Raw genomic sequence first — 72,089 nt, 5'->3', positions numbered from 1 at the left:
TGCGCCGCCTCTCAAACTCTGTTAACTGTGCAAACTCACTTCAATTGCATCATAGAGGCGTCTAGTGGTCTACAAGCTCTGCACAAGCAAAAAAAGAGGTTCACTACACACCAGTAGCCTCTGAGAGCCTCTTTATAGGCCAAGGGTGGAACCACGTTTAGTACTCTAGGTGGCAAGACCGTTCATCTAATCACACCAGGACTCTAATCATTTGCATATCTGTCTGAGATGTAACTACATGCTGAGTTTTGCAGCAAAACAACAACTCCTTCGAGATGCTTGATTTTTTTTTTTACAAAGAATGTATATTACGGTAAGTCCTCTTAAAATGATCATTATTAATTGCAATATGCTTTAATATATTGCGAGGAACAGGTGGTCAGTTTACACCACTATAGCTCATTCCCTAAGAGGACAAATCAAAATGATGTTGCAAGTTTACAGTGTATGTCAGATGTGCCATGCACAGTTTTTTTGGTTAACGCTAGTTTAGAAAGATACCACTAAGGGCTCATATATGAGAGAGATGCATGGAGGCCTTATGACTTTCTAATAAGGAGCCACATGGTCACCTTCTTTGTATATAGGGTGTCAAAAAGACTGATCCAGCGCTATATCTCAATACTAGAGTCCTATATTGATATAACAATAGCGTACTTGAATAGGAAGGAATAGATGCACTACAAAATAGTATGCCGCATGCGCCCATGGGGCCCTCAGAACATGGATTTCAATTTTACGTCATGGCCCTGTAAAGGCCCATTTACATGCAAAGATAATCTTTCAAATGATTGTAAGATTGAAAGTTTTAGCGATCTTTTTGCATAAAGTGTTAATGGATACTAATGTACATTAACACTTTATCATCTTAATTTGCATGTAAAGGGGCCTCCAGGAGCTGTGTGCAAAGCCCAGCTGGTGATTAGTAACACACCCAGCTGTGCACACAGCTGCATTGTTCTCATCAGTACTGCCATCAGAATACAATGTAAGCTCCCATGGAGAACACAGCATGCGGTCTGTTGGGAGAGAGTTTATCTCTCTGCAGCTGAAGAATGGATTTTAAGTTCCCCTTCAAAGATACCAGCATTTACATCTAACGATTATTGCTCATTTACGATCATTTGAACGAATTTTGAGCCATAATCGTTGCGTGTAAATGGACCTTAAGAAAAAAGAAAGTAAAATCCAATTGCAAACGTATATATGTAATACATTCGAAATGCATGCATCATAGCAGAAAGAGGCTACTTTAAAACACAGAAAGCTGATTTTTGCTTCTCACATGCTACTCTTCAACTTTGTAATTGGGTTTTACCCGGGTCACAACACAAAATTCAAATCCAAAGTCCCTAGGGGCCTGTGTGCTTAACCATCGTGAAGTGCATCCATGCCTTACTATTCAAGTATAGGACACCAGTATTGCGATATAGCACTGGTTCAGTCTTTTTGACTATACCCTGTATAGACTTCGTTGGGTGTCATATACAAAGAGATATTTTCCCTGAGGACAAATATCTTAGCATATATGGAGTTTTAGGCAGCTTGTTACGATTTTTTTCTCTGTTGGAAATTCTGAGGCATTCAGACATATAGTAGAGGCTCTTTTTATAGTATCTCTTTGGGAGGCATATTACAAAACAAAGCTGTGTGCATGAGTCTGAAGGTTGTATTCACAGTAGCATATCTTTCATATTTGTTTTTTTATGTCTGAATGTGGTTGAACAACTATCACATTTTTTGTAGCATTTGTGCAATTTACTGTAAACTTTATTGACTTTGGCATACAACAAAAATATTAAGAGAAAGCATAGGCATTCTTTCTACTTAATGAAATACATTTTGGAGAACTAAAAAATGTACCACTCGTACAACCACTTTCGCATTTAAATCATGCAATCTCAAAAACTCTAAAGTTGCATATAGTATAGTTATCTGCTCATCAGCAGTCATAAGTATTCATGTAAGAGCAATTCTAATAGGTTCAAATAGTTAACAATATGCTCAGTGAAGCATGATCACCAACTATGTGTAAATCAAAGCCATTATTTTCTAAGGCTTATCTATGATCTTTGCATGCAAGAAGCTACAGCTTTTTCGGCCTGTAGGTGGATCAGCTTTCTTCTCTACCAGTTTCCATGTAAGTTGTTTCTAGGAACAGAATCTTTTCATTCACAAACTCTGTGCTCCCATTCAGAAACAAGGTTTGAGAAGAAAGATTACTATCTCACTAATGAATAAAGCTTTTATAAGGCAGGACACAGGACCTCTACCAGGCGCTTCACTCATGTTGTTTTAGGATTAGCCTAATGCCTTTTTACATGGGGACGATCTGTCGGGCGCAGATGCCCAACAGGTTGTCCCATAGATAATCATTTTACAAGGACCATTGATCATTTTAAAAGGAACATTACACAAGAATGATCATTGCTAGTGAACGAAGGCAGAGTGGGCCAGGGATCATGACTCGAATAATTACCTTCACTGTCAATGAATAGAATCCAGTTTGGCAAGACCCACATTACCAATAATAAAACAGTCTAAGGGCCAAATAATACCATCAGACCTTGATTAAATATAACCCATACATAGTCATTAATACCAAAATATTGTCACTGAATAAAGACCACTACAAGGATCAATAATAACACTATATGATGGTCAGATAATGCTGCCATAGTGTTACTAAAAAATATTATACAATAATCATTTTTACCCCCCATATAGTGACCATATAGCAGTATACACCAGCTCAACACGGGCGCTGTGCAGACCGTATAAGTGATTATAGTACCATTATATCCAATGATCACAGGTGACATCATCTCTGACTGGAGTCATTGATTTTCCCTTTTCTTCTCCATCTGGCCCAAACCATTATGAGGATTGCACCCAGTCACAACTTGTCTCTGTTACATTTGCCACAGACATCTTTTACTCCTCAATTTTCCAGCCACCTGGCTATGTTTTCCAAACCTTAACATTATTTCCCCATCTACAGTGAACCACGCAGTAACAGTATCCCCCTTTTTGTGCTCCCTGAAGTGTAATACACTTTAGGTGCCACTTTTGTCGTCTGAAACACAGTAAAATTGCCCCCACTCAGTAATAATGTTCCTCATAGGCCCCTACACAGTAATACTGCTCCTCATAAGACCCAGCCTCCTATTTAGGAAGACTGTACCTGATAGGTCCCTGTCCCCAACTCAGTAACAGTGCCCCTCATAAGCCCCAACCCCCTCTCAGTAATAATGTTCCTTATAGGCCCCAGCCCTGACCTCAGTAATAGTGCTCCTCATAGGCCCCAACTACCCTCAGTATAAGTACCACTCATAATCCTCAGATCTTCTCAATAGTAGTGCACCTGGTAGACCCCAACCTCAGTAATAAAGCCCGTTATATATATTAAAATGCAAAAACAGTTAGGGTGGACGCACACTTGCGATATTTTCTCTCTTGCGCTGTGAGAGCATGAGAAAACTCTCGCCTCGCAACGCAAGAAAGACGCTGGTATAGAACCGGCATATCGCAAGTGCTTTCAATGAGGCCAGCGACAGCAGCGCTAGCCCCATTGAAAGCATAGGGAGAATGCCGCAGACTTCTGCCACAGCTGTGACAGCTGTGGCAGGAGTTTCCCTGAAGGAATCCTCTGCCACAGCTGTCACAGCTGTGGCAGAAGTCCGCTGCATTCTATTCCATTGCTTTAAATGGGATCGGCACTGCTGCCGATCCCATTGAAAGCAATGCTTTCTGCCAAGCCCCGCTGAATGATTATCGGGGAAGGGCTTGAAATAAAAGCCCTTCCCCGATAATCATCAAGAAGTGGTAAAAAAATTTAAAAAATGATTACTCACCTCTCCTACGCTCAGCCGCGTCCTCCTGCTGGCTCCCGGACACTGCTATTAAGCTCTTTCAGCAGTCGGGGATTTAAAAATCCCCACCTCCTGAAAGGGTTGTGCAGATTGGCTGAGGGCTCAGCCAATAGCAGCTCCTGTTTAGCTATTGGCTGAGCGCTCAGCCAATCACACATAGCCCTTAGCTATTCATTCAAAAGACTAGCGCCATTGAAAAGACTGGCAATATGCCGGCATGCTGCTCCTACTGCTTCCAGCCTCTGCAGTCCATGCCCATAGTGTTCACCTACTAAGTTCTGGGTAGAGCGATCATGTGATCACTGGGTCCAGTTTCTGGCTGTAGCAATCATGTGTGCTTTGTCACGTGATCACTCTACCTGGAACTCAGTGGGTGAACAATGATTGCAGAGGCTGGTAGTGGGAAGAGTGGCACGTGTGGGTATAACTTTTTAATATTTTATTTCAGAGCATTCCACTAAATACATATGAAGAAAATTCTGCCTCTCCACTGCCCCCAGACCCAACTGGCCCATATGGAATTTTCTTTGTGGGTTCAAAAGCCAATCCACCCTTATGAGAACCATGGTATGCATGCATAGTAATTATTATAATGATAATAACTCATCAGTCAATAGTTCAACAGCAACTCTAATAAAATTATGCAGAGATATTCATCAGGTTTCAAAATTCAAAAAATCTGCTACTATAGTGCTCAAATAAAATAGCTGAAGAGATGCCTAAAATAGGGAATGTGTCCAATCAATAAACTAAGACATATAACTATATCCTGTATAGTTGCTATAACATAGACCAGTGATTCCCAATAGGGGTGCTGAGACACCAGGGGCGGATTGGCCATTTAATTCACCTGGGCTGGTTACATCCTGGGGCTGCTGGCAACTACCACTACAGTAGAGGCTGCTACAGGCATTCCCCTAAGTCTTTAGTTTTTGAGGTGGCTGGGTGAGGATATAAAGTGAGCATTATTAATAATGGGGCAAAAAGAGGCAGTATGTTGTAATAATGGGGCAACAAGGGAAGGTATTATTAATGATGGGGCAACAAAGGGAGCATTTTTAATTATGAGAACAAAATGATGGAGCATTTTTAATGATTGGCAATAAGGGGGAGCATTATTCCTGATGAGGTTATAAAAGGGGGGCAGTATTACTACTGCACCCATTGAGAGGGCGCTACTACTGGGCCGCGTGCATCTACTGAGAAGGCTATTACTATAAAGGCCACTAGAATAACAGAGGTAAAATCATAAATCGTGATAAACTACTCGCCTAGCCATGCCACCTGACCACACCCACTTTTTGGTAGGGGTGCCCTGCAATAAAAAAAATTTCCCAGTAGTGTCCCAAGGCTTAAATGTGTGGGAAACACTGACATAGATAGTGATGAGTGAACTTTTGAAAAGTTTGGTTCAGATAGTTCAACAAATTTCAGCCAAATTTGGTTCAGACTGAATTAGTTTGAAATAAACTGGATCTTCACAAATAGCCCTAAAATATGTGCAATTATATGGTAGTGGTCCTGCGACTCAGTGTTTAGCACTGTTGCTTTACAGTATTGGGGTTCTACGTTGAAATCTGTCTAAAAAGCAACATCTGCATGTATGTTTTTTCTGTGCTTGTGTGGATTGCCTCCCATAATCCAAAAAGATACTAATAGGTGAATATAGATTGAGAGCCCCAACAGGGGAAAGAAAATATCAAGGGATGTAAAGTGCTGCATAATAGTTATGTGCTATATAATTAAAGGTGATTATTATGACGTACAAAGAGAACATACAAACTCTATGCAGATGTTGTCCTTGGTCAGATTTCAATCTAGAAACCCAGTGCTTCAAGGCAACAGTGCTAACCACTGAGCCACAGGACCACTGCATTCTTTTTGTGGGTTGGAACAGGATGAACCACAAGAGGTCCTGGCCTGCACAGAATCTAACTGTTATCAATATTTAGGCACTTAGTGTAAGAGCAAGGGTACAAGCTGGGTGTACAGACATTCTGGATCTGTAGCATCTTGTGTGACAGGTGATGTAGCTTGAGCACACGGGTCAAACACCCTTAAAGGCTTTGGAAAACTTTGGGCATGAAAAATCAATACACATCTTAATGTCCCTGCAAAGAAATTATGCATTTATCAGGGTTTTTTGCATTAAGTTTCCCTTCTCATGCATTTAGAAAGCCTTATACTTGTTTTGCAGGCTCACCTACATTCAGATTTTTGGCTCAGGGGCATTCCTAGCATTGATCAGCTGGTCTCTCTTATAAACACATACAAGCTCAGCTCCCCCTCCCATCTCCTCTTCTAGTGGCTGTGCAGCATAACCACACCCACTCAATACTACACAGCTATCTCTATCTCATCATTTCTCTGAGTAGCTGCTGGTACTGTTCCATCACAATGCTGATAAGAGCAAAAAAAATCACCGGGATCCTCATGAGATGCTTCATCCCTGGCACTGTCTTACAAATCTTTGTAATAGCTCAGTGGAAAGGCAGTGAATGCACATTCACAACAGGGGAGCAGGCTAGGGAAGGAGCTAGCAGTTTACTTGAACTGATAGAATTTGCTAAGATTTCAGTCCTTCAGACTGCAGTGCCTTGGAAAAAATGCAAGCATAGAAATCAAACAATCTGAATTTTTTTATGAAAAACAATTACAAGAAGTCTTCATTTCCAAAAACACATTGATTAAAAGAAGAGTGCAAATGTATACATAGCCTTTAAGACCAGTCAGGCACAAAGTCTACCGCTGCATTATTATATCTATTCATTCTCATAGTGTAAGGTCATATTAACAATTTGTGGAAGATTTAGTAAATGATGTTACATGATGGCTCTAATAATGGTTATTGTGAATTACTGTAATTTATTTTATGTATCTCTGGAGATGCACGGATCTTGCCTGTTGCAGACATTGCCTTCTTACAGAGATAAAGTATAGTCTTTATTAGTTCCACAGTGAGGTGCTGATTACATGCAAGATGGACAGATAGCTTACTCTTCATGACAAGCTCTCCTCACGGGTGTCACAAAGACTATATTGCTTTTTACAATTCTCTAAGGCAAAGTACTTGGCAAAGAAGAAATAAATGTAAAGCAGTAATCCTCTACATTATAGCTGAAATAAAAGGCTATAAATTGTAGTGATGCCATTACTATACGCTATTAACTATAAGCTATTCAAAATGATCTTCATATATTATTGTTTTAAAATGCTGTTCCTGTAAGAGTATTTATATATTTCACCAACTCTTAATCCTTTTCTGTGACTTCATATATCTGAAAATGCTTCATGATAAAGCATCGAAAGTAACAATAACAAAAGAGTAGTGATCATACATATCAACTATCACACTATGCATACTAAGGGTGTCCGACTGACCACATTAACTTATAATGGGGTCCACTAAGTTCTGTTGAGATGTTTGTTCTTTTGACAGGAAAAATAGGCGAAGTAGTAGAAGCTTCCTAAAATCCCCAAACATGTAGGGAGGGTGCTGATATGAAAATAGGTGAATGACAATGGGTTGCTGTTTTATTTGTTTTGCATGTTATATTGGAGTATACATTTTATGGTAACCTTTTCCGAGCCCATGGCAAAAGAGTATATCACAGTTCACATGTTCTTGCAAACCTCAATGCTATTGCATCATGATGATGGTGCGGGCACAAGAACCAATTTATTAATTGTTGACATCCTGCTGTAATAGCCAAGGTTGGATATAACGCAATTCCCAGCCATTTAACGCCTTAGTTGCCACAGTCAATAGTGACCACGGCATTTAAAGAGACCTGTCACATTGGACATGCAGCCAATTCTGCAGGCAGCATGTTATAGAGCAGCAGAAGTTGAGCAGATTAATATAGATTTTGTGGGAAAAGGCTTAGTATAACTTGTAGTTTATATATTTAAATCTCTGCTCGTTCTCAGCTTAGAGTTCCAGTGGGCAGTCCTATCAGTGACTTACAGCTATCTGTGTGTGACTGTGCATACAGAAATAGCTATCAATCACTGATAGGCCAGGTGAGAAGAGCACCGATGCATGGGAGAAGGAGGCTCCCTCTCTGCAGTGCGCACAGCAGTGACTTGATGAGCGATGTGGTGACTAGGTGAAGTAGCATAGCAGAACAGATAATACAGAGGACCAGCAGAAGACACAACTTTGATCTAGAGGGCATGGTAGTAGTGACGCTGAGAAAGTATGAGTCTGTCAATACGGTGTCTGGAGTCTCAGTCCAGAGAAAGTCACATGTGCCATGGAAAGCAGTAAAAGTAAAGACCCATTAGTGAGTTCTATCACCATTTCTGGAATCCGTAAAACTGAAAAAGGCCACCTGCACACCGGTGGGTTTGCATTGCGCAACCCGGAGCGATCGTCCACCTCCAGATTCCTCAGCAAATGCGGCCTATAGCATGCTTTGGCAAAATGCAATTTCCTGCCCACAAGCGGAAATCAACTGTGATTTTCCGCTCGTGGAGGAGAGATCGCAGCATGTTGAGATTCAGTGCGACTTCCATGCGGACGGCTTCCATTAAAGTCAATGGAAGCCGTCCGCCCTGCGACCATCTGCAATCATCATTGTGGACAGGTCGCGGGATCTGGATCATTACTAAGTGGCAGCGTGGCATTATCTGCATCGGCCGGCACTTCCTCAACACAGATATGAAGATAGCGGACAGGTATGCTGGGGTTGCCGACTGAGCACAGGGCCGGATTCCGCTGCGGAATCTGACCCGGCCAAACATAGTTAAGAGTTTATATGCTTGTGGCTGCTGGGTCTGTTTGTTGAAGTATTCATGGCTGTCTACTGTGAGTTTGCAATGCTTGAGGTAACAGTGCCCTCCCATGGAGTGCCCTCACGTATTAGCTACAGTAAAGTTTTAGTGTGCTGCCAAAATAGTTGCACCTCCAGCCGCCTTATAAGACTAAACCTGCATTGCAAATTCTTGCTATGTACTAGCACAACCCTCAACGAGCTGCAATTTCCCATCACAACATTACAACAGATTCATAAAGCATAAAGATCTCCTGACACCGTAATGCAAAATCATATATTTTTTTTCAATCTGCTCATCTTGTACCATTCCTTTTAGGATGTATTGAACCAAGAGGAAAGGTAAGGAAGGACACATCCATATCCTGTTTCTATCCATCCATCAAATATTTATCTATCTGTTCTCTATCTATATATTGTCCTTCTCAAGCCTTTTGGAGGAAGAAAAACCTCAGTCCTACAAACTTAATACACTTTAAAAGCTAACCATTTTTCTGCAGTGTCTGATTAAATTATTTGTGTTGGCCATGTACAATCCTGTTTAGATTAAGTATTGATCTCCAGATGTTTTCTGGTTCATTAAGGTGAAAGGGAAAATCTAAGCTTTCAGCCTTTTCCTGGCCATATTGATTTGTAAAACATAGATAAATACTGTTATCCTTGAATGATTGAAATGATCATTCTTTCCTGGAACTAGAAAGGCTTTGGTGCTGTTTGCTTGTAAAGACTGTTTCAATTTCAACGCTCCCTGCTGGTGTCTACTTGACCTCTTAAACAACTTGTATGTGACTTTAAAGTATTTGATTCGCAACATTAAGAATCAGTTTCTTGGTAAAGAGTTTATATTTTTACACTGGCACATTCACCAAAGACAAGAAGACACTTTTATGTTTCAAATTAGTGATTTAAGTTCTGTAAATAGCCAGATTTGTTTTCCTTTTATAAATCATCCACACACAAGAGAATAGCAGTCTAACTTCACGAAAAAATGCCTTGCAGCAATGTTCTTATTTGCTCTGAGACCCTTCAAGTATCTGTGTTGATTCATCTTAACATTTACTGTTCACAATAAATCTTTTATAGACTTATCGGGAAATGTTGATGGCTATGAAACAGTTTTCATTACAATGCTGCTCCAGAAAAAAGAACACCTTACACATTCTTAAAGGGGCTTTCCCATGATTTAAAATTGCTTCACTACCACTCTGTCCTTCCTGCTTGCTGCTGACTAAGACGTGTGAATGCTGCAGCCAATCACTGACTATAGAAGGTCACATATCCTGGTGAAGTAAGCAGAATGCAGTCCTAAGCTCTCACTCGCGACCTGAAGGTTGTGGGTTCAATCCCCGCAAGGTTCAGGTAGCCGGCTCAAGGTTGACTCAGCTTTCCATCCTTCCAAGGTTGGTAAAATCAGTAAATAGGCAATCTTTCATAGGCGAATGTCTGCCTATTTACACGGGCTGATCCATAGTTTGATTTTTATGCCTGCAGAAACTGAATGATGAATGAATTATAATTGATACATTGTTCTTTACAATACATACCGTGGGTGCTGCAGAACATCTTTTAGAACATGTGAATAACCTCCTTACTCTTCAGAATCAAAGAGCTCAACAGCTTAGTAGTGTATTATAGTTTTAGTCATAGTGCTCCATAATATACTCTGTTCTACTGATTTGCTGGTTTAGTTCCCTCAACTCTAGAGCTGAATTAAAAAACAGCCAAAGTACAAGATCTGAGGATAAATAAATAGCAGGTATTTATCACCCCTGAGTACTGACTTACATATCAATTTTGAGCTTCTGACTGCGGAGTCACTTTAAACCTGGTGTTTCCTATACTACTCTACATAATCCCAAATATTTTCCTGTTCCACACCTTTCAATAAATGGGGTGCATTTAAGACTGTCTAAAAGAAAAAATAACAAAAAATCTAATCCTTCTAAGAGGAGGCATGGATTTTTAGCAAAATGTTTACCATTTTAGGGTGCATTCACACGACCGTATATCGGCTGGGCTTTTACGCCCAGCCAATATACGGCGTCTCTCTCTGCAGGGGGAGGAGGCTAGAAGAGCCAGGAGCAGTGCTCTGAGCTCCCGCCCCCTCTCTGCCTTCTCTCCACCCCTCTGCACTATTTGCAATGAGAGATGGCGGAACTGGGGTGGGGCTAAGTTCCAGGAATTAGCTCCGCCCCTGTCCTGCCTCTCCTCATTGAAAATAGTGCAGGAGGGTGGAGAGGAGGCAGAGGGGGGGCGGTAGCTCAGAGCACTGCTCTCGGCTCTTCCAGCCTCCTCCCCCTGCAGAGAGAGACACCGTATAATGGCTGGGCGTGAAAACATAGCCGATATACGGTCGTGTGAATCCACCCTTATGGTGTTTTGCTTAATAAATGTAACTAAAATCACACACCCCTTTCTTGTCGCTTTTCAAAATTGGCAAGTGATAAGAAAAGTCACAAATGTTATTGCAAATCCATGATTTGCAACTTTTTTTGGCACACTTTATGCCAAAAAACTATAATAAACTGTATAATAAATATGGGCCATAGAGTTACATGATACATAAAATTCTAGCGACCTACAACTACCACTAGGAGGAACTTAAGACCTTTCTGCATATTATTATACATTGAACTCCATAAAATACAACTTGCAGTAAGTTCAACCCAAAGCTGCCACATATAATTTTGGACATGTTCATTCATGGGCCAAACCATGGCAAGTCATGGTCGCCAGTTTATGCACAATTTAGTCATAACATTGTGTAGCATTGACCATTGCAGGTGGTTGGGTTTCATCCTTGTGCCGTGCTGGAACATATGGCTTCACTTTAATACAAAAAAAGCATAGTTTTCAATGCTTGGTATCTGTTAAAATTGCGATCAGCTGTCCAGCATCAAAAAACCCTGCAATCAGCTGTCATTGCTTGGGCTGATTGCAGCTAAACATATATTTCCCCTGCAGAAGTAAGAAAAGAGCTGCTCTCTGTTTGTGGTTAATAGGGGAGCCAGCTATATCCCCTATTATGGGGTATGAAAATATGTTGCTTTGCATTCAGAGGGCCTTATAGGATGACAGTTTTATCAATATTGTCTCACAACCCATATCATGAATGTTATGAGAGATTTAATTTAGCATTTTTTCTTCCAATGAATATTTGGTTGAGTAAAAATGGGTCTTTTGACATTAGCTAAGAGTTCTTCTTTGATCATTTGAAATGCTGACAGGTATCCAAGTGTATCGCTCAGGGTAAAATAAATCTGCAGTTGTACTGCGGCAACAGTGTAAAACTGTATGCAGATGAAGAGTTCATATTTAGACATTTCAGATGGGATTAATGTGGAACAGCTACTTCTAAAGACGAGTTTCTCTCTAAGTAGGAAAAAATCTAGTATATCAGACGTTTTCTGCTGTATCACAGATAGTAAATATCTTAGAGAACCGACTGGTAATCACGTTTTTTTTCTCTAGGGCATGAACTTAACAAGCTCTGATTAAGACTGAACTGCAGCTTGCAATTCCAAAACATATTTAAAGGAGAACAAAAAGGTAAGTAAAAGTTTATTTGGTGTTTTTGCTAAATGGGATTATTTTAACAGCTTCATTGCTAGGAAAAAAAAAATTAAAGCTTGCCCTGTAAGCTTCTTCGGGCCCCATTGTCTTAGATGAATATATGACAGCAACCATTTGTTTTAAAGGGGTATTATCAAGATATGCTTTTATCACTGCTAAGTACCCAACCAATCCTGAGAATGGGGGTCCTGTGTTCCCCCTTTTTTTATATTACTGCAGAGTACCACCCAAAGTGATGAATGGATCTGTGGCTGCGCATGCAGAGTTGCCATTCTATAAATTTCAGTGGGGCCGAGTGGTTGAGGGGCCACAACTCCCTTTAATCTCATCCTCATTTCATGGGGTGCAATGAGCCCGCATTGAGGAGCATGCGGAAAATGGGAATTGGTGGGATCTCAGCGGTGAGACAACCATTGATCAAACTTTCATAATCTATTCTGTGGATTAGGTATTAACCCCTTAAGGACATGGCCTATTTTGGGTTTGAGGGCGCAACGATTTTTGGCGGATTTTCATCTCCATTTTCAAAAGCCATAATTTTTTAATTTTTTTGGCGACGTGGCCGTAGAGGGCTTTTTTTTTGCGTGGTGAACTGTAGTTTGTATTGGTGCCATATTTGAGTACATAGACTATATTGTAAAACTTTTATAAATTTTTTTATGATAGCAGGGAGAGAAAATGTATCAATTCTGCCATTGATTTTTTGGCTTTTTTTACAGCATTAATCATGCAGCATAAATAACATAGTAACATAGTATGTTAGGCTGAATGAAGACAATGTCCATCTAGTTCAGCCTATTTCAACCCCCTTGTTGATTCAGGGGAGGGCAAAAAACACCAAGAGGCAGAAGCCAATTAGCCCATTCAGGGAAAAAAATCCTTACCCACTCCATAATGGCAATCAGAATAATCCCTGGATCAACCTTTGATAGTTTTCTACCTGAATGTAAGACCCGGATCAACAACCTCGCTGGTCACCAAATGTCTATATCCTGTAATATCATAGCGCTCTAGATAGATGTTTAGTCCTCTCTTAAACTCCTCTGTGGATTTTGCCATCACCACGTCCTCAGGCAGAGAGTTCCACAGTCTCACTGCTCTTACAGTAAAGAATCCCCATCTGTGTTGGTGATGAAACCTGCTTTCCACTAGACGTAGCAGATGCCCTCTTGTTACCGTTGCAATCCTGGGTATAAACAGATCGTGGGTAGAGATGAGCGAGCACCAAAATGCTCGGGTGCTCGTTACTCGGGACGAAATTTTCGCAATGCTCGAGGGTTCGTTTCGAGTAACGAACCCCATTGAAGTCAATGGGCGACCCGAGCATTTTTGTATTTCGCCGATGCTCGCTAAGGTTTCCATGTGTGAAAATCTGGGCAATTCAAGAAAGTGATGGGAACGACACAGCAACGGATAGGGCAGGCGAGGGGCTACATGTTGGGCTGCATCTCAAGTTCACAGGTCCCACTATTAAGCCACAATACCGGCAAGAGTGCCCCCCCCCCTCCCAACAACTTTTACTTCTGAAAAGCCCTCATTAGCATGGCATACCTTAGCTAAGCACCACACTACCTCCAACAAAGCACAATCACTGCCTGCATGACACTCTGCTGCCACTTCTCCTGGGTTACATGCTGCCCAACCCCCCTCCCCCCTGCATGACGCAGTGTCCACAGCGCACACCAAACTGTCCATGCGCAGCCTTCAGCTGCCCTCATGCCACACCACCCTCATGTCTATTTATAAGTGCGTCTGCCATGACTAGGAATTGCAGGCACACACTGCAGAGGGTTGGCACGGTTAGGCAGCGACCCTCTTTAAAAGTGGTGGGGCGATAGCCCACAATGCTGTACAGAAGCAATGAGAAATATAATCCTGTGCCACCGCCATCAGGAGCTGCACACGTGGGCATAGCAATGGGGAACCTATGTGCCACACACTATTCATTCTGTCAAGGTGTCTGCATGCCCCAGTCAGACTGGTAATATGTACCTTAACAGTAACCGCGTTGGTGGTAATGTGGTGGTGACTGCGGACCTAGTAGCGCGGTTGTATTTTGTTGGTTTTCGGAATGTGGCCAGGATTAAGTTGGCCGTGGCGGGGGATGTTTTTGAGGCACTACGTGTCCTCTCCACGTGTCCGTGGTTATATGCACCTTAACAGTAACCGCGTTGGTGGTAATGTGGTGGTGACTGCGGACCTAGTAACGCGGTTGTATTTTGTTGGTTTTCGGAATGTGGCCAGGATTAAGTGGGCCGTGGCGGGGGGATGGTGGGGGGGCTCTCTTGTTGTGTCGGTAAAGGTGAAATTCTTAGACTGCCACCAGACGAACCAATGCAAAGGCATTTGCCAAGAATGTTTTCATTGTTGGAGGAGGAGGGGGATGTTTTTGAGGCACTACGTGTCCTCTCCACGTGTCCGTGGTTATATGCACCTTAACAGTAACCGCGTTGGTGGGAAATGGCCTCGCCACCATCATGTCTTTGTGAAGCCTCTGTTTCCACACCCCAGTGACATACCATTAGCAGTGGTATAGGCAGAGCCCATAATTCGTAACATTTCAGCCGTAGCATTAGGACAGGCCCCACTAACATATCACTAGCAGCATTATAGGGGGAGCACAGTATTAGTTCCATTTCAGTAATAGTAGCACTCAAGACAGGCCCCAGTAACAATTCTGAAGCAGCAGTATAGTGGGAGCGCAGTCTTCGTTCCATTTCAGTAATAGTAGCACTCAAGACAGGCCCCAGTAACAATTCCGAAGCAGCAGTATAGTGGGAGCGCAGTCTTCGTTCCATTTCAGTAATAGTAGCACTCAAGACAGGCACCAGTAACAATTCCGAAGCAGCAGTATAGGAGGAGCATAGTCTAAGTTCCATTTAAGTAATAGTAGCAGCCTACACAGGCCCCAGGAACAATTCCGAAGCAGCAGTATAGTGGGAGCGCAGTCTTAGTTCCATTTCAGTAGCTGCAGTATAGCCAAGGCCCAAGTTACATTTATGTAGCTAAAGTGTAGGCCAACCCCACACACCTTGCTGTACCATGAGTGCAGGCGAAGAACATAGAAATTGCTATGATTACACTGTAGGTGAGGGCCCCAAAAAATTGGTGTACCAACAGTACTAATGTACCTCAGTAAAAATTGGCCATGCCCAACCAAGATGGCAGGTGAAACCCATTAATCGCTTTGGTTAATGTGGCTTAAGTGGTAACTAGGCCTGGAGGCAGCCCAGTTTAACGAAAAATTGTTTCAAGTTAAAGTTCCAACGCTTTTAAGAGCATTGAAACGTATAAAAAATTTTTAGAAAAATTATATGAGTGAGCCTTGTGGCCCTAAGAAAAATTGCCCGTTCAGCGTGATTACGTGAGGTTTCAGGAGGAGGAGCAGGAGGAGGAGGAGGAATATTATACACAGATTGATGAAGCAGAAATGTCCCCGTTTTGGATGGTGAGAGAGAACGATGCTTCCATTCGCGGGTGTAGCCTACGTATTGCTTAGGTATCGCTGCTGTCCGCTGGTGGAGAAGAGAAGTCTCGGGAAATCCAGGCTTTGTTCATCTTGATGAGTGTTAGCCTGTCGGCACTGCCGGTTGACAGGCAGGTACGCTTATCTGTGATGATTCCCCCAGCCGCATTAAACACCCTCTCCGACAAGACGCTAGCCGCAGGACAAGCAAGCACCTCCAGGGCATACAGCGCTAGTTCAGGCCACGTGTCCAGCTTCGACACCCAGTAGTTGTAGGTGGCAGAGGCGTCACGGAGGACGGTCGTGCGATCGGCTACGTACTCCCTCACCATCCTTTTACAGTGCTCCCGCCGACTCAGCCTTGACTGGGGAGCGGTGACACAGTCTTGCTGGGGAGCCATAAAGCTGTCCAGGCCCTTAAAGACTGTTGCACTGCCTGGGCTGTACATGCTGCTCGATCTCCGCACCTCCCCTGCTACCTGGCCCTCGGAACTGCGCCTTCTGCCACTAGCGCTGTCGTATGGGAATTTTACCATCAGCTTGTCCGCCAGGGTCCTGTGGTATAGCAACACTCTCGAACCCCTTTCCTCTTCGGGAATGAGAGTGGGAAGGTTCTCCTTATAGCGTGGGTCGAGCAGTGTGTACACCCAGTAATCTGTAGTGGCCAGAATGCGTGTAACGCGAGGGTCACGAGAAAGGCATCCTAACATGAAATCAGCCATGTGTGCCAGGGTACCTGTACGCAACACATGGCTGTCCTCACTAGGAAGATCACTTTCAGGATCCTCCTCCTCCTCCTCCTCCTCCTCCTCCTCCTCAGGCCATACACGCTGAAATGATGACAGGCAAGCAGCATGGGTACCGTCAGCAGTGGGCCAAGCTGTCTCTTCCCCCTCCTCCTCATCCTCCTCATGCTAATCCTCCTCCTCCTCCTGAACGCGCTGAGATATAGACAGGAGGGTGCTCTGACTATCCAGCGACATACTGTCTTCCCCCGGCTCTGTTTCTGAGCGCAAAGCGGCTGCCTTTATGGTTTGCAGGGAACTTCTCAAGATGCATAGCAGAGGAATGGTGACGCTAATGATTGCAGCATCGCCGCTCACCACCTGGGTAGACTGCTCAAAGTTTCGAAGGACCTGGCAGATGTCTGCCAACCAGGCCCACTCTTCTGAAAAGAATTGAGGAGGCTGACTCCCACTGCGCCGCCCATGTTGGAGTTGGTATTCCACTATAGCTCTACGCTGCTCATAGAGCCTGGCCAACATGTGGAGCGTAGAGTTCCACCGTGTGGGCACGTCGCACAGCAGTCGGTGCACTGGCAGATTAAACCGATGTTGCAGTGTGCGCAGGGTGGCCGCGTCCATGTGGGACTTGCGGAAATGTGCGCAGAGCCGGCGCACCTTTCCGAGCAGGTCTGACAAGCGTGGGTAGCTTTTCAGAAAGCACTGAACCACCAAATTAAAGACGTGGGCCAGGCATGGCACGTGCGTGAGGCTGCCGAGCTGCAGAGCCGCCACCAGGTTACGGCCGTTGTCACACACGACCATGCCCGGTTAGAGGCTCAGCGGCGCAAGCCAGCGGTCGGTCTGCTGTGTCAGACCCTGCAGCAGTTCGTGGGCCGTGTGCCTCTTATCTCCTAAGCTGAGTAGTTTCAGCACGGCCTGCTGACGCTTGCCCACCGCTGTGCTGCCACGCCGCGCGACACCGACTGCTGGCGACGTGCTGCTGCTGCTGACACATCTTGATTGCGAGACAGAGGTTGCGGAGAAGGAGGAGGAGGAGGGTGCTTTAGTGGAGGAAGCATACACCGCCGCAGATACCAGCACCGAGCTGGGGCCCGCAATTACGGGGGTGGGTATGACGTGAGCGGTCCCAGGCTCTGACTCTGTCCCAGCCTCCACTAAATTCACCCAATGTGCCGTCAGGGAGATGTAGTGGCCCTGGCCGACTGTGCTTGTCCACGTGTCCGTTGTTAAGTGGACCTTGGCAGTAACCGCGTTGGTGAGGGCGCGTACAATGTTGCGGGAGACGTGGTCGTGCAGAGCTGGGACGGCACATCGGGAAAAGTAGTGGCGACTGGGAACTGAGTAGCGCGGGGCCGCCGCCTCCATCATACTTTTGAAGGACTCCGTTTCCACAACCCTATACGGCAGCATCTCAAGGCTGATAAATTTGGCTATGTGGACGGTTAACGCTTGAGCGTGCGGGTGCGTGGCGGCGTACTTGCGCTTGCGCTCAAACACTTGCGCTAGCGACGGCTGGACGGTGCGGTGCGAGACATTGGTGGATGGGGCCGAGGACAGCGGAGGTGAGGGTGTGGGTGCAGGCCAGGAGACGGTAGTGCCTGTGTCCTCAGAGCGGGGTTGGATCTCAGTGGCAGGTTGGGGCACAGGGGGAGAGGCAGCGGTGCAAACCGGAGGCGGTGAACGGCCTTCATCCCACCTTGTGGGGTGCTTGGCCATCATATGTCTGCGCATGCTGGTGGTGGTCAGGCTGTTGGTGGTGGCTCCCCGGCTAATCTTGGCGCGACAAAGGTTGCACACCACTGTTCGTCGGTCGTCAGGCGTCTCTATGAAAAACTGCCAGACCTTAGAGCACCTCGGCCTCTGCAGGGTGGCATGGAGCGAGGGTGTGCTTTGGGAAACAGTTGGTGGATTATTTGGTCTGGCCCTGCCTCTACCCCTGGACACCGCACTGCCTCTTGCAACCTGCCCTGCTGCTGCCCGTGCCTCCCCCTCTGAAGACCTGTCCTGTGTAGGCGTTGCACACCAGGTGGGGTCAGTCACCTCATCGTCCTGCTGCTCTTCCTCCGAATCCTCTGTGCGCTCCTCCCTCGGACTTACTGCCCTTACTACTACCTCACTGCAAGACAACTGTGTCTCATCGTCATCGTCCTCCTCACCCACTGAAAGGTCTTGAGACAGTTGCCGGAAGTCCCCAGCCTCATCCCCCGGACCCTGGGAACTTTCCAATGGTTGGGCATCAGTGACGATAAACTCCTCTGGTGGGAGAGGAACCACTGCTGCCCAATCTGAGCAGGGGCCCGAGAACAGTTCCTGGGAGTCTGCCCGCTCCTGAGCATGTGTCATTGTAGTGGGGTGAGGAGGCTGGGAGGAAGGAGGAGTAGCAGCCAGAGGATTTGGATTTGCAGCACTGGACGACGCAGAACTGTGGGTGGATGATAGCTTGCTCGAAGCACTTTCTGCCATCCACGACAGGACCTGCTCACACTGCTCATTTTCTAATAAAGGTCTCCCGCGTGGACCCATTAATTGGGCGATGAATGTGGGGACGCCAGAAACGTGCCTCTCTCCTAATCGCACAGTAGTCGGCTGCGATACACCTTGATCAGGAGCTCGCCCTGTGCCCACACCCTCACTTGGGCCTACGCGTCCTCGGCCACGTCCACGTCCTCTTGGCTTACCCCTACCCCTCAGCATGCTGTATTACCAGTGATTTCCCAGGCAGGAAATAAATTGGCGCAAGACTGCAGGACAAATAGAATGTTTCCCTTTTTGGGAAACGGAGGGCCCACTGACTATATTCAATCAGATAAGATGTGTTGCACAGAAATGCAGTTATATGAAGTGCAGCACAGCGGAGACTTTTCACAGGCAGGAAATAAATTGGCGCAAGCCTGCAGGACAAATAGAATGTTTCCCTTTTTGGGAAACGGAGGGCCCACTGACTATATTCAATCAGATAAGATATGTGTTGCACAGAAATGCAGTTATATGAAGTGCAGCACAGTGGTTACTTTTCCCAGGCAGGAAATAAATTGGCGCAAGCCTGCAGGACAAATAGAATGTTTCCCTTTTTGGGAAACAGAGGGCCCACTGACTATATTCAATCAGATAAGATATGTGTTGCACAGAAATGCAGTTATATGAAGTGCAGCACAGCGGTTACTTTTCCCAGGCAGCAAATAAATTGGCGCAAGCCTGCAGGACAAATAGAATGTTTCCCTTTTTGGGAAACGGAGGGCCCACTGACTATATTCAATCAGATAAGATATGTGTTGCACAGAAATGCAGTTATATGAAGTGCAGCACAGCGGAGACTTTTCCCAGGCAGGAAATAAATTGGCGCAAGCCTGCAGGACAAATAGAATGTTTCCCTTTTTGGGAAACGGAGGGCCCACTGACTATATTCAATCAATAATATATGTCTTCTGGCCCTGCCTACACAATTCTCTCCCTGTAGTATTACTGCAAGGCGCAATGCTCTGCAGACAGCCGATTTTGAAAAGAAAAAAAATGCAACACTGCTAACAGCAGCCTGCACAGTACTGCACACGGATAGATGTGGCCCTAAGAAGGACCGTTGGGGTTCTTGAAGCCTACACTCACTCCTAACACTCTCCCTGCCTAACCACCACTTCTGTCCCTGTACTATTAATGCAAGGCGCAATGCTCTGCAGACTGCCGATTTTGAAAAAAAAAAAAATTGTGCAACATTGCTAACAGCACCCTCCACAGTACTGCACACAGATAGATGTGGCCCTGAGAAGGACCGTTGGGGTTCTTGAAGCCTACACTAACTCCTAATACTCTCCCTATAGCAGCTCCGGCACCAACAGCACTTTCCCTCAGCTAACTCACAAGACATCTGAGGCGAGCCGCGGGAGGGGCCGACTTTTATACTCGGGTGACATCTGATCGCCCCAGCCACTCACAGCAGGGGGGTGGTATAGGGCTTGAACGTCACAGGGGGAAGTTGTAATGCCTTCCCTGTCTTTCAATTGGCCAGAAAAGCGCGCTAACGTCTCAGAGAGGAAACTGAAAGTAACCGGAACACCGCGTGGTGCTCGTTAAGAGTAACGAGCATCCAGAACACCCTAATATTCGCACGAATATCAAGCTCGGACGAGTACGTTCGCTCATCTCTAATCATGGGAGAGATCCCTGTATTGTCCCCTCATGTATTTATACATAGTTCTTTGATCGCCCCTTCGCTGTCTTTTTTCCAGGGTGAATAATCCTCTCTGGGTATTCCAGTCTTCCCATTCCGTTTATTAATTTAGTTGCCCTTCTTTGAACCTCCTCAAGCACTACAACATCTTTCCTGAGCACCAGTGTCCAGAACTGTACACAGTATTCAATGTGAGGCCTGACAAGTGCCTTATATAGTGGGAGGATAATGTTCTCGTCCTTCGCCCCTATGCCTCTTTTAATGCAACCCAAGACTTTATTAGCTTTTGAGCAGCTGACTGGCATTGGTTGCTCCAGTTTAGTCTACAATCCACTAGTACCCCCAGGTCTTTTTCCATATCACTTTTCCCTAGCAGTACCCCATTTCAGTGTATATTGGTGACATCCGTTTCTCCTGCCCATGTGCAGAACCTTACATTTATCAACATTGAACTTCATTTGCTATTTTTCTGCCCAAACCGCATATTGTCCTCTGTTGTATTAATTGTCTTATATAATTTTTGTATCATCTGCAAATATTGATATTTTACTGTGCAGCCCCTCTATCAGGTCGTTGATAAATATGTTAAACAGAATGGGGCCTAATCCTGAACCCTGTGGCACCTCACTAGCAAAGGTGGCCCAATCAAAATACAAACCATTTATTACAAGCCTCTGCTTTCTATCTCTGAGCCAGTTCTTTACTCAGATGTACATGTTTTCACCCAGTCCGGACTGCCTCATTGTATATATCAACCTATTATGTGGCAAGGTGTAAATGGCACAGTACATTTTTTCTGTGGGTCGGTATGATTACAACGATACCAAAATTCTTATATTTTTTTAGGTTTTTCCACTTTAACACAATAAAAACCCCTTTTTTGGAAATTACACTGCCTAACGATGATTTTGTTTCCGGCTCAAAATTAGCGTATTCTTATGTATTTCCATCTGCTGAATTCAAAAATCATAAAAATGACCGATTAGCTCTTCCTTTGTAGATACAGTGACATTTTTTAGAGTTTACATTTTTATTTTGTGGGAATTTCATTGGGGCGGGGGGAGTTGACACACCTCTCAACTGACATATCACAACATTCTCCATATGTTTGTAGGTTATAAACATAGTAAATGTTGCTATGACTGAGTTTCATATTGCTTCTGGTTTTCTTTTTTTCAGAATTTCTGGTTTTGGAATGCTTTTGAAGTATAAAATTTGCTATATCAAAATGCCATGAAAATGTGTAACTTTAGTGAATAATTTTTATAACATTTGTGGTGAAATAACATTTTCGTTAGACATGCAATCTGACGCCTCTTGTGAAGACTGCCTATCATTATTATTTTGATATGAAGGTAGGGGACCTGGATAAGTCATAGGTTCCACATATATGTTGCAACTCTTGTTCAGTTAGACTACGATAATGGCTGAAAAATAAAAAAACAATCTATGGCTTTTGCTATGCCTATGGTTTGGCGGGAGCCTATAAAACCATACAGACAACTGCTATTTCTGCTTGACTCAGCCTATAAAGGTAGAATTGTCAATGAAGAAAACAGGAACAGTTTAATATCCGAATCTTCCATCTATTCCACATTCAGATAGCTTACCAGTATCTACTCCACCCCAACATTATGAGCTTGAAGAAGAAAATGAAAAAAGTGTGGAAAAACAAGAACCCAACAAGCCTTCCACATCCCATGACCCTGACTTTGAGGTAAAAGATGATACACCGCACAGACTGAGTCAAGCAGAATTCAGTGATCTCATTTGAGACCTTGACTTGTCAAAGAAAAAGCCTGAACTTCTAGGGTCAAGACTACAGCAATGGAATCTTCTCCAACGGGATGTCAGGGTCTCGCAGTGCAGAGAATTTCAGAGGCATCTGCTTCCTTCTTTTGAGAAGAAAACAATCTGGTTGTTTGCTGCGACATTAATGGCTTGATGAAATGTTTGAACTTGAACCATAATCCAACTGAATGGAGGCTATTAGAGATGAGCGAGCACCAAAATGCTCGAGTGCTCGTTACTCGAGTCGAACTTTCAGTGATGCTCGAGAGTTCGTTTCGAGTAACGAACCCCATTGAAGTCAATGGGCGACTCGAGCATTTTTGTATATGACTGGTGCTCCGCTAAGGTTTTCATTTGTGAAAATCTTAGCAAATCACCAAAGTCATGTAAAAAACACAGAAATGGATAGGGCAGGCGAGCAGCAACATGCAGGGCTGCATTTCGGGCTCCGAGGTCTCACTATTAAGCCACAGATGAGTGGCAAGAGTGAGACCCCCCCCCCCTCCCCCGCACTGTCAGCATAAAGATCGTTCTCCTCTGCCACAGCTGTAACAGCTGTGGAAGAGAAGAACGATGTTAGCCCATTGAATTCAATGGAGCCGGCAATACAGCCGGCTCCATTGAAAGCAATGGGCTGCCGGCGAGCACGTGATGAATTTTCGGGAAGGGCTTAAAAATATAAGCCCTTACCTGAAAATCATCCAAAACTGTGTAAAAATTAAAAAAATATATATACTCACTAGAGATGAGCGAGCGTACTCGGCCACGCCCCTTTTTCGCCCGAGTACCGCGATTTTCGAGTAATTCCGTACTCAGGCGAAAAGATTCGGGGGGCGCCGTGGGTGAGTGGGGGGTTGCAGCGGGGAGTGGGGGGAAGAGGGAGAGAGAGAGGGCTCCCCCCTGTTCCCCGCTGCTACCCCCCACGCCCCCACGCCTCCCCCCGCCCCCCAGCGCCCCCGAATCTTTTCACCCGAGTACTGAAGTACTCGAAAATAGCGGTACTCGATCGAGTAATTACTCAAAACGAGTACGTTCGCTCATCTCTAATACTCACCTTGTCCCGGCAGACGGAGTTCAGCCGCGGCCGGCTGGCAGTTCTCCTGAACTGCTGTGAGTAGTATTCAGCAGCTGGGGATTTAAAATCCCTGCCTGCTGAATGAGCTGGCTCTGATTGGTCACAGCCTCACCAATCAGAGGCAGCTCTCACTCACCCATTCATGAATTCATGAATGGGTGAGTGAGTGCTGCCTCTGATTGGCTCAGCGCAGGGACCAATCAGGGGCAGCTCTCAGCTGTTGCTTTTTATGTATGAGGGACAGCAGGGATAGGAAATCACATTACATTCAAATGGACTGGCCTGCAAGAAATCTTGGCTCTACCGAGAAAAATGTCATTGCCGAGCCTCTCATGGACCGAAAAGATGTTCTTCTTCCACCCCCTCATATAAAGCTGGATTTAATGAAAACTTTTGTCAAAGGCATGAACCAGGAAGCACAGGCATTTAAGTACTTAAGAGACAAATTTCCTAGATTGAGTGATGCAAAGGTTAAGAAAGGTATTTTTGTTGGACCACAAATTCGACAACTTGTAAAGGATTCTGCATTTGACCATGTTTTGGAGGGAAAAGAAAAGGAATCTTGGCAATAACTCCCTTTAGTGTTGTGACCAATCACAGGCAGCACTCAGCTGTCATTCAATGAATGGCTGAGTGCTGCCTGTGATTGGCTGAACGCTCAGCCAATCAGATACACCCCTTTCAGCAGGTGGGGATTTTAAATCCCCCCTGCTGAAAGAACTTCAGTACACTGCAGGGAGATCAAGCGACTAGACGCGCCTGAGCCCCGATAGCGGTGAAGAGCTGAGTACTGTATATATATTTTTTATTTTTTACACAAGCAAGGGATGATTTTCAGGGAAGAGCATATATTTAAAGCTCTACCCGAAAATCAATGCAGGGGTTGACGGCAGTCAATTGATTTCAATGGGGCCGCCGCTGTAATGGTGCATGGAGCTGCATTCACCTGTGTTTTTGCACGTACGTGGGCGCGCGGTTTTGTGTGTACTTATGTACGCCCGAGCACACACTCATGTGAACGAGGCCTCAGTCTGTTACCTCCTGATTTGTAGAGAAAATTTTGCAGCAGTCATCACACTAATATCGCAGGCAGGATTACACTGAGAAGTAGACGCCTACATATCCTCATATATGTAGCTAACACAGGATCTACATTTATTTTGCATGATTTTTTTTTCATGGCATGCACCTTACACATGAAATAACGCACTAACTTTTTTTCCACGTATTACAAATATGGCAATACTAAATTTATTGACTTTTTTACATTATTTTTCTCTAGATAGTAAGGGGCAGAGGTGATGTTTTTACTCTCTGATTTTTATTTATATATATATATATATATATATATATATATATGTATATATATATATATATATATATTTTTTAGTATTTTTTTTTACGCTGGAGAACTTGAATGTCACTGCATTTGATCATTTTTTATAATACACTGCAATTCTTCAGTATGATTATACAATATATAGTCCTGTGAGGCTCATAAGCCACCCAAGGTAGCAGACCTGGAGGCCATCTTCAAGCCTCCAGGTGCCATAGCAACCCATCGCTACCCGTTGATCATCTTTCTTTCCCTCTGTAAGCCTTTTACATGTCGAGGTTCCATTGACCGTAGCATGCAAAGGTTTAAATGGTGGGGATTGGCTGTGTTTTCTATCCCTGTCATTACTGTGGGAGCTGGGTTGTCTTATGACAGCTGAGTCCCTGCTCCTAGTGGCACAGGAGACCTGTGTCAGTATTTTGTTGCAGTGCTGTAAAAAAGTATTGCATCAGAATAAAGCCTATTAGTAACTGCTATTAAAAGGTTTATGAGCGGTCTCTAAGGTGTTGAAAACATGACTAAAAATGATCAAAAAGTAGGCCTATTCACATTAATGTTATAAAACAGTTCACTTGCATTACTTCAAAACTTTAAATGTCCTGGTCCCATGCATTGAATCTATATGCATATCAGGCTGAAATAGCCTGAATAAAAATTTACGGTAGTTTAGTGACAACATACCCACACTTACCAGAGTCACTTCAATTGCAGTAGCAAGGGATGCCTGAGGCAGGCCATCTTTAAAAAGGAACATGGTTCAAGGTCAAGATAGGGAGTTGTCTTCTTCAAGGTAGGGAATTGTGCTTCATTAGAATGTTTCTCTGAGCTTCCAGTATATCTCACACTACACCTTATGATTGTTGCCATTCCTAACTGGGCACATTCCTAGTTTTGGAACCATTCTCTAAGGATTCAGATTGTAATAGCGGACATAGACATACTCTCTACAGTATATGTCCAACTCATCCTCAGAGTTTAAATCTGCATTTCTTAAAATATTGGGTCAATGGGGCTCTTTAATATTTTGATGTTTTCTCATTATATAAGTCTCTCCAACCAGTATATTGGGAGCCATTACGTATGGCATCCTAGCTGTTAGCTGATTCAGATATTATTGTTCACTAGTAGCACCAAGAATTTCATAGAATTCCCTTTTACTATTCGATGTAGCTCAACAAATCTTGTCACATTTGGAAATGACTAACAAAAGGTTGGGGCCAAAGCTCTGCTCTAGAATATCACTGAAGATGCCTATAGAAGACCTTCATTTTTGATAGCCCAAACCCGTTTTCTTATACGCTTGAATTGGATGATTACAATTATCTGGATAAGGGCTCAGTCAGACGAGCAAATTTCTCACACATTATAGGCGCGGGGGGGGGGGGGGGGAACGCACAACGTGTGTAGAAAAAAATCATGTGACCAGGTGCATTTGAACTCTCATGTCCTATCTTTTGCAGGTGCAAATTTTATTTGCGTGTAAAAAACACACATGTGACCCCTTTCACTGCAAAGCATTGGTTCTTATAGATACGTATCGCAAACGCGTCTAACATGCGTACACAAAAACACTCGTCTGACTGAACCCTAACAGCTCCATAAAAACTGAATTTCCATGTGCGATAGAGGAAATGTGATTTTTTTCTTTGCTGTCATAGGTTCTTATAGCCTTTTAATTTATATCATGCCTCTCAAGAATCAGCATATTATTCATAAAACTAATGCATTTTGGACTATCTGCGTTTTTGCAAAGTCTCTCGCTTCAAATATTTATAACTGTAGAATCATAGAAACTGAGACTTGTCAGCTTTGGTCAGCAGCCAGACTGAAATTTTATGTTGTGAAAATTTATAACTCTCACTATTCAAACTATTGTCATGTTTGAGGAAAAATCTATAATATTCTTTTGACATGGTTTTTATGAAGAATAGCAGAGAATATATTACTGGTTCAATGTTTCACACTTGCAGCAAGTGGCACTTCATTAATTAAAAATAAAACGCAAAGATAAAAACTAATGATGAGCGAGTATACTCGCTAAGGCTAACTACTCGAGCAAGTAGTGCCTTAGCCGAGTATCTCCCCGCTCGTCTCTAAAGATTCGGGGGCCGGCGGCGAGCAGTGAGCGGCGGGGAGGAACGGATCTTTCTCACCCTCACCCTCACCCCACCCCCACTCACCCCCGCAACTCACCTGTTACACGCGCCGGCAGCCGAATCTTTACAGACTAGCGGGAGAATACTCGGCTAAGGCACTACGCGCTTGAGTAGTTAGCCTTAGTGAGTATACTCGTTCATCTATATATATAAGACGAAAGCCCTCACTGACTCACTCACTGACTCGCCAAAAATTCTCCAACTTCCCAATGTTGTAGAAACATTAATTTTGCCACGAGCATAGATTATCTCCAAAATAGGAAAAGTAATTGGGTCCCAACTCGATTATTCAATTCTAGCGCAAAAGAATTAGCGTCAAAATTTAACGTACATAATCTAAATCTCTCACTTCCCAATGTCATAGAAACTTAAAATTTGGCACGGGCATTGAATATGTCATAAATAGGAAAAGCTAATGGGTCCCAACTCGATTATTTAATTCTAAGCGCCAAAGAATTAGCGTCCAAATTCTACGTACGGAATGTAATTTTCTCACTTTCCGGTGTCATAGAAACATGAAATTTGGCACAAGCATTGATTATGTCCTAAATAGGAAAAGCTAATGGGTCCCAACTCGATTATTCAATTCTATGTGCAAAAGAATTAGCGTCCAAATTTTAGGTACGGAATGTAATTTTCTCACTTTCCAGTGTCATAGAAACGTGAAATTTGGCACAAGCATTGATTATGTCATAAATAGGAAAAGCTAATGGGTCCCAACTCGATTATTCAATTCTAAGCGCAAAAGAATTAGCGTCCAAATTTTACGTACGGAATGTAATTTTCCCACTTTACGGTGTCATAGAAATGTGAAATTTGGCACGAGCATTGATTATGTCATAAATAGGCAGGCGAGGAGCAACATGCAGGGCTGCATTTCGGGCTCCGAGGTCTCACTATTAAGCCACAATAGTGGCAAGAGTGAGAACCCCCCCCCCCCCCGCACTGTCAGCATAAAGATCGTTCAGCTGTGGCAGAGAAGAACGATGTTAGCCCATTGAATTCAATGGAGCTGGCAATACAACCGGCTCCATTGAAAGCAATGGGCTGCCGGCGAGCACGGGATGAATTTTCGGGAAGGGCTTAAAATTATAAACCCTTACCTGAAAATCATCCTAAAATGTGTAAAAAAAAATGCATACTCACCTTTCCGCTGCAGCCGGAGTTCAGCTGCGTCTGGCCGGCAGTTCTCCTGAACTGCTTACTGTAGTATTCAGCAGGTGGCAATTTAAAATCCCAGCCTGCTGAATGAGCTGCCTCTGATTGGTCACAGCCTCACCAATCAGAGGCAGCTCTCACTCACCCATTCATGAATTCATGAATGGGTGAGTGAGTGCTGCCTCTGATTGGCTCAGAGTCATAGAAACGTGAAATTTGGCACGAGCATTGATTATGTCATAAATAGGAAAAGCTAATGGGTCCCAACTCGATTATTCAATTCTATGCGCAAAAGAATTAGCGTACAAATTTTACGTACGGAATGTAATTTTCCCACTTTACGGTGTCATAGAGCGCGGGATGAATTTTCGGGATGAATGACAGCTGAGAGCTGCCCCTGATTGGTCCCTGCGCTGAGCCAATCAGAAGCAGCACTCACTCACCCATTCATGAATTCATGAATGGGTAAGTGAGAGCTGCCTCTGATTGGTGAGGCTGTGACCAATCAGAGGCAGCTAATTCAGCAGGCGGGGATTTTAAATCCCCGGCTGCTGAATACTACTCACAGCAGTTCAGGAGAACTGCCGGCTGGCCGCGGCTGAACTCCGTCTGCCGGGACAAGGTGAGTATATATATTTTTTTTACTTTTTACATATTTCTGGATGAATTTCAGGGAAGGGCTTATATTTTTAAGCCCTTGCCGAAAATTGATCCCGCGCTCGCCGGCAGTCCGTTGCTTTCAATGGAGTTGGCTGTATTGCCGGCTCCATTGAATTCAATGGTCAGGGCTTGTTTAATCGAGACGAGTACCGCGTGGTGCTCGTCTCGAGTAATGAACATCTCGAGCACCCTAATACTCGAACGAGCATCAAGCTCGGACGAGTATGCTCGCTCATCTCTATTAATGGGTCCCAACTCGATTATTTAATTCTAGCGCAAAAGAACTAGCGTCCAAATTTTACATACTGAATCTAATTGTCTCACTTTTTCGTGTCATAGAAACATGAAATTTGGAATGGGCATTGATTATGTCATAAATAGGAAAAGTTAATGGGTCCCATCTCGATTATTCAATTCTAAGCGCAAAAGAATTAGCGTCCACATTTTACGCGCAAAATCTAATTCTCTCACTTCCCGATGTCATAGAAACTTGAAATTTGGCACGGGCATTGATTATGTCATAAATAGGAAAGGTTAATGGGTCCCAACTCGATTATTCAATTCTAAGTGCAAAAGAATTAGCGTCCAAATTTTACGTATGGAATCTAATTCTCTCACTTCCTGATGTCATTTTATGTAAAGGAAATGTCGCATGGTTACCTCCCGTGGTGTTTCCTGGGTAACGCAGAGAACTATGTGAAATGGTGAACATATGTTTTTCCCAGTATCTCTAAAGTAACCACGACTTAATAAGATTTTCCGTGTGAACACCAGATAAACACCAGTAGCAAATTAACTCGGGCGAAGCCGGGTATATCAGCTAGTCTCTAATAAAAACTCTTTTAGCAAAGAGAACATTTCTAGGAAGCGACACATGATGAAGGGTCTAAACAGGGGTGTAACTTTAGGGGGTGCAGAAATTATAGTGGCAACTGAGCCTTGCTGCCTATGGAAGCCCAGAGATCTCTCTGCCACAAAGAAAGGATGCTAGTGCTATTATAAATGGCATCTTATGGTTGGCAGTCACTGTTACAGAGTTTGCATCATAGCGTTCAGATTGTGCCTCTAAAAGTAATATCCTTGTCAAAATGAAATACACATATTTTATATTAGCAAACATGCAAATACAATTATTATTTTACTGTTCGAATCTAAATCAGAAAAAATCCCAATTTTGCATACATACTTTATCTTATTGCCAGTATGCAGTATAATGAAAAGTGATAAAAGGTTTTTATTAGGAAACAAAGGATAATTAATATGTGACCATAAAAAAATATGTTTTGTCAAGAGATTACATAATTTCCTGGGCATCTTAACACAACAGCACATATACACATGGGGATTTACTCCCCTACCACTTGCCTATCTCTTAGGTTCTTTTGCAGCACTTGTACACACTGCACAGACACCTCCTCTGTGTGGTGTACAACTCTAAAGCTACATTTACACGCAACGATTATCGCTCAAAATTCACTCAAACTATGTCTTTTGAGCGATAATCGTTGCGTGTAAATGCTACCATTGTTTGATTTTTGTCAGAACGATGATTTTATGTTGAGTTTAAAATCCATTGTTTGGCAGGCCAGCTGATAGCAGGGAGCACAAATGGGCTATATACAGATAACAGACCACCTGTTGTTCTCTGCAAGGAGCCCAGGGAGGCTCATTTACATGCAAATGAAGGTAATAAGCTGCTAATGGGCACTTATGCAAAATGATCACTCAAACTGTCAATCATCCTATCTTTTGAATGAATTTTGAACGATCATCTTTACGTGGAAATGGGGCTTAACTCCTTGGGAGTTTCCCTGCCTTACAGACTGCAGGCTGTATGCTACAGCTAGTGATTCGTATGTATTTATGTGCCCTCATTATAGCAGTTTCTGTAGCTTGTGGCAACTAAGAAGTTGCTATTAAACAGTAAGTAGGTCCTATCAATTTATGTTCTAAGCATTGTATAGCCCATTGTAGTGCATATGTAACAAGGTGGTGATTTTGACATTACATGTGTGAGTGCATGTATGCTCGTTATCGCGTGACGTATATGCACTATGTAGGGCGGACAATTGCATGCTATAGCGCCCGTATCTGTGCTTTTTACTGTCCTTTTTTGTGCTGCCTGGACAGCTCACATCGGTGTGGTCACGGCTGCGCTATGTTTAAGTAGGTGGCTAGCCTAGTTAGTAGGCGGGTCGGCTGACTTTGTAGGCGGGTCAGCTAACTCAGTAGGCCGAGGTGTTATCGTTTAATCTCACAAAATCATGCAGTTTAGTGAACGATTTGGGGCTGAGAAGGGCCTTCATGCGCAATTGCACACCAAATAAGAGCTTGCTGTTTTATTTTCCCCGCGCAGGAAAAAAAGTGTGTGAAGGGAATCATTGAAATTAATATGTTCTATTTGCTGTGCATTCGATGCGCAGATTTTGCGGGCGCGGATGCACCCGTTTGCTGCCTACCTAATTATCAGTAAGACAAATGCACATTGAAGGCTTGTGGCAGCTGTGCCATCTTTCTTCACCACTCATAGTCTGTTATCTGCAGTGTGCAGTTTTCCAAACATTGCATATTATTTATATTCTAATCTTGTTATAGCCCCTTGCTATATATTTGTATTTGATATTTAACACAGCTGGGGATTTTGATTATATATGCAAATTGTAAATGTTTATGCAGTTTTGCCATCTTTCTACACCACTTATAGTGGTCTCAAATGCATGGTGCTCAGTTTTTAAAGCATATAAAACCATGATATTAACAGAAAAAGGCCCTTGTCAGCTTTTGTCAAAATAAGCTGATATTTAGCCTCATATACCTGCGGCCAGATAATTGTACTCCTCTAACTTATGCATTTTAGGCCTCTTTTTTGCCACTACAAAATCGCAACAATATCACTGCCTTGTTCCCACGATTTTGTAGCAATATTGATGTGTTTTCTTGTGAAAAATCATGCATCGCATCACTGCTGCCTGTGATAAAATTGAGTGATAAACTCACGTGAATGTTAAGCCCTACCCCAAAATAAGCCTCAGATGCATTCCCTGAAAAAAAAGAAATACTAACTTAGTAGGCTCTGTCCCGGGTCCTCCTGCTGCTGTCTGCAGCTCCACCATGCATCCTGCAGTCTTCGTTGGCCCACAGAAAATCACTTTCTGGTTGTGGAATTCATAAATCCCACCTGCAGGAAGCGACAGCTCTGATTGGTTCATCTAGTGCTGCTCAGCCATTTAATGCAGCGCTCGATGAACCAATGTAATGTCTGTGATTGGTTCTTCGACCTCTGCTCAGCCAATCAATGCAGTGCTGGATGAACCAATCAACAGCCAGTGCGTTGTGGAGGCAGGATTTATGAATTGGCTAAACCACAGCATTGATTCATAATTCCCGCCTCCACAAAACACTAGCTGTTGATTGCTTTTCCTACTCTGGAGGATGAGTCAGGGAAGCTATGGTGGCATGATATTTCAGAATAGCCAGTTGTTTGAGAACCTCATGGTGCTTGGCCTGACAATATTGAAATTAGCAGTCCATAATTAAAGAACATAGAGATATGAAATGCAGTAATCTCCACTCTTGATGACTTGAGGAATGGCAATAAGTAACGTCCATTCTTGCACAGTGTTCACCTTCAGGGGGTGGTATGAGCAAAGAAGTGCCCGTGGTCTCAAGAGTCCTGTCTAAAGGCAAGACTAAGCCTACTTATTGGCAGTCATACCAATCTGCTTTAAGAAAATGTGATTTTCTCCCGCTCTGGAGAATGAGTCAGGGAATCTTTGGGAGCCTTCCGCTCAGACTAGACCTGATGTTTCAGAACAATCAGCTGTTCGAGAACTTAAAGGTATTCAACCTAATGACATTAGAATTTACAGGCCTTTTCCAAGAAACATAGCTTTATCAGAAGCAGAAACATAAAGTCTGTTGCAACACAAGGAGTGGCAACAAAAAGCACCTATATCTGTACAGTGCCCACCTTCAAAAGTGATGTGAACAAAGTGGGCCATTATCAGAGGAACCATATTTAGGAGTTATGCTCCATTTTCCACATGAGGGATTTGAGCAATGGCCAAGGTAAGTTTCTAGCTAAAGACCCTTTGAAGAAGTGGTTCAAAATGGCCATTCAGAGACTGCAGACACCTAAAGTCAATCGTTTTCCAAAATTGGATTTCCCTCTGGTCTTAGCAAAGCTTTGCAGTAACCCCTTCTAAGCTTTACAGAGGACTGACTTGCTATTCCTGTCAGGAAAATTGGCATTCCTGGCGGCAATTATATCAGCCAAACGGATTAGTGATCCATAGGCCTTGGTTGTCATCTATATTTCAGTAAGGATAAAGTGATATTAAAGATTCTGATTTTATTCAAGCCCAATGTCTTTTTTTTCTCCAATATGAAATAGGCGATGGTCCTGTCAGGCTTCTGCGCAGAATCTACCTCAGAGTAGCAACAGCGCTTATAGACACCAGACATGGGGCAGTGTCTGAGAATCTATCACATACTGAGACCATTTGGAAGACAGAATACTTGTTTGTGCTCAAAAATAGCCCAAGGAAAGGTTAGAAAGCCACCAAATCCACCATAGCTAGCTGGCTGAGAAGACGTCAGTGCTCACTACACCAAAGCCACAGCAACGTCAAGGGCTAATTGTGACCGAGTTCTGGATGAAAGCATCTGCTGAGCAGTGTCATGGAAAACACAAAATACTTTTTGTGGAAGATAAACCTCTCTATATTGTAGACTCTTTCTTAAGTCATTCAGTTTTTATGTCTAGCATTTTCTACCCTTAATATATTGTGCTACATCCCCAAATGTATATGCCCTACTCTGTAAGGACACCCAGGAAAGGTAAAATGTATTATGTAGAGATGAGCGAGCACCCAAATACTCAAGTCCGCGGTATTCGAGTCAAGCTTTCCGTAAAATTCAAGAGCTCTACTCTAGTAACAAACCCCATTGACTTCAATGGGAGACTCGAGCATTTTTGTATGCGGGACACCGGGTGCCAAGCTTCTTTTTTTTTTTCTTTTCCCCTAGGTTCATCTCTCTCTCTCTCTCTCTCTCTCTCCCCCCTGCCTGCCAGACAAAAAAATTGCCAATGATGCGCGCTGCGGCGGGGAGGAGACAAATCAGGCACGTCACAGTGGGGAGGGGCCAAAAACTGGGGCGGGGTCGAACACGGCTTGATGCTCGTTCGAGTAACGAGCACCATCGAGTACGCTAATACTTGAACGAGCATCAAGCTCGGCAGAGTATGTTCGCTCAACTCTAGTATTGTGCTATTCTTCTTCCTGTAATCCTAACAGCAGCACATATCTACCCTCCCAATAAAGTTTTTTCTACATCTCTTTGTAGTCTTTAAAAATACACAGTGGAGAGCAGCTAAGGCCCGTCTTATAGGGCTTTTTTAAAATTTAAATTAACGATTTGTGTCACCTATCTAAAGCACGTGGTAGGTGAATAAATCCCCATATGTATATGTGTTACTTTAAGCACTACAGGTAAGAAGAATAGCATAATAAATTCTATATACAAATACTAAAAAGATAAAATACAGCTCACCAAAAATCTTGGTCCACAGCGTTATGCAAAGCAGCTAACCTCCAATAAGGGGACTGCAGGGAGAACAATACCAAGTCGGTTTCTCATGAATGCAATGTGGAAAAATGATGTATATAGCTCCAGCACTTCTCATAAAAAATTGAATCTTAATTAGAATAGATCTATTTAAAGTTAACAAAGCTCCCACGATCAGGGACCTACACATTTCAGCAAAAAACTAAGCTTTAATCGTAGCATATAACCTGTACAAGAAGCAAGTAATTTAAAGGTAACAGGATATGACATAACAAAGGCATGACCACTCCTACTAATAAATCTAATATAAATAAGTCTACAGGCTTTTCTTTGCACCACACTTGGACCTGTTTGTCTGACCTTTGGTGACGATTTTGGTGTCATGAGATTAGTGTCACCCTCACCATCGCCGTAAAATCCTAAAATTGGATTTTGATACAGCGAGTGACCTGTGAGGGCAACCCAAAGTTCCTATGTTAAGCATATGGGCGCGTGCCTGGGGACAGTAAAGTGTTGCTAAGTGAGTGCGAGCGGGCGATGCTGAAGAGGAGCAGCCAAATACTGAAGGGCAGTGGGCGGTACTGAATGGGAGCAGCTGGTACTTAAGCAGTACTGAATGACAGCAGCCGGTACTAAAGGGCAGTGGACGGTACTCCACGGAAGCGGGCATTGCTGAAGGACAACGGGCATCGCTGAAGGATACTGGGCGGTGCTACACAGGAATAGGTGGTGCTGAAGGGGATTAGCTGATACTGAAGAGCAGCAGGCGGTACTGAATGGGAGCGGCCGATACTGAATGAGAGTGGCTGGTGCTGACTGGGAGTGTCTGCTACTATGGGAGAGGGTGGTGCTGAAGGAGAATGGGCAGTGCTAAACAGGAGTGACTGGTCCTGAAGTGGAGTGTGCAGTGGCTGTGATTGGCTCATCCTTTTAATGCAGCGCTGGATAGCCAATCACAGCCATTGTGACGTGAAGGTGGCATTTATGAATTTGCTGAGCCACTTCTCATAAATTCTGTTCATCCGGCGCTGCTCAATCATGGCTCCTGAGAACAGAGGCAGCTTCTGGGAAAAAATCATGGAAGTGGGCATGGTGGCCTAAGCCATCATTGGCTGACACCCCCCTCTAGGCCACCAAGCACAGCAAGGGACAGAAGACAAAAAAAGAGGAAACAGAAATGACAGGCACAGAAAAGACAGAGGCAGACAAAGAGAGAGAATACGCAGACACAGCAAGATGCACAGAGGCAGACACAGCCAGAGATACAAGCACAGAAACAGAGAAGAGAGAGGTAGAGAAAGACAGACACAAGCAGAGACAGAAAAATAGGCAAAGAAACACAAAAAAATCTTTTCCAAACCTTTAATATTCGCGTAGCGAAAATCAGGTCAATCTACTAATGAGAAAATGGAACACATGAAAAACAATAAAAAACAAAATTAGATCTGAGGTTAAAGGGGTTGTCCCGCGGCAGCAAGTGGGTCTATACACTTCTGTATGGCCATATTAATGCACTTTGTAATGTACATTGTGCATTAATTATGAGCCATACAGAAGTTATAAAAAGTTTTTCACTTACCTGCTCCATTGCTGGCGTCCTCGTCTCCATGGTTGCCGTCTAATTTTCGCCGTCTAATGGCCAAATTAGACGCGCTTGCGCAGTCCGGGTCTTCTTATCTTCTCAATGGCGCTCCGTGTAGCTCCGTGTAGCTCCGCCCCGTCACGTGCCGATTCCAGCAATCAGGAGGCTGGAATCGGCAATGGACCGCACAGAAGCCCTGCGGTCCACGGAGGGAGAAGATGCCGGCGGCCATCTTCACCGGGTAAGTAAGAAGTCACCGGAGCGCGGGGATTCAGGTAAGCGCTGTCCGGTGATCTTTTTTAACTCCTGCATCGGGGTTGTCTCGCGCCGAACGGGGGGGGGGGGGGGTTGAAAAAAAAAAAAACCCGTTTCGGCGCGGGACAACCCCTTTAAGATCAAGTGGAAATATGCTATTTAACCACATAATCTAATAAGCCTATCTTGTGTTCCTTTTACATGCAAAGATAATCTTTCAAACAGCCAAAGGTTTGAAAAATTTAGCAATGTATTTGCATAAAGTGTTAATGGCTTTAATGGCCAGAAACACTTTAGTCATCTTCATCTGCATTTAAAAGGACCTTTAATCATCTTTTTCCTCTGGGTATTGTTTACTAAGCTGGTTGTGTGTTTAAACACATGTCCAGCTGTGTAAACATCTGCCAGCAGATTCCATTGTTCTCCGCACAGCAAAGTACACTGTGTACTCATTATGTATGCAGTCTTTTGAAAGATAAGCGAAATGCATTCAAATGGAATGTATTTGCTCAGTCTTTCAGTGACTGACCGATGGATTTTATGTGGAGCTAAAATTCATCGTTCAAACAAAAAGTGTACAATACCCACGTTTACATGGAACGATTATCGCTCATTTTTGACCGCTTGGGTTTGTAAAAGGGCCTTTGAAAGCAATTTTTTAAACCAATCTCTATTTCTTGCTGGGTAGAACATCCTTTCAGTACCAGTGACTTTAAATGAGGATATATGCCCTTGGTAGATTTCTAAAAATGTCCGATTACTGCAGACAGAGAACATTTCAATATACCTGAGGATGGAATAGAGATGGATTTATACTTGGCAATATGTAGTTTTAATTTACAATATGTGCATCCAATGTATATCTCACAACAGGGGGTGGCTGCTTGGTGTATACTCCCCCACAGAGTGGATACAAAGTGGCAGACCATTCTGATACATGTAGTTCACCATGCAGACCAGCAACCTATTAATGATGCCATAATAATTTGGCGGGTTGCCCTGTACTTCAAACAGTGAACCACATTGGTACTGCCACCCTGGGCTCCCCCTGGAGTCTTAAAGCCACGCTGCATGTGAATGACAGATAATAAATGCAAGACATTAATTAGATTTTGGCCAAGATACATGAGCCCACTAACCATGTCTCGGTTCCTTGCATGTAGTGGGTCTCTAAACTAATATAAATACATCACAGAAGGGGAAATATAGAAACATAAAAACAATCACAGAAAACAGCCATATACTTACTCAATACGGAGTGCATATAGATACATCCTCTCACCATGCAGGTAGCAGACTACCAGATGAGGGAGATAATTGCACTTGTGTGGGACGCCGATGAGACAGCCACTCACACAGCCTCTTAATATAGAGGGGGTGGCTGCTTGGTGAATACTCCCACACAGAGTGGATACACCAAGCAGCCACCCCCTCTATATCAAGAGGCAGTGTGAGTGGCTGTCTCATCGGTGTCCCACACAGGTGCAATTAGCTCCCTCATCTGGTAGTCTGCTACCTGCATGGTGAGAGGATGCATCTATATTCACTCCTTATTGAGTAAGTATATGGCCGTTTTCTGTGATTAATTTTGAGATGTCAAACTAATATTGTTGTATGAGCTGGGAGCTATCATGTTGCCTATTTTACGTGTTGACTTGGGTACAAATTTGATACCCATCTGGAGACTTTGGGCAGGGGAATCATCCTGCTTGAGAATTGTTGGATTTTTTTAGTATGATTTGCTTAATGTCTTAAAAATCCCCACTAAAACTAGTAGAAAAAAATAAATTAAATGCAGGTTGTGTCTAGTCCAGTGTTGAATGAACTGTGTTATACAGTGGATTGTTGTCTAGATTATGCCAAATAGTCAGATCTGTTTTTTTATTGTGCTATATTTTTGGCCCTATTTATGATCCCACTGAGATGACCACGATGGAGCAGCCTGTGAGCAATAGCACAACCCTCTTGATTATAATCTTTTTCCAATGAACATGTCTTTTGCCTCTAATAAACTCTCCTACTCGAAGATTTTTAACCAAATGCGGAGGGTGGTAACTCTGTGCATGTAATAAGGAGGGCTTACTATACAATGTAGTTTTAATTTTCTTTGATAAAGGGTCTCCAATAAAGAAAACATCAAGAAAAAAGAGAGAGACGCAGAATGCTGCTGAAAACAATTATTATTTCGATAGGAAACAAAATCAGAAACCAAAATGAGGGCATCCTGCCAAATAAGGAGGAGGTCGTCTAGATATCCCTCCTACCAATGGATCTTTTGCATAAATGGGTTATGGAAGGCATATTGACAAGACTCCTCCCATAGAGACATATAGAAATTATCGAGGGTTGGAGAGAATCATGAGCTAATGGGGCAACCACAAAACTGAAGAAAACTTTTTAAATCAAGCATAAAAAAATTGTGAGAAAGTAAAGGAGACATAACATGTAACTAGGGATGAGCGAGCGTACTCGGAAAAGCACTACTTGCTCGAGTAATTTGCTTTATCCGAGTATCGCTGTGCTCGTCCCTGAAGATTCGGGTGCCGGCACGGAGCGGGGAGCTGCAGGGGAGAGCGGGGAGGAACGGAGGGGAGATCTTTCTCTCCCTCTCTCCCGCCCGCTCTCCCCTGCTCCCCGCTGCGACTCACCTGTCAGCCGCAGCGGCACCCGAATCTTCAGACCCGAGCACAGCGATACCCGGATAAAGCAAATTACTCGAGCGAGTAGTGCTTTTCCGAGTATACTCGCTCATCTCTACATGTAACATATACTCGTTTGCAAAAAAGGAAGATGGAACAATACCTCTGCAGCGCCACTCTATACTTGTTTAGATCAACTCAATATTTTCTATAAGCATTCAGATAATGTCTGAGGGCATTAATGCCTCCACTGTGTGGAATAACTGTATAAAAAGAGGAAACATCTATGCAGAGGCATAACTTGAAGCTCCTGGGCCCCGATGCAAAACTTGTAACAGGGCCCCCAACTATAATGCTTTACTCATAGTACTGGGTTCCCTATATGGAGAAGAGAGGCCTTATGGGCCCCCTAAGGCTCCTGGGCCCGGGTGCAACCGCATCCCCTGCATCCTCTATAGTTACGCCCCTGTGTCTATGGTAATCCAAGAATAGTGAGCAGGGCATTCTAATTTATCTGAAGCCTGTAATAGGGCCTTGGTACATTTAATCTAGCCAGGAATTATGGCTACTAATGGCTGTAGTAGATTATCAAGTTATATGCTGAGGTGTTCAAATAATGAGTGATTACTAGCTATAATTTTGTGTAAAGGAGGAGGAAAAATGTTTTTATGAATTTTGGGTAATGCCTGAAATATAGGGCAGACTGGAGAGTCTACTAACAAGTAATCATATAGTTTATGGTCTATTATCCTTGCAGACAAATCTTTTTAGTAGTGATTTGGATAAAGCAATTTTAAATGTTTCTGTTGCATCAATATTAAGAGACCGGTAAGTGGAGGTATTAGATAACAATAAAAGGACTTCCCGTTCACATAAAGCTCTGCCAAGTATCACAACACAACCATCCTTATCTGCAGGGCAGACTATAATAAAAGGATTGAGAGCAATATCTGCTAGTGCTTTTTTTTTAGTTTAGTGATATATTATGATATGTTACATCTGGAATATAAATTGACAAGTTCTTTTTCCGCTTACATTTGAAAGGGTCCATAACTGAAGTTCTTGTTTGGAAAGAATAAAAAAACGGATTGGATATTTTTGATTTATTAATGGTTGTAGAAAACACATCCACAGGGACAATGGGCTCATCTTGTAAACTGATTAGCGCTAGAGTAGTTAATCGTTCTTCAAACATAATTTCCAAATTTGTTGTCCAATGCTATTCAAGAAATTAACTAGTAATACGAATAAGTGGATTAATATGGAAGAAATACTGGAAACATGTTTCTTCACAGTTATTAGTCGTATTCGTTCATTGACATCTTTGATGGTCTGATACAAGTTCATATTACCGGTTGATGCAAAATTTAGACCTTTTGAAAGGATAGATAACTGCGTCGACTTCAAAACTGTCACTAATAAATTGACAACTAGTGAAACATTGCTCACATGGGATGTTTGTGGTTGCATTTCCACATGCAGTAGTTGTGTTTTTCTGGTGTTTTCTACCAGTTCTCTGTCGCCATTTTTTGATGGATGTTTGGCAGTACACTGTAAAACTGAGGAGTCGGGTAAGATGTTTGTCAATGAGCTTTATGTTTATTTGAAGCTACAAAATAATTGAAAGAATCAGCCGTACCTGAAAAATCAGTTTGCATATATTTGGATCTGAAGAAGAAAAATTCACATTTTCGTTGTGGATATTAGACTTCTTTCAAAATGCATTTTGGCTTCTTCTTGGGTGTTTTGCGCTGTAAGCGCCAAGTATACACAGCGTTAGTCGTTCAGACTTGGATTTTTTTGATAGATGTAAGATAATCCTCTAGTTTAGAGAGGTTTCGTTGTAAAGATTTGTGAAATGCCATATAATCTTTATGAGTTTGCTATAATTGTAGTGAAGATTGAGTCTCATGGACAACTGAATCAAGGTTGTTTAAGTTTCTTGTGTTTAAACGAGATGATCAGCTGAATCAAATCAAGTGAATATGTTGAAAGTATTTCATTCAACCTGAATCAAAAAAGTTTCAGGATAATCAAATGTGGGGGCCTTTTTGATTCATAAACTGCATTTTAATGAATATATTCATTTTTTATGAGAAGTGCTGGAGCTATAGGCAGTTTTTTTTCCATAATAAAGTCTATCTATTTTTTCCTTCAGTTAATCTTAGAATTTAATGTGTCCACTATCTTGGGATCCTAGAGTAAAGAACATTAAAGGGATATTCCCATTTCAGTCAGTCATGGCTGAGTTGAGAACACGAAGACCATAGGTGACTCAAATTACAGGCTGGCTGTTCTATGCCATTTCCATGACTCTCATTCACTTCCATGAGGTTTACATAAACAGTGTAGCTTAGCAAGCTCGATTCCATAATCTAGGCCACCTCTCACCGCAGAATAGTGACAAATGTTTTTTTCTCAACCATGATTGACTAAGGCCTCATTCACATGGGCATTTTGTACGCTACTAATTTAGCCATGATAAAAAATCACGACCGTGTGAAGGATTGGATTCCAATGCATTCATTCACATGAGTGATTATTAGCCATGTAAAAACGTCCGTCCGGTGAAGATAGGAGATCGGCCGCAAAATATGATGTTTTGACACAGCCAGAAAAGATATGTCTTGCCCTATCTTTTGGATATGATCACCAACAGCTCCCATAAGCTTCTATGGGACCTGCCAGCAAAGTGAGGGGGAGGGAGTTTAGCAGCTGAGTCAATTGAAGTATTTATGCTGCCAGAAGGAATTCCAGACTGCAGCGTATGCATGCCGCAACTGGACATGTGAATGGGTGAGAAAACGCGAGATTTAGCAGCGACTTGGTCACAGTAATCTCTCGTTCATGTCAAAAATCGCAACACTGGTGTGAATGAGGCCTAAGATAAAAATATTCCTAGTATCGGATTTTGACCCACATACTTATAATAAAGATATTTTACCCCTTATCCCCCTAAGTGACCAAGCCTGTTTGCGCCTTAATGACCAGGCCAAATTTTGCAAATCTGACATGTGTCACTTTAACATGGAAAAACACCAGAAAGGTTTTGCATATCCAAGCGATTCTGACATTGTTTTTTCGCCACATGTTGTGCTTCATTTAGGCGGAAAAAATAGACCGATAGAAATTGTGTTTATTTATTAAAAGCGCCAAAATTGGGAAAATTTTGAAAAAATCGTCATTTTTTCACATTTCCAACTGCAATATCTTAAATATGTGCAAACATAATATAGAAATTTTTGCTAAGATTTATATTTCCACCCGTTTACTTTATTTTGGGCGCACATTGGAAAAACTTTCTTTTTTTTTAACTATTTAGGAGACGTACAAATTTAACATTACTTTTTAGCATTTTGAGGAACACTTTGTTTTCCTATACCAAGCCGAGATTGGAAAGGCTCATGAGTGTCAGAATAATAGATACCCCCCCCAAATGACCTCATTTTAAAAACTACACCCCTTAATGTATTCACTGAGGGGTGTCATGAGTATTTTGACCCCACAGTTTTTTTTCAGGAATTAATTCAATTTAGAGGAGAAAAAGTAAAATTTCATATTTTTGCAAATCTGTCATTTTAAAGACATATTTTTTTCCTATAGTTTACATGAAAATCAGGATTTACACCCCAAAATGGATACCCCTATTTCTCCCGTGTTCAGAAATATACCCATTGTGGCCCTATTGTTATATCTGAGTCCACAACGGGGCCCAAAATGAAAGGAGTAGTCAGTGTCTTTCAAAACAGAAATTTTGCTTGAAGTCCTTTTAGGCCCCATAGCACACATGTAGAGTTCTTGAGCGCCCAAAACCACAGAAAACCCCCACAAATGACCCCATTTTGAAAACTAGACCCCTTAAGGAATTTATCTAGGGGTGTACTGCATATTTTGACCCCACAGTTTTTGAATGAATTTAAACCAAGCAAAAGGAAAAAATTGTGATTTTCGTTTTTTCGGCAATTCTGTCATTTTAAAAACAGCTTTTTTTGTACAGCACACATATAAATGAAGGCTTACACCACAAAATGGATACCCCTGTTTGTCCCGTGTTCAGAAACATACCCATTGTGGCCCTAATAGACTTACAGGACCCATGGCTAGGCCTACAATGAAAGGAATACCCGTTGGATTTCAGGGTACCACTGAATAAATTTCAGGCCCCATTGCCCACTTATAGAGCCATTGAGCGGCCAAAACTATAAAGAACCCCCTCTAATGACCCCATTTTGAAAACTAGACCCCTTAACGAATTCATCTAGGGGTGTACTGCGTATTTTGACCCCACAGTATTTGAATGAATCTAAGCAAAGCAGAAGGAAAAAGTTACGATTTTCAATTTTTTTGGCAATTTTTTCAATTTAAAAACAGTTTTTTTGTACAGTGCACATAGGAATGAAGACGTTCACCCCAAAATGGATACCCCCGTTTGTCCCGAGTTCAGAAACATACCCATTGTGGCCCTAATCTACTTGCAGGACGCATGGCAAGGCCTATAAAGGACGGAACACCTGTTGGATTTTAGGGCACAACTGAATAAATTCCAGGCCCCATTGCTTATTTGTACAGAATAAAGATTGACTCCCTAAAAATCCCCCCCCCCCCTCCGCGCCCTTTTTGGCGTTCGCAAATCTTAGATAAAAGTAAAAATGTGAACTGTGTAGTATTTCCGAAGACAGGGGTAATTACGGAGGCTGGTTGGAATGGGCCCATGGGGCAATAAAACCGGGTATTCCCCCCCCCCTCCTCTCATGCTTTTTGGGGGTATTTCATGACCTCAGTGGCGGGTATGGGGTGTAAAAAGTGGCGTTCCGTGAGTCTCCATAAGCTTGATGAGGTGCGGCGGTCTCACACAGAAGGCGCTCAACAAGGTGCTCCTGGAACTGCAGGAAGGCGAGCGTTCCCGGGGCTTCTTGTAAAATACGTATCACAGGTAGCGGTCTGAATAACGCCGGGCTCACGCGGGTACAGGCGGAATCCGCTTGCGGAGGCCCACAGCGGATCCCATCTGTGAGCCCGGCTGTGACCCTGCGTACGGCTGCGTAATGTACTGCGCATAACTGCCTACTCACACAGGCGGTCATGCACAGTACACCTTTGTTTGTATTTCCCGCACCATCGCTTAGCGATGACACGGGTACCCGCAGCCCGTATACAATGTAGTTGCGTATGGGCTGCGGGTATATCCGCGACCATGGAGCACAATGGGCTCTATGTTGCCGATATCCGCAGTAAAATAGAACCTGCTGCGTTCTCTTTTCTGCGAGTGGATTACGCAATTCCGACCCGCTAATGTGAGCGGAATTGTGTAATCCAATGCGATTGATCTGCGTAATACCGTGGATCAGAAGCATGCAGAATCCGTAATTCCTATCCGGTCATGTGAGACCGGCCTAAGGTAGATCGCTACCTTTTTATCACGTGACCGGGGACCGCTCAACGAGGCCACCCGTCACTGCTCCAGGCTCTCTGTGACCGTTGGTCGCTGGGAGCAAGGAGATTTTAAATTTCCTGGGCTCCCCAACTGCTGCGCCTGTGTCCGGCTTTTTGCCGGCAATCGCATGTGCAGAATCCTGGAAGGTCCACGGAGGAAGATCGCGTCGGGGTTCAAATACGCAGGCCTCCGGTAAAAAGTTTCATCTCCTCTCACCGATCGCATCGGTGAGGGGAGATGAAGCTTCACCTTTTTTTTACTTTTACGTGATCGCCATTATCTATTGGATAACGGCGAACACGTGACCAGGAACCGCTCACCGCGGACCCCCATTAAATCTCCATGCTCTTGGCTACGTTTTGTAGCCAGGAGCAGGGAGAATTTAAATTATCCTGGCAATCCACAGCTTTTGCGCATGCGCCCGCCATTTTGGCGACGGGCGCGTGTGCAGAAGCTGTGGTAAGGTCCGCGGATAAATCTGAGGGCCTGAGGTACGTACTTTCATCCTCCCTCACGGATATGATCCATGAGGGGAGATGAAACGTACGCTTTTTAAACTTTTAAAAACTTTTTTTTACTTTTTTTTTTTTTACTTTTTTACACTTTTTTTTCACTTTACATGATCACTGTCATCCATTGGATGACAGTGATCATGTCCCCGGTATAATCTCTCTGCTCCTAGCTACACATGGCAGCCAGGAGCAGAGGGATTTTAAATTCCCCGGGGCTCGAGCCCGTCTGTGCACGCGCCCGATGTCAATCATCGGGCGCGCATGCGCAGACGGGGATTCGGGTCCCGGGACATCGGGACACCGCTGAGGACTGGGGGTGAGTATTTTCACCTCCCCTCATGGATCCGATCCATGAGGGGAGGTAAAACTGACTTTTTTAAAACTTTTTCGCGATCGCCGCTAACCATTGGATAACGGCGATCGCGGTACCGGGGACCGCTCACCGCAGTCCCCGCTGACATCTCCTGCCTCCCGGCTACCTACAGGAGCCGGGAGCCAGGAGATTTTAAATCTCCCGCGCCGCCGGGCCTTCTGCGCATGCGGCTGACGTAATGCCGCCTGGCGCGCATGCGCAGGAGACCGGCTTCGGGCCCCGGAGCGGCAGGAGAGCGGGGAGCAGCGTGCCGGACCTGGGTGAGTAATTTCAGCTGCTCCGATGGATCCGATCAAATTGATTGATTTGAATGGAGCATTAGCTGCAGTGGCATACTACTTTGCCAAATTTTAATGGCACCTAAGAAAGTACTCACATTAGAAATAGTAAAATAGACAATTTTTCTTATGGGCCAATCTCTATCCAGCTGTTTATGTGGTACACAATTAGTAATATATTAGAATTTAATACTACATTTTGCTGTATAGAGAATGCATGGACAGACATTTTCTCTTGTGTATTACAGCTAATCACCAGGGTTAATATAAGCCAGACATGTGGCAATCACCCCATCACCACACTCTCCTCTATTTATAAATAGAGTTTATAAATGGCTTTAGTATCATTGTACAACCCTTAACCCTTTCCAATCCAATTTTGGATTCAGGGTTTCTTAAAAGGCTTTCTCTTTTTGCTGTTATACAATGGTGCCATCTGCTGGCTAAAGCAGTGTGTGCGCGCCAGAGAGGCTCTGACAGTGGAGTGGCTGGCAATAGACGGTAAGAATACCCTGTCGGACGTCTTCTGACATTGGAGCTGCACAAGCTTCAATCAGAATGTAGAAAGATGTCAGACAGTGGATTGGAAAGGGTTAAAACCAACATACCGTAGATGATATATAGATAGACATATCATTACTTATCAAAAGAAGAAAATATATTATGAAGCATAGAAAAAGATATTAACATTAATGTATTAATCTACCAGTTTTACATCAAAGCACCAATAATTATCACAGCATTAATTATTAAATGTGCCAAGCAGTTTTATTTCAAACATGACTATTTGAACAGGGACTACCAGCAATTTACTGTGCTAATCATTTACATAGTCTTCACATGTGATATATTTGTATTGCTTTTTAAAATGCATTAAAGTGATGTAGTTCTGATTATATGATGATCTGTATTTTTCAGATTTACTCTGCAATTCTTTTTATTTGAAGTAGATGACATTTTATTATTAACCATGATGATGCAAACTAAACAGAGTATTATTTTATTTTATTTTGGGTTTTTTTTGTAAATTGAGTATCAGTTCACTGCTAACAAAAATCAAATCTGCAATTTCATAATGGTGGAAAAAAAAACTGTAAGCAGAAGGTTGGAAACGCTTACACTTATTTCGATAAATGAGCTTCATTACTTCAGCAAAAGAACAATCTCTCTTAATTTAATCACTTGTAGCGCTCTTGCAGTGCATTGCTCTGCAGTGGACAGAGTTAATTAAGATCAATATTGATTGCTGCAAAGAAAATGGAAGCACTCATTTTTTGTTTTGCCTCAAATGAGAGTACTAATAACATTATGTAATGACTCAAAAGGCTTATTTCCATGTGAAATGTATATTATAAGAAACATCAGGCTCTTTTGATTGAGATGAATCCAATAGTTTTATATGATTGTCCTTCATCTGGAACCACAATGATGCCAAATTCTGACCTGAAATCATATGATTAAAGTAGATCACCAGTCTACTCAATTGGAGTAACTTTTTATCTGCTATTTTACAAATCTTCCACCTGCTGCCAAGGGATAAGGATGTAAGGATAGTAGTAGACCAATGGGTCTGTTTGTATTCAGTGAGGAAAACCATAAGGCAAGCTACTAGCTACTAGCTACTGTTACGGTATACTAGCCTTGATACGCCAGCCCGGGTGCCCTAGATCTCACACACAACTCCCCTGCCTATTTGCCTCCACTCCTGGCTAACCCCAGACGGGCAACTGGGCAGCGATCCCTACTCTCAGTAGGGACCGAAAAAGAGACGCTGGCATACCTGGATGGAAAGGGTAGAATACTGACAGAAAAGGCAGATGTAAATAACCAATACGAGCAATACTAAGCAGAACTGAGGCAGATGGAAAAACCTGGCGGATAATAGCAAATTATAGCAGACAAGATGACAGAAGCAGGAGACCAACCGAGGCAGACTAGCTAGCACACTGAGGGAAACCAATATCTGGCAGTGAATGTCAGTTTCTGCCTAACCTTTAGACAAAAGCCTCCGCCCAGGGGCGGAGAGAGGGAGACAGCCAACTCCCAACAGAACATAATAAAAGGGAGCTCGTGCATGGCAGCTGCACTCACAGGTGCGCACGCACAGCACCGCGCGCCACCAGCACTGCGCCGCCCACACCGGCCAAGCACCCGCGCCCCCTGCAGCTGGGCAACAAGCCAGGGGGCGCGACCCGACCACGGGATCCCGCACACCGCCACCCCGGAAGGACCAGCAACCGCCGCATGGTAACAGCCTCACTTCCTTGCAATGACTGAATTTAATTATTCAAACCCTGACATTTTACTGATTTTGCCACCCTGATTTTGTTTAAAAAAAATAATACTGTCTGTAAGGGCTCCTTTACACGGGCCTTTTTTGTGTCCGTTTTTTGGGAGCCAAAACCAGGTGTGGAACTTACAAAGAGGAAGTATGATGAAAAGATTTGCATTTCTTCCGTATTTTGGACCCACTTCTGGTTTTGGCTCGCAAAAAAACTGATACAAAAAAGACCTGTGTGAAGAAGCCCTAAGGGTAGGAAAACACTAGTGTCACGTCTGTCTCCTGAGATCTGTGGTGCTACAGGTTCTCTGGAGTTCTCCTGCTCAGGTGTGGGGGGTTGTGCTGTGTGTGTGTGTGTCTCCAGCCAGCCAATCGCTCTGGGTCAGTACACATATAGCTGTCTTCCCAGGTGTGGATGTGGTCAATATTCTCTGTACTCATTCTGTCTCTGTCTATGGTGTGAGCAGGTTCTATGAGTGGTGGCTATAAGAAAGGTTTGTGTTTTGTGTTAGTTTGGTTTTGTCTGGACTCCTGGTTACTGTAGGGACTAGCGGTATATCCAGAAGCCTTGAAGTGGCCCGATAGCTTCCATATTTTGATCAAAATGTCAACTAATACCTGGTATTTATAGCTTTAACATCTGCTACTAGTGATTGCGTGTTTGCTGCTATATGGTGTAATTCTGGCTCTGTGTGTCTTCTTACTCTGTCCAATTTTCTCTGTCAGTGGTGGCATGTTTATGTGTCCTATCCTGGGTTCGTGGTTCCTAGGAGCAGCAAGGGCCAAGATCGAAAGACCGCTGGGTAACTCTTTATTGGGACAATGTCCCCACTCAGGTAGGTCAGTGTCGCTTACATAGTAGAAAATAGGGAGAGGTGTCAATTTGTGGTTGTTTCACCTGGTGTCAATCTCTGGGTTATGTTCGTATGGGCCCGGTGCTCATTTGCCCACAGAAACGTAACAGCTAGTAAGATAAGATTTATTGAAGGAGAAATGCTTGGCTGGTCACAACTTCTTGCTCCCAGTTCCCCTTTCTGGCATTTAGATAAAAGGCCTGGAAGCTGAACCCACTGTTATGAGCTTAACGGGGTTGTCTCTAATGATTTCTTACATGGTTTTAAAGCAACATAGAGTCCCGTGTGGTGCAGAGTGTTAGGGCAGCAGAAATGCAGTCCTAAGCTGTCGCTCGCGACCTAAAGGTTGCAAGTTCTATCCCCACATGGTTCAGGTAGCTGGCTCAAGATTGACTCAGCCTTCCATCCTTCTGAGGTTAGGTAAAATGATTACCCAGGGGTAAAAGATGACTGGGGAAGGCAATGGCAAACCACCCCGGCAAAAACAGTCTGCCAAGAAAAACACATTTGTCTGTTTAAGCCCAAATAATACATAATTTGTTCTCATGTACTTGTGGAATCAAACCTCTGTGTATAGGCAGCCTCATACAAGTGTATGTGCATGAATGAATGAGCTGCCACATCTGTGACAGATGCAGCAAAGGAATTCTTCATCCCTGCAGGGAAATAAAGAATTCCCTACCACAGCTGTCACAGATGACAGCTGTGGTAGGGGATCCAGCTGCCGGCATCCCATAAGCTCTTTCCTGAAAAACAACAAAAAATGGTGATAGAAATTTTAAAAAATCTATACTCACCTTTCTTCAGCTGCCGGGGCTCAGCCACATCCAGCCGCTCTTCTCCTGCACTGCTGTGAAGAGTATTCAGCAGGTGGGGATTTAAAATCCCCTCCTGCTGAATGGGCTGCCTCTGATTGGCTGAGCACTGTTACCAATCAGAGGCAGCTCTCAGCTATTAAATGACAGCTGAGAGCTGCCTCTGATTGGTCCCTGCGCTCAGCCAATCAGAAGCAGCACTCATTCATTCATGAATTCATGAATGGGTGAGTGAGTGCGGCCTCTGATTGCTAATAGATGAAGAAAGGTGAGTATAGATTTTTTTTTAATTTCTATAACCATTTTTTTGTTGTTTTTCAGGAAAGGACTTACATTTAAAGCCCTTTCCTAAAAAACAATCACAGGATGCTGGCAGCTGGATCCCCTACCACAGCTGTCATCTGTTACAGCTGTGGTAGGAAATTCTTTATTCTCCGCAAGGATGAAGAATTCCTTTGCTGCATCTGTCACAGATGTGGCAGGTGCAGCAGGGAATTATTTTTCCTCACGGGGATGAAGGAAAGCTTATATGTAAAGCTCTTCCCTGAAAAACAATTCAGGGGTGCCGGCAGACCATTGCCTTCAATGGAGCCGCCGGCAGCAGCCGTGGCTTCATTGAAGGCAATGCACGGACCGGCATTCACGCGGGTTTTTGCACGTACATGGGTGCACACTTATATACGCACCTATGTACGCACAAAAACACGCTTGTGTGAAGCCACCCTTAAGGTGGTTTCACTCAGGTGAGAAAATTGTGCAATTTTCACATGACTTTCGCCTGATGAGATAGTCAGTAAAAAAACACGCATTGCGATGCAATTTTAACATTAGAAAGTCCCACTGACTTGCACAATAAAAAACATGCAAATTTATCACAGACAGCAGCTATGTGATACAAGATTATTCTAAAAAAAAGCATTGCTGATGCACAAAAATCGTGGTAACAAAGAAGCGATTTTGTTGCAGTTTTCTTGCGGCAAAATCATGATCGCCTATGTGAAATTAGCCTTAGAGCTCTTTTACATGAGCGTCATTTTGATGCTGAGTAGGTTCGTCAAAAAAATTGCATGTAAAAGAACCCATGGTTTCCTATGGGTTCTTTCAGATGAACTTGCTATATGCTTTTTTTTACGCTGAGATTTCTCTTTATTAAATGATATGACATGTTCTATCTTTTGACGGCACAGTGCGGGTAGCTCCCATAGATTCCTATGGGAGACAGCTGGCAAAGGGAGGGGGCAGTGAGGAGGGAGATCGGCATATTTGCTAATAACAGCCACGACATGCTCGTGGCTGCTATTCATTCACCCATTTTAACACTTGAATAGCCGTACTGTTTTAGTGCTGCTATCTGAGCGTTAAAACGACGCTCGTATGAAAGAGCCCTTCTAATGCCCTGATTTCTCAGTGGGCTCAGCACATTGCACGTGCGAGATATCTCATTTGCTGACTGGCTGGGACCTGTATTTTCACACCTATATTTAATTATATCTCATAATGTTCAAACTCCAGTGAGCTCCCTCTGTCAACTCATCATTTCTGAAACAACGCAATCATGGTGTATTTCCCATCATCCTCCAAATTAAAGTTAATAGAAGTGAAATAAACTCTGAGACCTCAAACAGCTATGTTGACAGGGAAGTCAAAATATAATGGCTTTGGGAATGTGGCGATAAAAAAGAAAAGAAAAAGGTCTGTCCGGATATTTGCATAGGTGTGTTTAATCTACAAGAGAGCTTAATGGCAGCAGTCTGAGGCAGACATGCTTTATACCAATAGATCTTTGATCCACAGAGGGGGATGCAGCCAGAGGTCTAACTTAATAGCAGTGATGGATTCATACTCAGCAGTTGGTAAGGTAAGAAACAAATACTGTTAACCTTTTCTTGCTCTTTGATTTTTTTTCTTTTAACTGCTTACCCTCACAGAACTTTACTTCATCATGATGTTTTTTTTACACATGAACTTGTAAAGACAGTGTGAATGTGAAACTTAAAATAATTCTTGGCAACTTTTTCAGGTTATAATGATGCTGCCATAGTAATAACCTCTTATCTTAAGGACCGAAAAAATATTAAAATGGATGATGCTTAATGTCACTTCATGATTAATACATGACAATTCATAAAGAAGACATTGTAGATTGTAACTTTTTGACATCAAATGAATGCTGAAAGAGATATGAGCACTATAGGGCAAAGGAGCTAACCATTTACATGAATAAGGGATGATCTACAAAGCCATTCACAGACAGCAGATATATAACAAAAATAATAGTGAGTAATGAACCTTTGAGATAGCAGCCAAAAGAGTCATTAGAGACATAATAGGTCTGTTATGATGTACATAGGATAAAACACACTTATATCGAATGGAAAAAGGTCTCTTAGAAATGTAAAGACTTATTTATTAATCAACACCAAAAACCGTTTATTGAAAGCCCTAGTGACAGCCACTACAGCCAGTGCATCATTATCGGCCAGGCTATAAAATTGACCAAATTAGAAAATAGTTTCACAAAGAGGTGCGTGCATGTGTGCATATGTCTGTTTGCATGTACGTACATGGTTTCTTCTTCTATGAATGTGGCTCAGTTGAAACGGTAGCAGTCTTGCCTTTCAGTGTTGGGGTCCAATGTTTAAATCCCATTAAGGATACCATCTGATGAACTTTAAAAAAAACTTCATCCAGACATTGCCCATGGTCAGATTTGAGCCTACAGCACTGCAAACTTTTGTTTAAAACATAGACACTGTAGGGCACAATTGCCCCCCAAGAAATAAAAAGGATATGTTCTGATTCTTAGGTAGGGCCAACGGACGCACATAGATGACGTACAAAGACGTAAATTTGGACACAAAATTAACTGATGGAGGCCCAACCTGTGAACCATAGACTAGCAAAATTACAGTGCTCAGGCGATGACAGCCCTTTGGCAACTGGTTGGGGGCCACGTATGGTGTCTGCCTTAATGTGGTAAGTGTATTTACATCTCACTATCGAGATATATAAGCCCGTTGAAAATACCAACAGGTCTCACAAACCCGATGTTGTCAATGTCGAAGGGCAGACTGTAGCAAATTGTCATAGCTTCACTTTGAAACAGATTACTATTTTTCTTTTTTTTTGGGGGGGGGGGGGGGGGATTATGTAATAGTTTATCTTAAAACTCAGATGTTTTTTGGTTTTCCAGCTCTTATATAGTTAAATCATTTTTATTTTTAGTAAATTCTAATCTGTGAAGGGCATATAATAAATTTAGACTTGTTTGCCTCTGTGAAAAGCTACAGCACTGCAAAGTATCAATTCCATTTGGATTTCTATTCTTTTTAGATCCAAAATGTATTTATAATGGGGCAATCCCAGAAAATATCCTTTAACATTCCTTTCTCGTGAGAGCATCTCCAACAAAAATTAGAACGTGTTGGGTATATAATGGCTAGACCATTTTATACATTAAACACTTCAGACATGTACCCAGAAGTCAATACAGCTGCAGGGGGGAAAAGAGTATAGAGCCATAATAGATTTATGGGCTAATTCTGTTATACCCAATTTGTACAACAAAACACTAAAGTAGCCCTAGTAGTCTTGGTTGAATGGCTTTCCCACAGCCAATAAACGACGCACAGAAGGAGCACACGACTGAGAAGAATAATGAATTTATCTGCATGTGCCATGTGCAACGTCCCTCAGCTACCAAGACACAAGGCCCACGCTGAGGAGCTGGCAGGGTAGAGATGGCACTTGTCACGGTGGCTCTATGAGACTCCTCCCCGAGGGATGCATGTAACCTTGGCCATGGTACTGCTAGGCCTCTTCCAGGTAACTCTGGGACAGCAATTACCTGTGGATGTGTAGTGGACTTGAGAAGTTGTCACTCGTGACGCCCCCGTTCCTTCACACCGTTGATTCTCCAGTGGTAGAAATAATAGAGTCCATACAGAGTTAACTTTGGAAACTCAATCACTGGGAATGGACAGTGACTGGAAAACTTTACTTCTTACTTGTAAAATACAGCTTTACACACCAGTGCAGGAAAGACAGTTTAGAAGATGATGAAATCGGGCCTACAGTTGCTCTCTGTATGACTCCGCTCCAGGACACACACACTCCGGGATGCAAGATAACTCGGGAGGGGGACACAACACTCTGTAGACACTCACTCAAGAATTAGTAGCTTACTGGCTGCACAGCAGACTCCTTCTTCTCTCTCGCGCCTTAAAGATGGTTCCTGGAATTGGGGACCTTAGGATACCTCTCTGCAGCTTCCATCTCTTCACCACATGAGGGTTGAAGGTACCCCCATGTGGCCAGCAATCTCACTCAGAAGAAAATGGAATGGAACTCCTTCTATCACATCTTGCACTCATATTTATAGCATTCAATCATTATGTGACAAGACAATTGGTTACAATTTCCAGACATATCCCAGTCACGTTCAGACATTAACCTCTTACATGCTGCAGCTGTGCAATACACATAACTAGAGACAAAACACTCTGCACAGTGCATCCACACTGAAGACATGACATGTATGACAATTATGGAGGGGTCAGATATATAGACTTTGGGCCACTATACATGTACTGACACTTTTTCCTTTGGCAAAGCCCACTTGATCTTAATGTACCAATGAAGGCAATACATCAACAAGAAGGCAGGCCAGGATTTTGGAATTTAATTTCAGATCAGTATTAAGTAGTGAAGTAGAGTGAAAATTCCCCTATCTATCCAGGGTTTTCCCTAATTTGGGTCAAGTAATTATCATTGCCTGAAACACTTCTCTAGGAAAGCTGCCTAAATTGGGTATGTTATAAAAATAAAATAAAATAAATCCTGTTATTTGTATAGCGCCAACTTATTCCTCAGCGCTTTCGAGTAATTTTATTTATTACCCCCCACCAAGCTGGGTACTAATTTTACTGACCGCAGAAGGATGGAAGGATGAAAATGGTTAAAAAAATTAGTTGGAAACATTAATAATAGTCATTTGTTAATCCGTCAAGGCCCAGGGCTTTATGAGATTGAGTGATTTGATAGCGCTATTAATTTCTGTTTAGGAAAAAAGGAGTGGATAGAACATCAAGCTGCTGTGGTGATACAGTTGGGAGTGAAACTGCATAAAAAATGTGGATATTTCAATACTGGTGGGTTGAGGAGTTGAAGATTCATCTTTAAGATTGCAAAGTGATAGGTTGAAAATCTAAGGAAGTTTAGACTTGAGAGATCGAGATTTAAGATGTGAAGCTAATAGAGCATTAGCTTTATTGCCCTAACCATAATATTTAGATTTAATTTAACAAAGAGCTTGATTATATTTATGTAGATCTAGTTGGTGAAGTTGGTTTTGCATGTTGCGAATCATAGTTGACCTAGCCGGGCAGAACAATATTTTGTTGAGTTGGCTCAAATGCATGATATTGTTTTGAAGGTGAAGTCTCAGTTCATTTTTTCCCTTCCTATCAGCAGCTACTAGGAGCTCTAAAATAATGAATGCTTTGTGGGCACACCATACTGTAGAGAGATGACTATCCATTGTGCTGTTATAATGAAGGAACTCATAAAGATGGGGGGGGGGGGGGCAATTTATCTGAATATTTAGAAGAATGCAGGTATTAATTGTTTAACCTCTAAGGAATTGAAGAGTTATTCAACTCTTCAGATATAGTAATAAAAATTGGTGCATAAGTGGACCATGAGTTGGTACTATTTTGGAAGATAAGATAGGCTGGAATAGACTGTCTAAAAGAAACATGTTTATATGAGTGTATGACTTATGAGGATGACAGAAAAATGTATAATCTTTTTATGAGGGATGCTGTAGTCTCCAAACATCTAGTAGGTTTTCATTTAGTAATAAATCATATAAACAAGTGGATTTGTCTGCACTTTTATAGACAGAATAGTCCAGAGAACACCATACAACACCACTGAAGTCTCCTACGATCAGGACTAAGCCTGTTTTATATTTGTTGATCTGTTTTAGAATAGTGCGATAAAATCTGGCTTGTTTTTTTTATTGGGGGCATAAGTGGCTACAATAGAATAGATGATATTATTAAGAGTGCATAATAAAATAACATATCTCCCCTCAGGATCAACAAGTGATTGGATAAGTGAAAATGATACAGTATTTTTAATAGCAATTACTCCCCCTTTCTAAATAATTTCAGGATAGGCAAAGACATGAGGATAATGTTTATGTTTAAAGCGAAATATATCTGACTGATTCAACTGTGACTCCTGAATACACAAATCGTCTGCATGGTAACATTTAGCTTCCTGCCAAACTATGGAGGGTTTTAAGTTCTTTTACATTAAAAGAGATTATTTGCAATACTGTTTATTAGAGAACATATAAGCTATGATGTGATTAGCCTGCAAGCAGGAGATGGACACGCAAAAGCCAAAGGGTGAATTGTAAATATATATTGATTTCAAGTGAACATTAGAGATGAGCGAACACGTTCGGCCCCGCCCCTTTTTCGCCCGAACACCGAACTTTGCGAACACTTCAGTGTTCGGGCGAAAAAGTTCGGGGGCCGTCGTGGCAGCGCGGGGGGGGTGCGGCGGGGAGTGGGGGGGAGAGGGAGAGAGGGCTCCCCCCTGTTCCCCGCTACTGCCGCCCGCGCCGCCGCGCATCTCCCCGCCCCCGGCGGCACCCGGACCTTTACGCGCGAACACTGCAGTGTTCGGCAAAGCCGGTGTCCGGGTGCGGATGTGTCCGTAACGGACATGTTCGCTCATCTTTAGTGAACATTAAAGACAATGTAAAAGCAAATAGCATCAAGCAATGCAACTAACAGTGTAAACAAGAACAGTTAAATAAAATGTTTGCATCTAAAGGCAATTATTGTTTCATTTTACATGAAACAATAATTATTGTTCACAAAATGGTTCAAATGGGTGAAAGTGAACGATAATCATTCAGTCTAAACATAGCCAAAGTCCGAATGACGAATGATAAACCATTCACTTATCGTTGGTCTTCATTTTATGCATACATAAAAATCATTGTTGGGTTATTCACTTATCATTCAGTATAAATACAAGTTGTTGAGTCATTCTCATTTACTTATATGGCAAATGTGAACGACTGAAAGATTTCTCATTTGAACGAGCCAACATTATATCTGCCTGTATAAACAGGTGGCACGAGCAAACGAGCGAACTCTTACATCATTTGCTCGTTCAAACCATAAATCGCTTGGTGTAAATTGACTCTAAGGGCTTCTTTAGATCACCGTGTTTTTGTCACACCCGCAAAACGAGGTGAAAACGAAACCATTGATTTCAATGGTTTCATTGTCACAAGTTGACTCTCATAAGACATTACTATGAGCGAGAAAACATAGGCCTTGCCCTACTTTTCTCCCATGCAGTTTTTCTACATGCAAAAAAAACATAGGACAGGACCTATCTTTCGCCTTTTTTTTTTGAACCAGAGTGCAAAGTTTAAAAGGTAAAAAAAAAAATTCTTTAGACTGGTTCATGCAAAAATATGCTCCGTAGCGGCGAGCGTATTTATGCATGTGGCGGTCTATTTAAGACCTCCACCATGTTACTGATGCAGGGGGCGGATTAGAAGATAACATCTAAACTCATAAATGTGCATGAGCCTCACCTGGGACAATTATTGCTTTACAGACTTGCATAAAGAAAGGGTCAAGCATGGATTTGAAGGAATGCTGCCATCCAATAGGTGATGCTGCTGAGGCATTGTTCCATCTTCCTTATTCACCTGGCACAAAACACACATAAAGTGCTATGCCTTAGTCATCCTACACACAGGCAAGCGCAAAATTGCACATGAAACTTGCCCTGATATCGCTCTCATGAACACGTAAGGTACCCATGGATGCATGGCATTTTTCTGTCAAAAATGCCTTCCATCACTTCTAGGAAGTTGCAATCCTTCAGAAACCTTGCATCGTACTCGTGTGCACATTGCACAGTGTGCGATGTGTATTACAATCCGATTGAAAACAAAGGACAATGCATTCGAAGGAACACGAAAAGTTAGAACTTGCTACAATTTTTTTCCAAGACTGCATGGAATTTGAAGCACTGAGCAAGAAGCCAGCAAGAAGTCAGCAATAGCCAGCAGTGATCTGCCTGCCTAAATGCAATGACATCATTGAATGGCTGTGATTGGCTCACGGCGCGTAAGTGAGCCAATCACAGCGTTAGCTTTCTGGAGGCGGGGATTTCAAGCCCTGCATCCAGAAAGCAATGCTCTGTCGGGGGCGAGGAGGGAGCAACAGCCTGCAGCGCCGCAGAACGCCGGGGGAGGTGAATACTGCTTTTTTTTTTTTTTGACACTTTTTTTTTTGTTTTTGTATAGCCGGCGTATAAGACGACCTCCGGCTGCAGAACAGATTTTTCGGGGTTAAAAGGTCATCTTATACACCGGAATATATGGTATATGTTTCCGAAAAAGGGATAAATGATGACTAGAGTTCATCCCATGAAAAGCATCACTCATAGAGTTGTGTTAATGTAAAAATGTTTTGACTCTTGGAATGCAGTAGCACAAAAACAAATCTTGAAAAAATAAGGGATTTTAGTGTACAAAAACAGTAAAACATAAAAAACTGTATAAATTTGCTATCACTGGAATCCTGCTGACACAGAGAATAATATTATCATGTTATTAATTTTGCATGCTGAATGCTGTAAAAATGTAATATAAAAAACAAATGACGGACTTTCTTTTTTTTCCAAATCCCCCTAAAAAAATAATAAAAGTTATACAATGCAATATATACGCCCCAAAATGATTTAAATAGAAAATACAACCTCATATGGCGAAGTCAACCGAAAAATTAAAAAGTTATGGCTTTAGGAATGGGACGATGAAAGAAACAGAAAAATTACTTGACCATTAAGGAGCAAACAGGATTCAGAAGTAAGGGGTTAAAGCTACATGTACATCTGCTACGGGCCTATGCAGTAGTTCCAAGGCACACAGATTTTTCTCATTTTTGTTTTGTACAACACATGCTGTATTAGCATTAGTGTACAACGATGCTTACAATTTCGCATCACAGGCCTCTTGCTGTCCAATCCAGAAACCTTATGCACACTGATGAGTGGCAAACACCTCGAAATAGCTGTCTGTGTATTGATTCTGGCTTGGCTTTTAATTCCCAGTCATTGTTACAAGGCTTGTATAAATAGTCTAACATTGACTTGCAGGAATGTTGCCTTCTTATAGGTGGCGCTGAAGAGGTATTGTTCCATCCCACTTATTTACAATTCCATATAATGGACCAGCAGCCTGTCCATGTAGCCACCCAGAGTTCATACAGGGTCTGTGTATAACGTTTTGCAGTGTACATGAGCTGTAAGAACAGTTTTCACATGCCCATAGTTAAAAGTGTGAAATATACTTTTTCACCCCTGTTTGCATTTGAACATATAACAAAGACCCTCAAGGCTGACCGATAAAAAATGTCTGTTTGGGCATATCTTGAGTATGAAACACTAAAGACCCATTTACACACACAGATAATCTTTCAAAAGATTGAAAGATCAGTGATCGTTTTGCATAAAGTACTAATAGGCACTAATTGCTATTAGCACATTATCAGTTTCATTTCCATGCAAATGAACTTCTGGGAGCTGTTGCAGAACTCAGCGGGAGGTCTGAGCTCTGTAATTAGCTCCATTGTTCAGCCACTGGCTGCTAAAAGAAAACAATGTAACCTCAAGCTCCCTGTAGAGAATTCAGCTGCATGAACAACATACACAGCCTGCTATCCTTATCAGCTGGTCTCCTGAAGGGGCTAAGAACAGCTGTAACAATCTTATCAGCTGTAATCAGCTCTCCCCATGCAGAACACAGCATGTGGTCCTGCAAGATGGCTTTTGAGCGAATTTTGAGCAATAATCGTTGTGTCTAAATGGGCCTTAATATATGTAAGGTATATAGTCCAAAATTGTCAGCATAGAAAGTACAAAACAAGACCTCATGCATCTGCCTTAATAAAAAATAAATACATAAATAAATTGAAGTTGTACCTGTAAATAAGAAAAAAACAGGCTTTGTCCATAGGGGGTTAAAGCTGTCTTTGAAGCACGTTTACCTCATTACATGTTACTGACAATGTAAAAATATTATAGATGTGCACTAAATAGATACATTGTACTCTAAATTACTTTTTTCTCCCCTGAATTCATTTTACTCGTATGAACCACTGAGACTTCTCACTTGAGCTGCTCTGCCGAGAAATATCTCATTACATTAAAAAATGCCCTAAGAAAGAAAGCTAAAAGAGATACTTTGTGTACTAGACTTTGCTCTTTACTCTTGCCAGTCTGTCATCCCCAAGGTATTATAGCCTTATCAATAGAATACAATGGGACGACAAGCTGAATAAGATCACTTGCTTGTTAAGATAAAGCCTCCGCTTGTTCCAGTTGTTGGCTTATCAAGATTTATCAGTAAGCTTTGTAGGGCTGCATCTAAATAGTTCATTGATTTGTAGCTTTCCGAGTTGTCATAGTTGCACAAGTAACAGCTTGTTGGTTTGACAATCAAAGCTTTTTCCTGAATCGATAAAAACAGATTCAGAGAAAGTGCCAAGGTGTTCAGAACTATGCGGTAAGTCAGAAAAGGTAAAGCTGTCAGGTGCAATTGAAATGGAATAGAATACCATGGTGTTACAGATTTAGGCTGGGGTTAGGGCTTCTTCACATGAGCGTATGCGCAATTGCACGCGAATAGGCACAACATTTTTGCACAGTCAGCAAGTCTTTTTTGCGTGCATATCAGCGTATTTTACTGTACTGTTTGCACTCACAGGGCATGTTCATTTGCATGCGGCAGATAAACACTGGCAATTTAAATGGCTATTCAGCCTAATGAGATCCAGATGTGTTTTTTTCCTCTGTGAATCTGTTCAGTTTCACACATTTCCTTGCTTATTTTGCGTACATTTGCACACCCCCTCATAGACTTACATCCCCTCATAGACTTCAATGGGAACCTTTGGTGCGCTCATGTGCAGGAAAATAGAGCACAATATATTTTTTTGCAAGTGCAAAATTCTATGGATGGCCAAGCGCTGCCTATGAGTGCCGTGACCAATCACAGGCAGTACTTATCTGTCATTCAATGAATGAATGGCTGAGTGCTGCTGTGATTGGCTGAGCGCCCACCAATCAGACACAGCCCTTACTGGAGGCAGGGATTTTAAATCCCCACCTGCTGAAACAGAGTCAGAGCAGTGCAGAGAGAAGACAGGCTGGACGTGCCTGAGCCCTGGCAGCTGAAGAGAGGTAAGTATATTTTTTTATTTTTAACACATTTTAGGGATGATTTTCAGGGAAGGGCTTATATTTAAAGCCCTTCCCCGAAAATCCCTGTAGGGCTTGCCAGCAGCCCATTGCTTTCAATGGGGTTACAGAAGCTCCGGGGCTGCAGAAGTTGTCCTATGTGACAGCTGCGGCAGGGGATTCTTTGTTACCTGCGGGGAGTCCCCTTGTCACTGAACACTGTGACAGTGCTGTCACAGTGTTCAGTGACAAGGGGCCTCCCACTGGAGAATATTGACACGCAGTAGGGACCTATGGTGCACGCATGTCCTATGTTTTGCAGGTTTGTGCGTTTGCATGCCTGTGAAACATGGACATGTGAACACATCATAGGGAACCAATGGCTCTAATAGGAGCGTGTTTTTGTGCACACAATTGTACGCACATAAACACATTTGTGTGAATCCACGCTGAAGCTCTATGAACAGGGGTGTTTTTTTCTTTCAGTCCTGAAAAATTGGTCAGATTTTTTGTCATTTTCAGCCAATTTTCATGACATTTTTCATGCGTGATTTTAATCCATTATGCATCAAAAACTGTGTAAAAAATGCAGCTATGTAAAGGCTCTACAATTACTGGTTCTATTTTTTCATGATCCTGATACAACCATGTGTAGAAATAGATTGCACTTGAATCAAGCGAGTGCAATACATTTTTTGTTAACACAGCTGTTGACTTGAATGAGACATGTTGCATTTTTTAGTACTCAAACTGTTCATCCAATTAATCCAATATCCAAAAATACACATGTGAATATTACCATGCAGATCAATGTATTCTATTTCTGGGCGATTTCAGACCGACTTTTTTTCAGTCCAAAAATTGGACGGAAAAATCGTTTGTGTAAATATGCCCTCATGGATGTAAATGCTTTGAAAGATTTTCTTTTCAATAAATATTAAAAATAGTATATTTATGATGATTCCTTTGATGTTAACATAATTATAATGATATTTATGTGAACTTCTAAATTTGCACTTTTATTTGTCAAAATATTAAGAAGTAAATGGAAAGTATTCATCAAAATCTACATTAAATGTTACATAGTTGATAAAGTTGAAAAAAGACACAGATCCATCTAATTCGACCTAGTTTCCTATAGTGAAGAGCAAAAGGAAAGCCAGAACTATTGTTGCTCGTTGTGAACAGCTGGATGATAAAATCAGATCAAGTCATCCTGACCTGATTTTTTAGCAAAAATCATCAGAAAGTCTTCTTACAACATGTGTGGTAGGGATATGGCTCAGTGGCTAGTGCTGTTGGGGGTCCTTGGTTCAAATCTTATCAAGGATAACATGTGAATTAACTTTTAAAAACTCCACCCAGATGTTGTTCTTGGTCGGATTTGAACCTGGAACTCCAGCACTGTAATGCAGCAGTGTTATCTGAGCCACCACAATTGTCTGCTCTGCTCTGGAGAAGAAAAAGAACAATAAGAATAAACATAAAGAAATCATAAAAACCCATCCAGATGTTGCTCTTGGCCAGATTTAAACCTAGAACTCCAGCTCTGCAATGTAGTAGCACTAGCAACTGAGTTACAATGCTGTTTGGAGGAGAAGAAGAGACACACAAAGAGAATATACAACATCCATGCAAATGCTATTCTTGGACACATTTGAAGCTATGACCAAAGCACTGCAGGGCAATAGTACTATAGACTGAATCACCATGTTTTTACATCCTTCTTCTCATTTTTCCTTCTTCTTCCTCTTACTCCTCTTCCAGAAACGAAGCAAAAGAAGAGGAAGGAGAAGAAAGAGAAATAGAAAAAGAAGGGTAAGAAGAAGGAGAACAAGCAAGAGAAATAGGAGGAGAAGAAAGGGAAGAAGGATATGAAGGAGAATAGGAGGATCTTCTTCTCCTTCATCTTCTACTCCATCCCATTAATCTCCTTCACCTCCAGAGAAGAAGCAGGAGGACGAAGAAGGAAGAAGCTAGCCTATCCACGAACTAGGCTTTGCCTTGGATTCTCTGCAGCTATTCACACTTTAACCCTTTAAAACTTTAATTATTAAGGGATATGGGTTTCACTACTATGATCCCCAGTTGAAGTCCTCGGAGTAGCCACTGATGGGTGGAGCAAGTAGGTGACAGAGTCAAACAAGCAAAGGGTTGGTGCTGTGAAGTAAAATCAGAATCCAAAGGGTTATTTACAATCAACCCCAGAAATACAATAGTGTCAAATACTAGGAAGACTGCAGAGAAAAGGACAGCAGGCAAACATGTAGTCAGGCAAATCCAAAGTCAGAATCCAGGTATCACATCAAAGGGCATACAGGTAAGAGCTTAAACACACAACCACGTTTGCAAAAAGTGCCTAATTGTTTTAGATGTGCGAGAAAAGATAGGTCCTAACTAGAGATGAGCGAACGTACTCGGTAAGGGCGATTTCGCAATCGAGCACCGCGATTTTCGAGTACTTCACTACTCGGGTGAAAAGTACTCGGGTGCGCCGGGGGGCAGGGGGAGGCGCGGCGGAGCTGGGGGTAGCAGCGGGGAACAGGGGGGAGCCTTCTCTCTCTCCCTCTCCCCCCACCCCCGCTGCAACCCCCCACTCACCCACAGCGCACCCGAGTACTTTTCACCCGAGTAGTGAAGTACTCGAAAATCGCGGTGCTCGATTGCGAAATCGCCCTTACCGAGTACGTTCGCTCATCTCTAGTCCTAACCTATCTTTTGGCATTTTTCTTTACTCGCATGCAATAAAGCTGAGTTTGAACAGTTAAAAAAAAATGTCACTAGTTCATGTGTAAATACGCTCTATAGCAACGACTGTATTTGCGCATGCGCTCATCTGTTTAAGCCCTAAAACAGGAAGAGAATTATAGGTCAGAGAGGATAAGCAAAGTCAAAACAGGATTCAGGTGATCAGGCAGACAGGAGATCACAGTGTGGAACACTCTGAATCAAACTAGACTGCATCACTAGACAAACAAATTAGACAAACACTAGAATCACTCCACAATGAGGGCTTAAACAGATGGGAATGATTTGGTCTTGTTATGAGGCCATGAAAATCACGGCCGCATAATGGGATGACATGAAGCCATTGATTTCAACGGTTTCATTTTCACTAGCTCTATTCTTAGGCGTTAATACTGACCTATCTTCCTGCCTTTTTTTTAAACTTGCAGAATAGCACCAAGTTTGAAATGTAAAGAAAAGAAGATTTTTAACTTGTTCATGCGCTTCTATGCTCCGTAGCAGCAAGTGCAGTTTTGCATAAGCCTGTGTGAATAAGTAGAATTTTAGAGCAGAACAGGTTCAAATAACGAGTCATGTTGTCCTATTGGTCACACTAACCCTCCTCCACTTGGTCTGCTTACCCAGTCTGCCCATTCACTAATCATCCCCATTTCTGAATTAGCTAAAAGATTGGGTTTTAGAGGAAAGCAGGTTTCATCACCAACATAGAAAGGGGTTCTTTACTGTAAGAGCAGTTAGACTGTGGAACTCTCTGCCGGAGGAAGTGGTGATAGCAAAATCCATAGAGGAGTTTAAGAGGGAACTTGATGTCTTTCTGGAGAGGAAGGATATTATAGGTTATAAATCTTAGGTTAATTGTTAATCCGGGTTTACAGGCAGGTGGGAACTATTAGGGGTTGATCCAGGGAACAGTCTGATTGCCACTAGGGAGTCGGGAAGGAACTTTTTCCCCAAAAGGGCTAATTGGCTTCTGCTCTTGGTTTTTTTTGCCTTCCTCTGGATCAACACAGGAGCATAGACAGGCTGGACTAGATGGACATTGTCTTCATTCGACCTAACCAACTATGTTACTATGTATATCTCTATGTATAGCTATGACAGCTGCAGCAGGGGATTCCTTCAGCGATCGTGTTCCATTGATTTCAATGGGGCCGGCGCTGTTGCTGCCGTCCCTATTGGGGACACTTGGCGAGATCGCAAATAGATTGGACATGCTGCAAATTTGTTTTCATGCTGCATCGCAAGCGTTAAAACATTGCTAGAGATGAGCGAATATACTCGTTTCGAGTAATTACTCGATTGAGCACCGCGATTTTCGAGTACTTCCGTACTCGGTTGAAAAGATTCGGGGGGCGCTGGAGGGCGGGGGGAGGCGTGGCGGAGCGGGGAACAGGGGGGAGCTCTCTCTCCCTCTCCCCCCCACTCCCAGCTGCAACCCCCCACTCACCCACGGCGCCCCCCGAATCTTTTCACCCAAGTACGGAAGTACTCGAAAATCACGGTGCTCGGGCGAAAAAGGGGCGTGTCCCAGTAGGTTCACTCATCTCTAAACATTGCACATTGGAATGGAGCCATTGGAAGCCATTGGCTTCATAATTTTCTGATTTCTCGCAGCGCTGGAAAATTGTGTGATTTCATTGCCAGTGTGAAGGCACCCTTAAGCAAATTTTTTTCTGCACCCCAAACTCATACCAGTGAAAATGTCAGTTTATCTCGCCAAAAAAACAAAGCATCACACAGCATCATAGATGGAGAAAATAAAAATAATTATAGATCTCTGAATATGGTGCTAAAAAAATTATTTTATTGTGCAATAATATTGCAACATGAAAACATCTATATAATTTGAATATGACCGGAATCATACTGACCCACAAATTATAGTTAACATTATTTATATTGGGTAGCAAATTTGGTTGTGCTTTATCTCATATGACCCGTAATGAAAATGACAAAATTGGGGCTAAATCTTCTAGCACCAAACACTGGTGGGATTAGAACACTCAGTACACTCCTTGATGAACTGTTTGAGGGCTCTAGTTTCCAAAATAGGAGTCAATTTTGGAGTGGTCAACTGTTCTGGGTACTTCAGGGCTCTGCAAATGAGATATGGCATCTGAAAATTATTCCAGCAAAATCTGTTTTCCAAAAGCCAAGCAACGCTAAATAATTTTCAAACAGGAGTTTATATCCATTTTAGGGTCATTTCCATTTTAATTTGGGTAAAGAAATTGGGTAACAAATTGGGGGAGGGGATTTTTCTCCTACTGCCTACTTGCGAAACAGAAAATTTTGGGCCAAACCTACATTATAAGCTAATGTAATTGTTCAATTTTGAAGCCCGACTGTAAAATCACCTGTGGGGTCAAAACACTTGCATCCCTTTATGAGTTCATTGAGAGGCATAGTTTCCAAAATGGGGTCTTTTGATTGATGTTTCTTATTTTTGGGACCTCAAGGCGTCTGCAAATCTGAATAGGCGCCTGGAAAATATCAGAATAAGGCCTCATTCACACGAGCATTTTACGCGACTAAATTAGGATTCCAATGCATTCTAATTAGATTGCAATTAGAGATAAGCGACCATGCTCAGATAAGGCAGTTACTCGAGTAACTGCATTCTTGTCCGAGCAGGCTCAGGGGGGCAGCGGGGGGTGGGGGGAAAATCTCTCGCACTCCAACCCCCACCCCCGAGCCTTCTCAGATGAGAGTGCAGTTACTTGAGAAGAGCGATGCTCACTCGAGTAACTGCCTTATCTGAGAGGCTCGCTCATTTCTAATTGCAATGCATTCATTCAGATGACCGATTTTTAGCCGCGTAAAAACATTGCAGCTGAAAAGATAGAACTGAATACGGCGGTTGATTTTATAGATGCTCTATCTTTTGGCCAATATATGCTGCCGAAAAATGGAGCGGGAGGGAGTTTCGCAGCAACCAATGCTGCAAAAACAGAACAGCTGGCTCTAGTAAAGGATTAGAAGTAATTTTGAGGATTTATGCCAATTGAAGGAATTCTTGGCTGCAATGTATTTTTTCGCTAATTCGCCACACCCAGCCATTTGAATGGATAAGAAAACACTGATTTCAGCCGTGACTCAATCGCAGCTTTTTCCCATTCATGTGATCTTCGGCCGCGATGCGGCCAACATAATGGCTCATCGCCTATGTGAATGAAGCCTTCAAAGTCCACAAGGTGTTCCTTCACTTCTGAGACTTATGTTTGAATTATTGTGCAGGAACTGCTCATTCACACAGGCAGGGAAATAACCCCACCCTGATTTAAACGGCTAATTAGCCTATCGCAGTGATCATGGGTATGCACAGTGTTCAGCGCATACAGATGTGAATGTTTGCACACCTCCCATAGACCTCCATGGGCCTCTTACGCACAAGGTAGAGCAAGCTCTATTTCTGTGTGCTGCTGCCGCCGGCCCCATTGAAAACACTGAGCGATATTGCAGAGCTTTCTCTGCGCTGCAAGGCACTCGCTTTCGCATCGCAAGAAAACATATCGCTAGTGGGTAGGCACCCTTATCAACCAAAAAATTTCAAAATTTGTAATTGCTAATTTTTAAAATGTTCTATAAATGTAGGATTTTTTTAAAATAAACAAACACAAAACTTATGAAGCAAAACTGAGCACTAACATGAAGTACAATCATCAGAATTACTTGTATAAGTAAAAACTTTCCAAAATGATCACTGCATAAAACCATATATGTCAAATTTGAAAAATGGGGCTTGGTCTGGGAGTCCAAAACTGGTTGCAGAGGGAAGGGGTTAAAACAACAATATACAAAGTTTTTGAATCTGTTTAATAAAGCACATGTTTAAAAAATATAGCATAAATATTTGATTGGTAATTTTCACTAAGTACTGTAACTGTAATAATTTTCTAACTAAATATTGAAAAGTGTTGTTTTTTTGTTCCACAGTCCAGATGCAAGCTTAATTGGCAACTCCTATTTTGCTACTGTTAAAATTGGCAAAGATTTGCTGTACAGTTTATTTAAACTGGCAAATAGCCCAGACTGAAATTTAACAACTTGAAAACTTGTCAAGAGTAGGAGAGTAAAATCTTTTGTTATCTCATCTGAGTTCAAAGCCAAAATATAATAAATAGTAACACATATGCAGCAATGAAAGAAAGAGACTGAAATAGTGAAACATGGATTAAAACGGAAGTACAAATGAAATACTGTATTATAAAAGGTTACATATATATAATTTGCCATAGAAGCTAACAAACTCTCCAACTTCAGGAGAGAGCATTTACCAATGACATAACAAGAATTTATATGGCCTCATTGCCATGGGCTGGCTGGCAATTTTTTTCTCTTTTGGGCAAGCACACAGCACTGGCCCATGAGTAGTGGCCCACCCTAAGGGTGGCTACCCACTAGCATGAGCATTGCTGCATTGCAAAACAGCGTGAGCCTGTGAAAATCAAGGACGCATGTATTTCAATGGGTCTCAGTCCACCTGCGATGTTATTAGCTTTGTGTTGCGATTCTTTTAATATCGCATTTGCCAGTTCTATTTTTCTGCATGGTTATTTTTTTTCTCGCCTATGAGAGTCTAAAGCAGGCTCTGCAACAACGCATCACAACGCGCATATGTTGCCAGGTTTGAGCTGAGGTGCTGCAAGGTGGGGCTAAGTGACAAACACAATGCAACACCGCCATTTGCGCTCCGGAAACAATCCTAAGAATTCCGCATCACAAACGCAGTAACATCGCACAAAATAGCAATGCGATATCGCAACGTTATTCACGCAACGAGTTCGCTCACGCCAGTGGGTAGCCACCGCAAGGGTGAAGTCAAACAAGCGTTCTTTTGCTCGCACCTATCTGCGCAAAGAAAATGCGTCTGATAGAACCATTGGTTTCCTATGGCGTGTTCACATGTGCGTCTTTTACAGGCACAAAACACTTGCACCTTCAAAAGATAGGACAACCGTGCGCCTGTCATTCATTTAATGGCTGAGCTCTGTCTGTGATTAGCTAAGCACTCATCCAATCAGACACAGTCCTTTCAGGAGGCGGGGATTTTTAAATCCCGGCAGTAAAGAAGCTGCAGAAGTGTGTCGGGGAAGCCAGCGACAAGACGCGCCAGAGCCCCGACAGCAGCAGGGAGGTATTGTATTTTTTTTTTATAGCAGCTGGGGATAATTTTCAGGGAAGGGCTTATATCTCAAGCCCTTACCCGAAAATCACTGCTGGGGTTGCCTGCATCCCATTGTTTTCAATGGGGCTGGCAGCAGTAGCACCGGCCCCATTGAAAGCAATGGGCACGGAGCTTCGGTCATGTGCATTTTAAACATACGTGGAGCGTTTTTTGTTGGGGGTTTTTTGCGCACATAGGTGCACAAAATATAACGCTTGTCTGACTGAGCCATAAGGGTGAAAAGACATGATGCAGTGAAACCATGCCCCTAAGTAGTGGCTAATGGCAGCAAAAATTACTGGAAAAAATTGTGCAACAACTGGCTGCAGCATGTGGGCATGGTTTGGCCATATTTTGCCAGCCACGCCATATGTTTTCACCCTTAATCTGTTTAACATGAATACAGCAGCAGAACCAACCTGATATAATAAATACAGTACTAGAACCAAATTCATAACCTAAATACCGAACTAGAACCAAGCACATAACATAAATACAGCTCATAACATAAATACAGCACAAGCTTGGTACATAAATACAACACCATAACGAAACTTGGTACATAAATACAGTACCATAGACAATAGTATAAATGCAGCACCAGAAACAAACTCGGAACATAAATACAGCACCAAAACAAAGCTCATAACATAAATACAGCACCAGAACCAAGCCTGATACATAAATACGACACCAGAACCAATCTCCAAACATACCTACAATACCAGAACCATGCTCAGAACATAAATCCAGGTCATAAACAGATGATCAGCAGGGGTTTGAGTCTCAGGCTTCCCACCTATCAGCTGTCAGTAGGGCCAGTGCATCAAGCACACCACACATACAGCAGCAGTCCATGTTGGTAGTACAGGCATAGCTTAAATCAATGGGAGCTGCATCTGCCCTACCAACTCAGGTCGCTATTAATTTCCTGCATTGTCTGTACTGACAGCAGTGCCAGGAATCAGGTGATTGGCAGGAATTCCATGTTGCAGACTCCTGTCAATCATCTGTTGATGACCTATCCCAAGGATGTGTGATTAGTAGAAAAATATCGTAGCCAAGGAGGGGACTGTTTTAGCATTTTTTCTTATTGCATTAACCCTTTATACTTCATACTATCAATGCTCTCCAGATATCCCTGGAAGTATCTCTCGTCATTCTGCTCCCAAATCATAGCCAGCCGCTTGCAAGGCAATCTGTGAAAGCTGCAGTAGCAACAAAAGTGGAGCAAGCATGCTAACAGCACAGGGTCAGCGGGAAGGGGTGGGCACACCGCTACAAGTCATTTCTATGTGTGCCAAACTTTGTAATGTCTAAATAAAGAATTGCAGAGTATAACACACATAGTAATGACCTGTACCCATGAACCAGAGGCAGTTTTATGGATAGAAAAAGCAGGTGCAAGTTCAATTCGACCAGCTGACCCAAAACAATTGCTGGGGGACTGGCCCAGGAGGCACATGCCCCATCTGTTCACCACCCCAGCTTACCTCTGTCCATTGCAAATTTAAGACTGCAGACTGCAGTATAAATATTTTAAGTTGAGCAACATTCAAAAGATGGAAACTAGTGCCAAATACTGTATTAGATCATCTGCACAAAGGAGAACCTAATAGTAGTACTAGGTAGAAAGCCATAAATGTTCCTGCACATTAGCCTCTGAGTCGCAGATGATATGGCTACAGAAACTATAGTTACATCTTTGCAGTTTGCCATATTCCCAGATGGGTGAGTGTGGTGACATGACCCAACATTAATTTTTGCTATGCAGCTTCACCCCCTTTATATATGTCTGCATTGATAGCTGCTATGTCGTGGGTGGAGGTATAGCCAAGGGAAAATGTAGCAGATGGATTAACCAAACTGTACAATATTTATTTAGAAGCGCAGAAATAAATGGAATGAACAACAGAAGGGCAGTGGTTAAACAATTAAATGCTTACCTTCAACTAGTTAGGCGCTATATACTACTAACTAAAACGTGGAAGTAGTAATATTTTGATTGCAGTTCTTGGTAACAGTAATAACTGGAAACAATATCAATAACACTCTGTTAAAAATTGGCACCATCTCTACAAATTACAAAATATACTTTACATTTCCTCTAAGGGCGCCCACCCACTGGCGATTTTTTTTCCTTTGCGTTTTGCGTTTTTTCTCAAGAGCAATTAGTTTTGAATGTACTCCTGTCCACTGGCGTTTTTTTTTTCAGTCCGTTGCAATTTTTAACATAGGAACTGTCAGTTGCATATGTGTCCTTATTTTTCTCTTAATGCACCCATGATTGTCAATGTAAATTAACGGAAAAAGACGCGAAAATGCCGCGAAAAAGCCGCGAAAAACGCGCGGAAAATGCGCCAAAAACACTGCGTTTTTCACGCACGAAAATCGCAAACGCCAGTGGGTGGGCGCCCTAAGGGTTAACACGCCGCTACTATCAATACAGTATATGATAAATTTAGATTGAAGGAATACACTCACCTTATCTCTCAAGTTATGGCTCCTTACCCCAGGTGAAATTTGATTTCTCCTCACCACCCAAATGTGTAGGAGCCACAGCTGCTACTGATCCAAGCTTGTCCACTACCACTGCGCTCCCCGGTCCCATGTCAGTGCAGATCGATCTTCAGTCTGTCCAGGACTCTTAGTATTCTTCTCTGCATTTGTCTCACTCTCCTCTGGCAGCGTAGGAAATAACTTCCATGCCCTCCTTTCAGTCTTTGTGTAGCCTAGCTGGCAGCTTCTCCTCCTGCAACCCTTCACACCTCTGTTCACTATACAGCAGAAATTAGCCTTTTTACATCAGGACAGTATTCACCCAGAAAGTTCCCAACTGATACGTACAGACATAATAAAGCAGTGAGGCGACAGTGAGAGTGTTTTCCCACTCTGTGATATGAGTAAGTGTGGTTGCCAATCGTAGCTTCCACTTCCACTTTAAGTGCAAATTTCTGAGAAACTTTTAACAGCTTATACACCATAAGCATTACTGATCTAATTTTACATGAGGGACTATAGCGAGGGAAGCACCACATGATCACTTGAATGTCTGTGTCACAAGTAGTGCTATACCACATTACATAGCAGAACGTTTCCAAAATCTTTGAGATTACCAGCCTTTTGGAAAGCTATTTTTCAATGTAATTATGGGTGATAATCATCTCTGAGAGGTTTCACTCTATAGGAAGAGTCTAGAGAAGGGCCTCTTGGTTTAAAGTCAGAGGTGTAACTTGAAGCTCCTGGGCCCCAATGCAAAACCTGTAACAGCACGCTTAATAATGCTTTATTCATAGTACTGGACTCCATCTATGGAGAAGAGAGACCTTATGGGCCCCCTTGGCCTGGAGGCAACTGCATCCCCTGCATCCCTTATAGTTACGCCAGCAGTTAAAGGGGTTGTGCCAACTTGCACACCATGTCTAAGAATGCAAGGCCTCAGTGAAACAGCTGATAGCCCAGGGTCTCACTTTTGGCACTATTAGCAACCAGCTTGTCTTACTGGGGCCAGCCACACATTTTCACTG

The sequence above is a fragment of the Eleutherodactylus coqui genome, chromosome 1, assembly GCF_035609145.1.
Source record: "Eleutherodactylus coqui strain aEleCoq1 chromosome 1, aEleCoq1.hap1, whole genome shotgun sequence".
Lineage (NCBI taxonomy): Eukaryota > Metazoa > Chordata > Amphibia > Anura > Eleutherodactylidae > Eleutherodactylus > Eleutherodactylus coqui.
The sequence above is the reverse complement of the archived record's forward strand: the minus strand, read 5'-3'. Positions refer to the sequence as shown.